This window comes from Manacus candei, unplaced genomic scaffold (assembly GCF_025592945.1).
Source record: "Manacus candei isolate 608988 ecotype Guabito, Panama unplaced genomic scaffold, ASM2559294v1 h1tg000007l, whole genome shotgun sequence".
Lineage (NCBI taxonomy): Eukaryota > Metazoa > Chordata > Aves > Passeriformes > Pipridae > Manacus > Manacus candei.
The window spans coordinates 2,015,875-2,087,963 of NW_026138055.1; the positions used below are offsets into that span (position 1 = coordinate 2,015,875).

The 72,089-nt window shown below is 36.7% G+C and overlaps 1 long non-coding RNA gene across 1 annotated transcript; it reads right to left on the reverse strand.

Moving 5' to 3' along the window:
- Positions 1–44,572: 44,572 nt before the first annotated feature.
- On the reverse strand, positions 44,573–57,800 carry LOC127481538 (uncharacterized). The gene is made up of 4 exons (XR_007908244.1): positions 57,706–57,800; positions 49,064–49,167; positions 46,507–46,679; positions 44,573–45,598 (listed from the first exon to the last, which is right to left on the reverse strand). It is a non-coding gene; the product is annotated as an uncharacterized LOC127481538 (long non-coding RNA).
- Between the last annotated feature and the right edge of the window lie 14,289 nt (positions 57,801–72,089).

Sequence of the window (72,089 nt, forward strand, 5' to 3'; positions counted from 1 at the left end):
TATATAACTATATATAGACATGAAATATTCTATTGTCTTGCAAATATTTGTAGGTATTTTGCCTTGTGGCGCTTTTTACATTGTGGATCTAGCTGAGATATATTTCAAGCAACTACAAGTTGACTAGAAATTAAATTAAAGATTGAAATTATTCTTAGGTAACTAAAACAATTTTTGTTTTGAATTACCAGTAGGATTATTTCCTTTAGAAGGTTGTCCTCTTTCAGAGGTGCTTGTTTTGATCTGTTTCTTACATGTATTCTATCCTTTCAAAAATAGCTCCTATATAACTAGGTTAAAGAGTTAGGTTTTTCCTTTTTTTCTTCTTGTTTTTTGTCTGTTGTTGTTCTTGTTGTTAATCTTTCGTAATTGCAGTAATTTTTAGTTGTTTTTTTTTTTATTTTGTCCATAAGATGTAATTTTACTGTAGTATTTTGTAATGTGGGTGATATTTGTGTTTGTATCTATTATACCAGATTCCTGAAAGGTTTTTGTTGCTATCATGGTCAGAAAAGGACCAAAGAACAGAATCCTCATATTTTCCAGCAGTCTAAAATTATAATCTTAGGAAATAATGTTTTCTTCCAATTTTTTAATTTTGGGAAAGTTCAAGGGTGAGTGCATGTGATAAAATTGATTTGCATCAAGCTTGATACAGATTTGATGCTTTTGCAAATTTTGTGCTTAGGAAAATGATAAATACGACCTACAAGTATTTGCATGGATTGAGAACCTAGTAAGTCTTTTACCAGAAAGAGACATTCCTTTTTTATCCCTAGAGGCCTTAAAAATACCCTTAAATAATGGGAGTGCTTGTGTGATTGAAGCTAAACAATGCTTCTGCTGTGTAGGAGGGGGGCTGAAATAAATCTGGGGAGAACCCAATGGGACTGATCTGCTTCCAGTCCTGTAAACCAAATCAGTGTAGCATGTGTACAGACCTTTTCATTCTGTGGGTTCAGCTTAATTCAATAAACATAGTCAAGTGGAAAGACAAGCCCCAGCATCCCTAGGTAGATATAATCTTGCTTGTGGTTAGGCCAGAAGAGGCATAATTTTGTATGTTCACCTGTATTTTTTGCTCAATAACAGCAGAGTTTTTACAGAAACCAGTGCTTGGTCCATAAAGCTTGTATTGCAGAAGGTGCCCGTAGGAAACTTTGATTCATTAAGATTGTATATTTAAGAATGTTGTAATTCTTATTAATGATCCTGAAAAGTTCAGCTAGAGAGCTGACATGCAGTCTTTCTATGCTGGAAGTTAACTTTATTGTTGTTCATTTCAAATCCCATCTGTTTCCATAATAGTGCCTAATTTTGAAGTTATAACATTTATCTTCAGTAGAACATAAATCAAAAAATTTCACCACTAAGTCAAGTGTTTGCATATATCTCTAATACAAAACAACAAAACAATAATGATTAGTTATTTTCTCCCATCAGACACTTCATCTGGAAATACAAAAATTAATTAACTGCCAGTTCTGTGCTTGTTTTTTCCCTAGTTTGCTGTTATTACTGTGTTTGTCTACACAAGGTCCTGATTCTATTTCCTTATTCATGGGAAAAGGGGTGAGTAGAATCATTGTTCCCATTCTCTCACCATAGTTTGTTGGAAAACCTTTTTCTCTGTATGAACAGAAAAACAGGGATTTTATGTCTTCTGTTCACTTGAGAAATAGGGGTAATAAAAAAAGAAGTATCCACAGTAGTGTTCTCCTAGCAAGTTCCAGTTATGTGCCACTTTGAAAGTCCAAAGGTAGGAAGGCTTATGTAGCAGTTTAGGCACTGGTCAAAGCCTGGGATTAAATTATATTTTGTTCCCTTTCTTGAATAATTCTAGCAATGTATTCTTTAGAGATTGCCAAGGAAACTGAAGGATGCACTTCAGGTTCCGTTAACACAAGCCCCCTTGCAATGGAGAGCAGCTCCAGGCAGCAGTCAGGACCACCACCTGAAAGTGCAGTTACTCTCCTCTCACCAGATGTACAAAGGCTGTCACCAGACAACAATACCATGGGGGAAAGAAAATATTTCAAAATCATACACCACCCACTAACTAATATTCAGAAATTCTCTACTGTAAATTGGAGCTGAGACAATATAATTGGTGCTCTCCCATTATGTGGGCAAGAGTGTTTTCAAGTAGCACCAGGTCATTTAATTTTCCATGAATTAGGGTCCTGGGACTACCTGGCTATTGGGTTGCTGCCAGACAGCTTTCTGTGAAAGGGGGCTTAAAGCTTCTGATGCCTTTTCCATGGCTCTGAGACAATTATACCCCTCCTTCCACAACGTGTCTCTAGACTAAGAACATCACGTCAGAGCTATATCTTGTGATACTGGGGGTTTACTCTGTCAGCAAGTTGACATTGCTCTGAAGAACTGGCAGGAAGTCCATGACCTTAAATCATGCCACTTTTTGGTATCTGCAAGATTTAATGTAAGTTTTTAAGAATGTTAATGTTCTTGCTGTCAGTTTTCTAATGAAAAACCTATGCATCATTATTTACATTCTGTGTTTTACCTGCACTAACATCTAAAGAATAATTATTAATTTTTAACCCTCTTATTAGGAGGCACTTTATTATTTTGATACTGTTCTCCACAGGCTCACTAAATCACAATAGAGATGGTTGTCTTGTCACTCCATGGACCACTGTCAGATTTTATTTTTGTTAACCCACTGTAGATGTGACATGGTGATCTCTACCTTGGAATTAATCATCTTCTGCTTAGATTTTATCAAGAGAGTGAGAATAAAGATCAAGGAGAAGCACAAAAAAAAAAAAAAAGTCCAAACAGAAAAAATTCCAATATCTCTTCCTGGACCAGTTTTTTTGAGTCTTAAAATTTTTTCAGCTATCTGATGAGCCTAAACAGAGTTAAGAGCATTGTGAACAATGTTCACAGTGCTAAAAATATTGTATTACTGTAAATGAAAAACAGTTTTTTAAGGTTTTTTCAGTTTATAACAATCTTGGTATATCCTTCAAATGTCTTTTCATTGTAACACCTTAGAAAGGCCATGTGAATGCTACTAAACAATATCTTATTCTTCTTCTTAATAGTCAGTGGAGTGTATGCTGCTTGTAACCACTCCAGTCAATTGTGGCAGTGAGTCTGTGTCAGTAACCACCATGTTTCAGTGAGGTCTGAATTCAGTTTGTAACTTCAGAATTCAAAGGGAAAAAGATGTATGTGTGGTGGGGAGTGTGTTTAGGAGGTCATGGTACATGACCTAGAGGGTGAGGAAGCTGGATCTCTTCAGTCTGAAGGAGAGAAATCTAATGGGTAATTTAATCACTTCTGCTACCTATTTATGGATTGTAGAGAAAACGGCACCAAGCTCCTCTCAGAGGTACACAGTAGATGAAAAAGAGGTGATGAGAACAAGATGTAACAAGGAAAATTTAAATAAGCCACAAGGGAAACAAAAATTCACGATGAGAGCTGTTAACCATTGTCACAATCAATAGTCCATTTTAAACTGACAGAGGACAGGTTTAGATTAGATATTAGGAAGAAATTCTATGCCATGAGGGTGGTGATGCACTGGAACAGGTTTCCCTGAGAGTTTGCAGAATACCTCCTTGGAAATGGTCAAGAAAGGGTGTATGGGGCTTTGAGCACCCTGGTCTGGTGGAAGGTGTCCCTGGACAGGGCAGGGGGTTGGAACCAGGTGATTTCTAAGATCCCTTCCAATCCCAAACTATTCTGTGCTTTTGTATATTTATACAACACACAACATATTTACATACCATATGATATACAACATGGATCAACTTAATATAGTCACATTAACTTAATATAGTCATAAACATAGGCTATTTTTTCAATCCTTTTTACCAAATCATTAGTATTTTATGGTCAGCTCCATCTGACTCTGTCTTGTGAATAAATTTTTCTCCATATACTAAAGTTAAACAATTTTGCACTTCTCAAGAATTGTGTCACTTCTTTCCAGTTTTGGCTGTATTGATGTGAAAAGGTAATGTCAGTTTTCTTCTCAGTGGAGTCTCTGAGCAACACAGACTTCATGGTTTTTCACTACTGTGGATTTATTAATCAACTCATTTGGCTTCTCTTCATTTAGAACTAAATCCTGTCTCCCCTGGACATTTTTGTAGTGTCCTGCTATAGAGCAAGTATTTTGTTTTGCTTGTACTTTCTGGGAGTCTTTGTATCCTTCCATTGCCTACTGAGGCAAGATTAATGATTGTCTGAACTTTACCTGTGATCTCTGTGTGCACCTCGCAGTGTCAACATTTCTTCAAGGTGTATTTCACATGTTATATTTTTCACTGCTTCATGGTAGTCCAGTAAGTCTGACCCTGTCAGAGCTGACAGGAACCTCCATTTATGTTCCTCCACTGCTTTTCACTCTCTACCCTGCAAAAAATCATCTGTCTTAATCTTATGATATGCATCAAAAAAAGTACTGCATTTGTGTACAACATATTGTCTGCAGAAAAAAATCTGTGTGACCTTCTGAAAAACTGTCTGACCAGAAGGGTATCAAATATGGTCAAACTCAGGAAGAGAAAAATATTTGAGATCATCCGCCTTTGCTTTCTGCATCAGAGTTTATTCTGTTTTAAATTTTACAGCTGAATAAAGAACAGCTAGATTTTCTCTTTTTTTTTCCTCTTTCAGAAACTGTCATAGATCTAGTTGTCTCTTGTTTAAGTCTCTCTATTCTAACAAACACAGCTTTCTCTGAAGGCAGTCTTGTCTTTTTTTCCAGCTCCAAGGCTATGGTTTAGAAACTGAGCTCTTAAGAGTTAAGTCTTGCTAAGGGTTGCTGTTGAGTGAATGGGGTCATAAGTGTGGTGATCTCACAGATAACACAGATAATAACTCCATTTCAAGTAGCAACTGTGACTGATTCTTAGCATGTTGTATGTGAAATTTGAGGTAGTTGGGCCAGATTTCTCTTCCAATTTGTATCCAAAAGCTGATACTTATCTATCATCTACTCAGTTCCAGGTTCTGTGAGTGCATCTTGATTCCATATATTGGCCAATAGCATTGGACTAGATGGTAAACACTTCTTCCTCACAAAGTAGACCAATCTGTTTCTGACATAGAAATAAATTTTCGAAGTAAATATAAATGGTCCAAAAATATAGGTTTCTGAATATATGCTCCAGAAAGTTTCTTTGTATTACAAAGTTTTATCACATTCTTCCTCTACTGTTTTAATTTTTTATACCTCCAACAAGTCTACTTTTTGAGTACAAAATAGGAATCGAATAATTTCTCCTTGTATACTGGACGTTTTTGTTCTCGGGGCAATCCTGAATTGGGCTGCATTTTTCTCAAGTTTATTATTTACACAAACCTATTGTTTGCCTTCTTGGTGAGATGCTCGTCACCTTAAATCCTATGTTTTATATGTTGACCTCTTATTATTGACATTTGCTGTGTGGGGTTTTTTTATTATTTCTTTTGTTTATTTATTCCTGGGCTGCTATTACAATTTCAGTGACATATTGGCTTATGAACCTCTGTACCTTAAAGTTAATAAATTCTCTGTTTGTTCTGTGACTACTAGTCCATCCATCTTAAGGTATACTTCATTCTTGTAATAAGAATTTCTCAGAGCTAAAGGTAGTAGTGTCATCCTTTGTCCACACTGTGTGTATTCTGCCTTTCCTTGCATATCCTTGTAATTGATAACAATCAATGCGCTGTATTGTATTGCTTTATTTTCCAAGGTATAGCATATGCTGCTCCATCTGTAGTTTTCAGTGGACTCCACCTTGGACCTCTTTGTATCTTCCTTCATAACATCTAAGCTTTAATTTGATCCATGTGATTTACTTGACTCATCAAATTCTAATTGCATTTTTCAAGGTTTAGTTTCAAGTGTATCATTGAACATTTTTCATTCTGGATACCAATCGCAGCTTGATATTTTATCAGAATTTTTCTTAGTTCTCCACAAATTCCAAAATTAGCTCTCAAACCACAAATTCTTCTGTGTTTTAGTAACTAAATAAAAGCTCCAACAAAGCAAAACAACACAACCAACAACAAAAAACAAATGAACAAACAAAACCCCCACAAACAAAACAAACAAATGAAAAACCAAAACAAAAATGAACAAACAAACACTAACCCAAAAAAGCACCAAAATAGAAGGGCATATGTTTAGGGACATGTTTTGAAATAGAAATATTCCTCCAATTTCTATAATATTTTCATTCCATTTTTCTTTGTAATAGAATTGTCCTGAAAATTACAAACACAGAGTAAGCTGTTATCATAAATCCTCAACACCTTCCTCTTTGTTGTCTAAATATTTTACAATTATCACACACACATATACACACATATATATATATATATTTCCAAGTTTTTTTGTCTTCATGATGTGTCGAAAGCTGGCTTTGCTCAGTCAGACTTCCAACTCATAATTGCAAGGAAATGTGAGCTTCTCCACAGCATACTGTCCTCTTCCAACTAGCTTTGGTGTGCAGTGCTCTTTCCCACAGGCAAATCACTTTGGCACAAAGCTCGGGGTACTTGAGGATCGGTCTGGTCAGTGTTAAATCTCAGCAATTGTAATTGCCCCGTGTATTTTCCATCCCCAAGAAAGGAGGTCAGGACTAGGGTAATCAAAGTACCTGCAGAAGGGATCTGGAGAACTCAGACAGCTACATCTCCATCATAAGCTAGTCAAGAGTGAAATGACATACAAGAGATGTAGATCCCCATGTCTATGAGATTTACTTGTAAAATTCTCCCTGGGATTAGAAGAACCGTAGCCACAATGACACTTAGATGGCTAAAACTGATCCTTTTATCTCTCAGACTGGGAACTTGAGCTTTCTACATGAGCAATTCTAACTTCAGGGTTAAAAATCAATCTGTTTCTCTTACAAGAGCTCTATGCAATTATATAGGTAAGTTTTGGCCATATTCCCTGAGAGAAAAACATTACACTTTTAGATCTTGTACAGAATATGGGATGTCATACACAATGTCCTCAGTCCAGAGCCTAGTACTGGTGTAGGTTTCCTGTATTAGGACAGTCAGGCTTTGGTATAGGATGCACAGAGGTGCTCTGTGGTATCCATCATCGAAGATTTTCAAGATCCAGCTGTGTAAATCCCTGGGAAACCTAGTGTGAACTCAAAGATGCCCTCATTTTGAGCTGGACATTGGATTTCTTGAGACTTCTTCCAACCTGCTTTGTTCTGTCATTGTATGATTCAATGATTTACTAAAGACACAGTGACCTAGGACATGGGATGGTTTAATCTTTCTCCTTCATTTACAATTCCCCACACTTTTTGGGATATGCTCCAATGCAAAATGAAGTAGGGATTAGAAATCTAGCTTGCAGCAGTGTTGGGAGGATAAATACATTAAAGATTTGTAGGTGCTCAGACGCTGTGTTAATGGGGGCCCTGTAAGTACCTTAGAGAGATCCAGAGCCCTGAATCACTATTAATGAACTGTATTGATTTCCCTTTAATTTGTGAAATGAAGCTATTATAATAAAGCTTGGCTTTTATCTGACCTTTATCCAATGTGATAATTATAAACACTATTTTACAATCACTTTATTCTTACTCCCAAAGGAAAACAGTACATGCTAATCTAGTCTGGGCTAAATGTTCCCTCTTCTTTTACTTCTTTTTTCTGGGGTTTTATTTTTAGGCAAATCATATCAAATTGTTTTACAAAAAATAAATCAATTAATAAAATGATTAACAGAGTAATACTTAAGTTTGGGACTAGAGTTTTAGCATATTGAAAGGAGAGGAGAGAGGAGAGGGGAGAGGAGAAGGAATACTAATACCTTAATATCTTATCTGTGCACTTGGGGACTAAAGCAGTCACCAAAGATTTGGGCTTCTTGTCTGAAGAATTCAAAATTTTCTAATTCTCAGAGTGCTCCAAAAATTGAAATACATGTTAAAGCCAGGAAGATACATGAATTTAGTCTTTCAGTCTCTCTTGGAAGACACTGAAAAATTAGTCATGCAAAGGGCCAAGAAGAGCAAGAAAAATTCCCTGTCATGGCAAGCTCTATGTCATTATATATTTTGCATGGTATAGTTTTGAGCATGAAGGCCTGGGTAGTAATCCATTTTCTGAAAAGGTAGTTAACTAATTTATCTATTTACTGGTTTATGTAAAATACACAAGCAACAGCCCTGGAAAATTGCTCTCCTTCTCCCCTTATTAATGAAAGAAACTTTTACTCCCCTTTGGAAAGAGTTCACTTTCACTTTTCTGAGATAAGTGCAGAGTTCAGAGATAAAAGGGAACGGCTTCTCAAGGAGGAACAGTTTTGCTATTTCTTCTGCTTCTTTCTAATTAAGTTATGACTTATTGTTTGGAACTTTCATTCAAATGGATCTTGTAGCCTATCAGAGAAAGGTAATTATTGAATGTAGGCCTTCCACATCTTCAGTGCTTCATTAACCTGAAACATTGGATGAAAGCAGAGGGGCAGTATCTCCACAAGGTTGTTGATTGAAGAAATGATTGCCTCTAGCTTTTGAAAGAAAAAGAATAAGAAAGCTCAGGAAACCCTTGAGGGCTGCGAATCCTCCTTTCAAAATAAACAACTCTGCTGCCTGAGAAGATGATTAAATCTCCAAGTCCCCCAAAAGATTAGCAAGAGTATTCATCTATTTTTTAGGTAAAGGTGTAGCTAAAAGTTAGGAGTGTAGAAGAACAAATGAGGATTCTCTGGAGATCCAACACCATCTCAGAAGAGTCCTGGCTTGCCCAGACATCTGTCACAGTTCCGTGGAAGGGAGTGGATGCTCTCCCTGGAGGTCATGTGTCCCCCTGTTTGGGGATGTCCTTTCTGCCATCCCAGCACCATCTACCACACAGGGCCATACAGGGCTCCTGCCAGCAGCAACACAGACCATCGATCAGGGCTCATCTGCTCAGCTTCACATCCCACAGAGTCTCTGTTAACCAGGTTTGTGTCAGATTATGAGGAGCACAACCCATTCAGGTGTACTCACACAAGTCCCCATTCTTCAGCACATTAGCTTAGCAATACACTGCCAAAAGCTGAGGAGGAGCCCCAACCAATGGTAGACATAAACTGTTAAATGTCCCTTTTCACTGTGTTAGATACTGCAAATGAAATGTGAAAGACTCAGACTGGTCATGGCATGTCAGTACTAAGGCTGGGAGGCAGAACCTATAGTTCTACCGAGGACCTTTAACCCAAATTCTACAGCTCCTTGCTGTAGTGCTTTTCCGTCTGTAGGATAACTGGGATTTACTCATCCACTGTGGTTATCCTGGCACTCAACGATTCCATACGTCTAACACTGAATTAGTGACTCTTTTGCTGAAAAAGTGTGAGATAATGCTTAAAAAATAGCCTAGGTTTTGCTATTCCTTATTGCATATCTGTACCATTGTCCTTTTTTAATATCTTAAACTATTCCTTGCTTCAAAGGTTTAATTTTGTGGCTCTCCCCTTTCTCACATGACCAGAAGAAATCCAGCATTGCTAATGTTATCCTCATACCAAAGTATCTAGGTCATTAAAATTAAACACTTTTTCTAGGTCTCAATTCCACATCTCTAAAAAAGCAGTAAATCAAACTTTCATTAGTTTGCCCCACTGCTGTGGTTTAATCCCAGTAGGCAGCTCAGCTCCACAAAGGTGCTCTCTCAGTGAGATGGGGAGAGAATAGGAAGGCAAAAAATCAGAAGACTCATGGGTTGAGATAAAGACAGTTTAATAGATAAGGGAAAACTTACACACACAGGTAAAGTAAAACAAGGAATTCATTCACAACTTCCCATCAGCAGGCAGATGTCCAACCATCCCCAGGAAAGCAGGGTTCCATAATGCACTAATTGGGAAGATAAATGCCAATAACTCTGAACATCCTCCCTTCCTCCTTTCCTTGAGCTTTTACTGTTGAGCACAATGACATATGGTATTGGATATCCCTTTGGTCAGCTGGGATCTGGATGTATCCCTTCCCAACTTCTTGTGCAGCCCCAGTGAGAGCAGTAGGAGATGCCTTGATGCCCTGTGAGTATCATTTGCTGAATGATCCCTGCATTATCAACACTACTTTCAACACAAATCCAAAACACAGCCCCATACAAGCTGCTGTGAAGAAAATTAACTCTAACCCAACCAAAATCAGTACATTTATTTAATTTAAAATGTAAAATGTTTATACTTGAGACTAATTTTTATCACACATTTGTGCAGGTATTTTTATAGGCATACCCTCACTTATGCCTCTAAGAATTACATTAATTTGTTTGAACTTTCTTTTTCAATATTTTCTGTGTTAATGCAAGTAAGTACTAATATTATAGTGATGACATGCCTCTACAAATAAGCTTGTGTTGGGGATTTTCACCAGAATATTCCTTTACCACCAACCTTAAAAATCCAAGCTCTTAATTTGTCTCATAGAGTGCTATATAGCATAATATTATGTGTGGCAGGATTTTTCTCCATGAGTTTGATCCTGAATTTGTGAAACACTGAGCTTAACTGACCTCTTGACTCTAACAGCAAAAGTGGGGATTGAAATCATTGAGCAATTTATTGGTTTAGACCGCTTCACTTCTCTAATCTCTGAAGATTACTTCCAGTCACACATGGTCAGCAGGGTACTAGCCTTTCTAACACAGGCTTTTAGAGCAGTTTCAAACATCTACCTACTTCCAACCCTTGGTAGACACCAGTTACTCAATAGCTCTTAAAATAACTTTCTTGCTTTTACACAGTATTGTGTTTGTTTTTCACTGAGAGTAAATTCTAGTATTATCATTCATCAGGTGATCCTGCATGTTTCTTGTTAATTATACAGTGAGATGATCACAACCTAAGAGTTGTAAAACAGATGAAGTGAAGCAATGCCTTAAGCCAAGGCTACATTCCCTGGGTTGCTCTTCATATGGATAACAACATTACCAAAATATAAAAAACCCAGCAGGTATCTTTTTGATGCCTGGTAGACAAAAGTCTAAGCCAATCATCTGCTGGGGATGAGAATGCTGACATGAAGTAGATTTGAAAGATTAAAAAAATAGCAATGGTATGTCCAGCAAGTAGCCAGTAAAGTTGTCTGACCTCTAAGGGAAAATGAATGAAAAGAGATGAGCAGAGCAAAAGTACAAACCTGACTATTCACAGGCAGCACAGCTGCAGAAATTATATTTGCTGAAACCGGAAAACCTAGAAAACAAAAAATGTAGAAATAATATCACAAAAGCAGGTGTGCTACTGTGTGGTAAGAAGGCTCTAGTGAAGGTGGAAGTGCTTTTAATTACTTCTTTCCACATTTAAAAAAATCTTCCTTTCCTTAATGATTATCTACATATGTTTTCGCCAGAAAAAAAAAACAAAAACAAAACCAAAAAAAAACACCAACCAACCAAAAACAAAACAAAACAAAACAAAACAAAAACAAAAACCAAACAGAAAACCCATGAAAAACCCAGAAAATGTTCCAGTTTTCTGGAAATCCTCCACAATCAAAATAAGAAGAAATTAAAAGGAGGAAAAATCTTTAGATTTGCAATAAGACAATCTGATGCAAAAGTATGAGTCAGCATGGCATTTTTGTGTGATGTAGTACAACTGGGAAGAGTTAAAAGGAATTAGAAGAGTTATGTAAAACAGCTTCTTTCAGTGACAAGAAAAGATCCCAAAACATTTCCAGCACTTCTAGAAGGAAAACACTGTCCTTCTCCCACTTCTTTAAAAAAAAAAAAAGAAAAGAAAGCATCCCACCAAAAGCATGCATATGAAAACCACAAAGAAGCTCCTTTCCAATGCATCCCAAAAAGAAATCTAAAAGGGGCAGCCTGGTGTACTACAGAACATCAATGACTAGAAAAAATACAGTCAGTGAGTAATCTGTTCAGATGCAAAAAGGAGAGATGATCACAGTACAGAAGTGTGACCACTTGAGAAAATTAGCGAAACCAAAATCTGGTGTCATTGCAGCCCTTCCCAGCGCAAACACAGGCACTTTGAGCACAGGTGCTGAAGTTCTTCCAGCACCAGCAGCACCCCAACCAACCACTACAGGAATGTCCCGAAAATCCTCCTTGGCAAAATGACCAGGATGCTGGCAGGCAGGGACCACGTAGTGCTGGAGCATCTTTGTCTCCCATGGAAGTGGGGCACACGTAGGGACTACACACCATAGAGGGAGGGATGTTGGATACCCACACAGCCTGTGAGGAGTGTCTTAGGGAGATGAACGTAGCCATGTGAATGTGTATGTGTTTGTGTGCATGGAGGTGTGATTAGAACTTCTTGGGATATGTTTTATTAGGTTGCTTAGAAATTTGTAGGTGTCCATTAACATTCTGTATCTGGTATTGTGGTTTGTCGATTGTCTTGCTGATACGGATCCTGAATACATAGTTCACTGATTGCAAGTTAATTACATGCTGTTAATAAATCAATAAACTGCTTCAGTCCTGTTCTTGCTTTAACTACATGAACTGAGGAGTTTTTCCTTGTGACAGGCATCACAGCGTTGTTTTTTTGCTTGTGGGGATTTTTGTTGGCTTTTTTTCTGTCAGAGGCAAAGCTGAATTGGTTTTCACACTGAACCAATTAAAAACTGTGAAAAGAGCTAGAGGGGTGCCCATTCCAGGCTGATACTTTGGACATGGTTTATCAGTTTGGCCTCAAAACTCTGCAAAAACATCTTCACGGGTCTGGCATGATCTCAGAGCTCAGCCAGAACAAACCTAAACCTGTTCAAAATGCCAGCAAAGCAAAACCACATTTGCTTTATGTTTCTCAGATTAAAAAAAATAAAAAAAGGGAGGAAGTTTTCTATTATGTGGATACCAATGCAAAGTAAAATCAAAGAGAATGTCTGATCTGTCTCACAGTCAAAAGGAAACCTAGAATATTTTTTCCCATTTAACACTGCTGTCTGGTGTTCAGCTTGCATACTAAGTGGCCCAGATCCTTTAATACCGAGTGGGTCCTGGCTCAGTAACTTTTTTCTCTGTTTTACATACTGGAGAGCCAGAACAGAATTTTCTTGAGAAGTTGGAGGAATGGTCTAAAAAATAAGTTGAAAAAATGATGCACAACTTACTAAGGTGTGTAAAGAGCAATATAATTTGTACAATATGAAATAGTTCTTTCATTTTCTTCGGTGCTGCATACTGTGCTCAGTCTCAGCAAGCACACTGTGCTTCATTTTCTGAACTGCATTTCAGAAAAAGCGTGAAGAAGTTTCAAAAGAAGCTAAAGGAGACCAACCGGGAATTATCAGTGATCTAGAAAGCAAAACTGATGAGTAGAGTTTGAAACAATTGGAGTAGTTTAGTTTATAGAAGACTGAGAGCACACATAATAACATAAAAAGTATCTGTAGAGAGTAAAGGACTAGACTGTTCGGGTCCCCTGTGGTTACAGCAAGGGTAATGGGTTTAAGTTGGTTCAATAGACATTCAGCTTCAACTGTAAGGAAAGAAAATCTATGAGTCTTGTCACTAAGTTTAGGAAGGCTGTGTTTTAAAGACTACAGCTGTGAGGGATAGTTGAGGACAGCTAATCTTGTATTGGGGCTGCAGAATAGATGAGATGAGTTCTTTATCCCTTTTCAGTCCCAGGGTTTTTTTGATCACATAGTTCTTCTGGATCACATGTAATTCAGCAGTCATCAAAACCTTCCTGTCGCTTTCAGTGTTTCCCTTACCAGGACTGCATCTTCTGTCCCATCTGCAACAATGTTCTACAGTACTCTGATGATAGTGCCTGAAAAAATCAGTCACAGACATCTTCTTTCACATTTCTACCAAGAAATCCATGCTCAAATGGCCACAGGGGGCTGTGGACACACGTTTTGCCATAAAGGCAACCGGTGGGAATTGCCAAGGCAACTGTCCAGACCTAAACTCTGTCTGATGAAAGAACTGTGAAACAGAAGGAATAGATGGAAGGGAAACTTGTTTCCTTAAGAGGTGGTGGACCCCCTTCGGTGATCCACAAGGAACTCAAGGAAATCATGTTTAAAAAGAGAGAAATAAAAAATGTAATGGCACTATCCAAAATAGCAGAAATATTGTGAAAGAATTTGCATTCATATGTGAATTACAGCACTTCCATTACAGAGTTAGTGTTGTAACCTACAAGATCGGAGGTTATGGAAGCTCACCATCTTATTATATGAAAGATAACTGTATTTTATAATAGATAAAGAGCAAGCTGATAAAAACGGGGGGGAGTGTGTGGTTAATAATAAGAAATTATGTTTAACATCAAGGAAAAATGTAGAAGCATAAAATACTGGTCCTTTAAAAAACTTGGAAAACTAGGATTTTAGGAAAGGTGAATGGAAAAGCCTTGATATTTAATCAGCTGAGACGCACAGAATGGTATCATGAAGCTGGTTTCTTGTCTTGAATCCACATAGAAATTACCTTTTATATTTAATATCATTCCATTGTTTTGTAGCATGCCATGTCTGGGTAAATTAGTTTTTCAAAAACATTGTAGTACTGCTATTCAGTGCACAGTCACAAAGTGATGTACTGCACTTCCACTGTGCTATCTACTGATTTACGTCAGCGAATTATAAAGTGTTTAATACCTTCAATTGAGTGGCAACGTTTTGTTGTTTGCAAGAGTTGTGCATGTGCTGTACAGTCATAGTAGTATATTATATTGAAGTAGAGCATATGAAGTTCTGAGGAAATGAACTGTACAAACAAATGTTCACTCATGGGCAGCCCTAGATTTTCCTTCTAGCCTCACAGAAAGCATCCATAAGATTGTTTAAAAGAAATGTTATAGAAAGAATCAGGTTCCATTCATACCAAAGATAAACATGGCCCATGCCATCTGAAAGCATATTTGGCTTTCTCCTAGTTTGCTGAATGTCTGGTAACTCTCCTAAGGACCAATTTGAAATATCTTCACAATATTCTTCTTTCCTGGGTTAACAAATCTCTAAATTCTGAAATATGTAGGATGAAGTGTCTATATTTTTCACAGTTTAGCTACAGAAGTGAAACAGAATCTCTAATTCCCTTATAGAAGACTTGATCCAACAGCAACATATAGGACTGAATTAGCAGCATCCCCTTACACAGGTATATTGGGGGTAAACACCTCTTACATAACTGGCATTACTGAACACATCTACACCTTCTTTCCATTAGCATAAAAATTTCTTGACAGAATAAGAGAGTCTTGTGGTATGTCTTCTGGCTCAGTAAATCATGGCATTCGAATGTCTACATCAGAGGAAGAAAGATGGAAGGTGAGGTGCACTGCCTTTATCAATAACAAAGAGACATGTCTTAATAAAGAATGGAAATAATGCCGTAAAACTAAAGAAATTTACATCGACCTATCTTACAGCGATTATTTTGCCCAGAGCCTTAATAGTGTTAAGGCATCTAATTAACAGTAGTCTCAATCAGAGAAGTTGAAAGTCCATGGAGATATGGTTTCAGATATCTTAAATAACCCCGGGAATATGGCATTGTTCATATTTTGCTACATTTCTCCTCTCTGTTTTTCTTCTTTCCTATTTTCATAGACGTGGCTCATGTCTTCTAATTTATTTTGAGATGCTTAATACAGAATCACTTGAGGCTGACAGTGGCCTCTGGAGGTCACGTAGTCAAACGCCTTTGGTCAGAGCAGGGTCCTCTAGAGCAGGTTGCCAAGGACTTTGTCCAGTCGGATATTAAATATCTCCAAGGATGGAAGCTCCACATTATCTCTGGGCAACCTGTTCCACTGTCTGATCACCTGGCACCCTGCCTGCAAACACCCTGCCCCCTGACCAACACTGTCAGACTGAACACACTGCTGACATCATGGCTCTTGACACCCTGACCATTGCCCAGTGCTGTCAGAGTAGACAGGGTGACATCTACGTTTAATGTAAGGTGTGATGTCTCAAATCACAGTAGCAGTGATGGAGCCAAGGGGTGGTATGATTCTTACTTGGACTTAAAATGCATTTGAATGATTGACTGTTGCTGAGAGATGAGCAGGACACCAAGTGTCTGCAGCAGCATCCCAGAGCCATGGCATTGATTTTGATCCTGTGTTTGATATCAGTGATTGGATGAGTTGCTGTATGGGCACATTGTTGCTGATCTTTCTTAATGCCTTAATAAAGTTTGTCTTGTAATTTGTTGTCAGACACATCTCTGTTTGGACCTTACCGTGCTCATAGTGATCTAAAGTCCCTGGGCTGAGATGGCAACGAGGATGTGGGTGTGGGCTTCAGGTGGGGCTTGTCAAGGACATCAGGGCCTGTAAAGTGCCAACAGGGTGTGTCAACAGCCTTGTTTAGTTCACAGTAAACAACCTTGACTACTCTTCCCTCATCCACCAAACCAGTTATCTCATCCTAGAAGGTTATCAAGAGTTCCCACCATAATTTCCCTGTCACAAATTCATCCTGACTGCTACGACTGACCTTGTCAACTTCCATGTGTTTGGAAATGGCATCCAGGATGATTTACTCCATCACCATCCCAGGAATTGAGGTTGAATATGACCAGCCTGTAGTTCCCTGGGTTTTTCTTGCCCTCCTGGAAGATCAGAAAGACATTTGTTTACTTCTAGTTCCTAGGAATTCTCAGCACTTCCTTTTGTATGTACATATGTTTAGGGCGGGGTACTTCTCTCCTGTGGTGTAGTTTCCAAGCTCTCTTGTTCATATCTGGTTGTTATTGTTAGAAAAGAATAATATATTATTCTTATATACTACAGTACATACTGTTCTGCATGTAACATGACAGAAATTTTCAGCACAGTGTCATAGTCCTGACGATTAACAGCTAGCTGTGATTCACTCTTTCAAATAGAAGAGTGTTTGTGTTCCAGAAGGAAGATCCCTAATGACACCCTAAAATCCTTATCAGTCAAGATATACAACAGAATGACAAAAATAAAGCTTTTGCTGACAACAGATGTATTGTCATGCTAGAAACAGAAGGACAAGGAAAAGGCAAGGATGCTGCCTTCATCAAGGTTAACCATGAAATAAAACCATTTGTTAATATTTTATTTTCTAATTCATTTCTTGTTACATAAGATGATAAAAATGTTCATGTGAAAACCTTCTTAGTACCACAACAATTAATTAGACCTATGTAGCAGCAAAAAAAATAATCATTCACACATAACGAATAAACTCAGTGAGCCAATAAATCAAAATAATATGCCTCTACTAATCTCAACTTTTCTCTTATACTCTGCCTAGAAGTGAGTGGAAAATTAGCATTTAGCAACAAAACCACTAAATATTGTGAAGTCTGCATTGTTGTAAAGTCTGCATATCTGGATGGACTTTGACCCCTACTCCTGGTAAAAACAAAATGAGTAAGGTGCCAGAGGTTCATGGTCATTGTCTTTAGAATTAGGAATAAATAAAATTATTCTTTTAAATGAGATCGAATTATTTATCTATTTATAGTAATAAACTCCTGCCATAAGAATGGTTTTGTAGCTAATATTCTGTTTCTCCAGTCCTATTAAAGCCTTTGGCTAGTAGACTATTATAAAGATAAAATGCAGGTCCTCAAAGAGTATCAGAATTCAGCAGAAATATTTCTATAGCCTTTCACAAGATTTCAAAAGAATGCATCAATATTTGAGTATCTCACCATTGCTCCAATTACATTCTGGCATTTTTCTGGATTAGTTCACTGTTAAAGTAGCAAAATCCAGTTCTAACTATGTATAGAATTTCTACAACTTTCTAGAACATATTGATCCAAAAATTTTCTTTAGTGTGCACAGTAGGGAGAGATATTCTGTGGATTGGAATTTTTCTTTTTTTGTTCCTTTTTAATAACTGTTGAGCATTCTTTTCCCACTAACAATAAGTTCCATTTACAGTTTCCTGTATTTTCATGAAAACCTAACCAGATGTTCCTCATGAAAACTCAACCAGATATTATTCATGAAAGCAGACTTTTTTTCAGGAACACTTTGGTTTGACTGAAACCTATTTCATATTATTAAATGTGGAAAACTTTTCAGCTAGTGCTAGTTTTCAGAGATTTCTAAAATATTGAAGGATACTTTGCAGAACGCTTCCTGAGAACCAAAGTGGGAATAACAGAGTTATCTTTTATCTTCTTGGCATTCTGTTGTAGGTATCATTAAGCATGACAGTTTTTTAAAAGTCTTCTGTTTCAAAATGCCCATTTACAGAACTCAGTATAAAACCCTGTCTCTCCTATGAGAGCACAAAGCAGTTTAAAATGCAACCTGATTTAATATAATTGCCATGTTCCGGTCCCTTACCTCTTCACTTAAGAAAACAACAATTTTAATGAGTTTGTTGGTTTTGCTTTTTAAATACACTTTTCAGATAAAGTGTAGCAGCCAGCAATTTCTTCCTCCCTTGATAAAAATGCAGTGAAGAAAAGCTCATTCTCACGCTCATACTTATTAAAAAAGACACAGAAGAGACACCTGTCCTCTCAGGTGAGTCACATAAAGCTCTGTCATGGGTAACAGAAAGAAAAATTTGGGTTTCATGACAACAAACAAGTCATTATCTTAATTCCATTGCTTATTCAACACACTTCACAAAGAGGACTTGGTTCAAATAATTATTCATTCAAATATGCCACCCTCAAGTCCTCTTCCTCAAAGAACACGCTACAACATGTGTCCCTAAAGCTCCATGTGGAGAGTCAAGGGGAAGGCATTGAATCTTCTATCTCTGGATATTTGATCTAGATGCACCAGCTCTCTTGTTTAGCTGCATGGTCCCTATTCAAAAAGATAAAAAGTGTTTTCCTCCTTCACAAAGTATCAGTGGTGTTAGTGGTAATAATACCACTAGCCACAAGAAGAGGATTCAGAACAGTAGGAGCGCTCCTAGTGTTAGTTCCCCACATTCTGTTAGACACCCAACAGAATATATCAAAGCCAATACCAAGCCTAATTCTCTTTGCCAAATCTAAGTATTTAAAATTAGTAAACTGGGCCTACTTCCTGCAGCCCTTTCTGGTTTCACACAATGAAATTATGAAAGTACCATAAATATTTGAGGTTTTAAGACATTTGTAAGGTGTGTATGGAGTCCTATTCATCTTGTGTATATGAAGTCTTGATAATTTACTTAAGCTCTGTTTTCAAGCTCTGCTTTGTCAAGATGCATATTTTAAAAGCTGAGATTCTCACATAAACACAGCTCTCAAAGCTGAAATTCTAAGAAAAACGTCACAAAAGGCGTGACCATTGACAATATTATAAGAATCAATATTGTCCTGTTGAAGTCAATGGAGTTATAATGATTTTGTACGAGCGAGAATCTTGTCTATTGTTTCTACTCCAAATAATTTATAGTCTGATTAAGAACTTATTTCCCTGTCTGCACTAAATAACACAGTAGGTAAGGAATGAGAGTTTTAAAAAGGATATTTCTCTTGAGTTTATGTAGTGACTAGTATTACAGGCTAGACTGTTGTAGTAAGAACAAGGACAACAGCTTTTGCAGCTTCAAATGTCACATAAATTAACTAACTTTTTTAATTCTTTCAGGCTCTCTCTCTCTGCGATTAAAGTAGAATTCAGCAGTTTAGGAACCTAGCACCAAACTATGATGTACTTGTGTATAACATTATTAGTAATATAGTTAGTAGTTAGAAATAACAGAGTTGTCTTAAACAGCCAAGAGCAGGTCAAAAGACTATAGATAAGAATCAGAGTGATGAAAACATTCAACAAAAAAATCTTCCCCATTTAGCTAAAACTATAACAGAGGTATAACTATTAAGGACATGAAAAGTCTGCAAAATCTATATTGAAATGCAAGGGGAGATCTGAAAATCATAAGAGAGTATAAAAAAAATAATAAAAAAAAAGTCATTCCTAGGCACCCAAGATCAGTCAGCAGATCCACTGGTTAAGACAGTTGGAAGGTAAGTCAATAACTGAGTTGACTGAAACTGAAAAAATGGGTCCAGACAATGGAGTTTTTTGGAAGAGTATGAATGTTATACTTTGATTTTGTGAGGGCCAAGGAGGAATCAAAACAGAAAATGTAGAAATGTTGTGTAATACTATTAATACAATTGCAGATTAAAACAATAACATCAGCATTAAATGGCTTTAAAATTAGAAAATACATCATAGATTTAAAGTAGAAAGATGAAAAATATATCATGATAATCTGTATTTGAACAGGAATGACAGGGAAGAAAGTGGAATCCACACTTAGGTACAGAGTTTGACAAACTTGGATCCTTGGCTTCACTACAAGAAACAGAAGTAGAACTATTTTTGCATGGCAAATTTACGTGGAAGTTACACTACCTGAAATTGTTGACTAGGAAAACTCTAGAAACATTACAAGGTAATACTATAACTATTTAAGAATACTTAAATTCTGATGAAGTAATAAGGTTATATCAAGGCTATTCTGGTTTAGATAAACAGCAAGTTCTTGAAGAATGGGAAATTAATGGTAAAAATATGGTCAAGACAGTAAAAAAGTATTCCATCACAAATATATAAAATTTTGTGGCAGTATTGCATGGAACAAAGATTGATATAAGACAGTTGAGCAGAGGAGCTAGGCTAAATTTATCATTTTTTGCAAGGCACAGAACATGAGTTTAAGTTGAACAGGCTTAATGATCATAGAATACAGCAGAACAGGCTGAAAGTGAACTAGAACATCCGGGAACAGATTTTTCTTGTAACTGACTACTCTTGAAGTGACAGAAAATGGACGGAATGTATCCTGCCTAAAGTTCTAACACTTAAAGAAGAATGAAATGCCACTGAGAGGGGGTTACTGTAAAGACACCAGCATGAGATTTCTAGTTAGAAATAAATGGAGGATTAACAAGGTTAGAAGAGATACGTATAGATTTATAAAAAGAGGTGACAAGTTTTAAATGGAAGGCAAACCCGATAAAAGAAATTAAGAACAGATTTAGGTGTGAACCAGTGCATTATATGTCTAAGACCCCTTTATACTCAATGGAAAGTATAGAATTCACACAGCAGACAAAACCTGGATGTCTACCTCAAGATTCACTGTGTGCAGTGAGTAGGGTTTACCCCCATGTACATGTCTCCTGCCATTTAAAGTGCTCTGTGAGAGATTTTAATGGCACCTGGGCACCATTGCCTGAATATGGGCATCCAGCATCAATTATGGTGCTCTAAGGAATTCTATCTGGCCTTCAGGTGCTACCCCAGAAAGGTCAGGAGGATTGCATAGTTCTGCAGCATAGCAAACTGCCTTGTATAGTCCACTTGTACAACCTAAGGCACATATAAAGAATATAGATGTTTGCTTGTATGCACTTAAATTAAACTCCAAAGCCTATAAATATATACACGGAAATGCATAAACATATGCCTTTCAAGTAGGAACTAGTTTTTACCCAGAAAGTTTAATTATGAATATATAGAAGATAACTCACAAAAGATTAAGGAAAGAGACATCGTAGCAAAAATATAAATCTATAATGTATTACACGTGGCCAGAACCTAGAAACTATTAATCATATGTAAGAGGATGAACGAGATTCACTAGAGATGAATATAAAATATAGAACTGACAGTCTTAAGTGCTAGGAGATTTGTAGGAATTATGGATTCAAAATAGAAGAGACACCATGCTGTCAGAAATGCAAGAAAATGGTAGATAAGAAAGATACAATAATGTTACTAGACTACTGGAAATTGTTAATGTTCATGAAATGCATTGAAGAACAACCAATATGGGGCTTCTATGAAGGAGGGGAAAAGATTTTGCTGTTTTATAATTTGTTTAATTAAAAATTAAATTTTAAAAATGGCAAGCAGGAACTAAGAAACTGTGGGGCATGAAAAATATAAGCATAAAACCAATTATTTGCTGTGCACTAGAATCTCATGATACATTATCACAGCAGTACTGTGCACACAACATAGTCACACTGAATGTAGACATGACAGAAAGCAAGCTTGATGGGAACACTTGCAGTACTGAAGAAGGTGATTACAACTCTCTAAGTTAGAGATCCATTACTAGTTATGTTCCCATTGAGATCTCAGGTAATGGGAAGAAATAGCAATAATATATAGTTTTTATGTGGGATGATCCAAATGTCTTTGACTTCACTAGAGCTAAGCAGTGAACATGTTTTTAACTTTGAAGTCAATGACTTCACAGATATCTCAGTAGAGATGAATCTTACCTTCTAGATAAAATAAGCTGTGGATTTCACAAATAACCCATGTATATGTCTTATGACTTTTCACTGAACTAGATTGTATTCTTTAGAATATCACCGAACACAGTTTATTAGTTTTAAGTAATTTTTGCATTTATATGTCCTCCATGAATTTCATCTAGTCAGGAACAAAGATTGATAAATTTAGATTTGAACTGTTGATTTAAAAAAAAAAGTAAGAAGAAAAAGGATTGGTCAGCAATCTAGAAATGCACAGTACCTGCAATTAGACCAATAGATTAAAGTCTCCACTGACATTCAGATAGATTAAGATGAAGACTGCAGCTAGAACAGTATTTTTTCAGACCAACACATATCAAAAATAGATTTAGATCTTAAATTATCTGCTCCTTTTTTTCTTTTTTTTTTTTTTTAATTGACCCTGTATAGAGGTCATATGTATTCTTAAATTCAAAAACTCTGAGGAACCTGAGCTTCTGATGTAAATTGGACCTACAGATACTGAGCATTTTTCTATTGTTAAGGAGTCTAAATAAACATTCAGAATCCTATCAGTACTTATCTTTGCTTGAAATATCTTTTTTGTGTCTATAATAAAGATTGAAAACTCTACAACTATTGTTGTCTTATAGATGAAGAACAAAATAGGAAACATATTTAGCCATTGTGAAAATGCATCTAAGGGAAAGTACTGATTAGAACAGCTAACATAAGGCTGAACCAGCTAACAAGTTAACCAGGTGAAAAATGGAGTACACAAGTCAAACAACAAGTAGTTTTAGAGAGGACTGTCTGAAATTTTGGATCATTACTATTTTTTTTTAATTTGAAGTACTAGAAAACAAAATTCTGATACTCCTCAAAAATGATACCTGGCAGTGCTAGCCTTCATCCTGGTTTGCAAGCCTCTGCAGAAACATTATGAATAACATAACCCAAAGATTGCTCCAGAGCATACCATGAGCTAAAAAAGAACATAGAACTAGCTTTAATTCGGGATTTTATTGAAGGTAGTGGCAGTTGTGTTTAATTTTCAATTATAGAATCTGTCTTTAAACAAACTAATCTACTTTACCCAGAGAGATAAAGCCAACATAAATTTATGAGTTAAATTCAGATGTATATTTATGTGAGATGAGAATTTATCTATATGTTGTGTGTTCACCAGTTCAAAAACTTAGTTTAATATTTGAGCCGAAAAGTAGGTTGGTTTTTTTTGTTTACCAATAACATAAAATAACCTCCTGAGATTATTTCAGTTGATTCTGTTTGCAACAGAACCAGTTTGTTCTAGATTAGCAAGTAATTTAATCAGTGTCTCCAAGCTCTTAGTGACTTAAAGATTTTAAAATCAATATTTAATAAAGATAATGTTTAGTATGCCCCACAGAGAGTGGGTCCTGTCTGCCTTTTGTAATAACAACATGCTGCTCTCCTCCATCTCCAGTAGCTGCATTCAGAAACGAACTGAAGCATTATAAGCTACTCTCAACTGGTTTTGCAAAACTAATTCAACTGCGAGAAGAGATTTTCTTCCCTGAAGTGTAACCTTCCCTCTGCCCCACCTTTTCTTCTTACGGAGAAGAAAATAGTTGTTTTCTCTGTGAAGAAGAAATGTGCTCTTTGAGGAGCTGAAGAGCCACACACACAGACACAGAGGGGGAGAGTGCACCTATTGTGCTGTTCAAACAATTCGACAAGTAACATTCTTCTTCCCCTATTTCAGCTAACCTGGATTTCTTTTTCTTAACCTGAATCAACCACTAGTGCAACTTCTGCTTTGTGTATACACCCAGCAGAATAAAGTGGAAATAGAGGAAAGACGTTTTCAAAGTGTGGACTACAGCAGTATTCAAACCATGCACTAAAATTAGGTATTTTCTTTTCTTGTAAGAAAATACAAGGGAAAACATACAAAAAGGCCATTTCCTCTGAAATTAAGTATGAAAAGCTCTACTTTTGAAGTGTAGTGGGCAAGGGGAGAAAAGAGACTGTTTGGGTATGGTTTTGTCAAAAAACCAAAGTACTTTGGTTTTCTATAAAATTGTTTTTAATTTTGTCTGAAATGGTACAGGTTTAAAGCAGAAATTTTCTGAATATAAAATTAATATAATTCTTTGCAGGAGTCACAGATTATCAGTATAGATGTTATCTTCAAAAATTATCTGCTATGTAGTCATTGACCTTGTTCATATCATATATAATTGAATTTTCTGAATTCACTACTCTTTGAACTGAATGCAATTCAAACTTTGTAATATTTTGTTTCTTCAGAAGCATAGTTTTCCATCAAAAATAATTTCATAGGAAAATTTCTTCACAAACATGTTTAGGAATTCCATATACTGATAAATTTTAAATTGGAGCAAAAGAACATGTCTTTAGACAGGATCTTGAACTTAATATATACCCATCAACGCTTTCCAAAAGGACTAATAGATCTCCACTAATGCCCTCATGTACATGCAGTACTGAACCAGGCCTGGCACTTTACTACTTTTTAGGAGTTATAATCATAACTTCTACTTTTTTCCTCTAAATAGGCTCTTTAAATATTGGTTTCTGCTATGTGATGAATAAAAGTATATTGGCTTTATCATCTATAAAATTCTTAATATTGCTCTGAGTAATTGTAATCTAGTTTATCACCATAGTTTGATAAGGGAAAGCAAACACTTCTGTGAAACCTGCAAGACCAAGTATCTGTTGTGTCAAGGGGTGTTTTAATTTAACTGGTTTTCTGGATTCTAGTCTCTTCCATAATTTGGAGACTAAAAGTCTGGTGATCCCATCACTATATTCACAGAGTTGTCGATGGATGGATGTAAACTACTTATTTATTTCATCAACAGGCAGTCTTCTGAGTGCCTCTGCAAATTAGCAAAACCTCACGCTAGTTTATTGTGAATTCAAAGTTGTTTTCCTTCATTTTATCCCTCTTTTTCCCCCTCTTTTATTTTCTCTCTCCCTCCCCTATCCCAAGGCAACCTTACATACTGCATCATGCTGGTATATTTGTACATATTCAATATACCATATTGAAATAATTTTTTGGTCACCTTTTTCTCCCACTTTTTAATAATTTTCTCCTCTCTCCTTCATGCCATGTTTCATATAAATTTCTTTAGGAGAGAAATGGAAGGAGAATGGCTTTTTTTCTAAGGTTTGGGAAAGAGCTATAAGCTTCCTCCTACCCCCAGACAGAGGTGATGAACATATGTCACTCTGTCAGGAATTTCACAGGTGAGTGAAGGACAGATGGATCATGGAAGGGACATGAGTATCTTCTCTGCTGTTTAGTACAGAAGAAGCAGCAGATGAACTGTCCCATTTATGCTTATTTTAACCTCTACTCTCATGTATCACTGCTATAATTGACAAAAGCTTCTTTTCTACTTTTCCAGTTAATGGAAACATCTGTCTTCAAAGATTCAGAGTATAAAACCAGAAGGGATTGAATAGTCTATGTTTTTACATGATGCAAGCCATTAAAAAGACTGTGGATTAGTGTTGTTTTGAAGTAGAGGATATGTCTGAGGAACACAGTCACTATTGATTTTAAAATTTCTAGTGATGGAAAATCTACAGTAGTCCTTGATAAGTTCTTCCCATGTTCAAATGTTCTGTTCGTTAAATACATAGACTTTATTTCTGAAATTTGTGTTTGGTCTTCTAGGCACTGTAACTTAGTATATCTGTTCATTGTGTACTGGAGCCAGGGCACCTTATCTCAGAGGTACAGTCTGGGAAGCACGGTGTTTCCACTCTCTCCACAGCAAATAGAAGGAATTCTGTGTTTTTGAAGGGAGAAACCAACGTCCTAAGCAAGTGACTTGCCAGGACTGACTGGAGTGAATCAAACATGAGGAGCTTCAAACTCTCTCTTGGCAAAATGCTTTCAGATTTACAACGGTCATTCAGAATATGCTAAGTGCAGTCTTTAAGTCCTTTTTTTCATAAAGGTGTTTGAGTATTCTAATTTTACATCTTTTCCAGCTGGACAGACTGCACAGCAATGAGAATGCACATATGTAGATGGTACACTTCTTTTCTCATGTGGAAATTGCTCCACTTTCTAGGGATAAATGCAAGAGTTGAAGGAGAGGCGTTTTATGTGTCATTACTTATTGCATAGTGAGACCAGAGAGCATATCTGTCCCGTCTTAGCTGAACTGCTATGTACTCTAAGGTACATAGAGTAACATATTTGTTTTGCTGAATCTAATAATAAATCATGCTTTTATTTTCTATATTAAGAATTAAATGAGAAGGGCAGAAAGTGTCAAATTCCAAAACTGATCCATGACTTGGAAACTTGGCTGCTCCGAAGTCTACCTTTAAATCTAAGTAATTATTCTATGTGTAGTGCATGTTCTTTCCAAAGTGTCATTGAAGAATCCAGCTTCACTCCTTCGCACGCTACTTTATCTAGCCACTAACCTTCAAAATAGAGAAAGGTTAGCAAGAAAAGGTTAGTTCTTCCTTACAGCAGGAAGAACATTGATTTTTTTTTCTTTTTTTTTTTTTTTTAATTCATGCCATTCTCTGTAGCCACATGTAGGCCTTTAACAAGCACTCTGACAGGAAAAACTTTTGCAAGCCCTCCTTAAAGCTCCCCCCCCAAAATAAAACCACCTTACTTGCAGTGCTGCTCTATCAATCTAGCAAAAAATGTACATTTATTCCCAGGGAAGACTGTACATTTATAGATACCTTTAACAAATGAAGGACTTGATAATATTAGTTATGGATGATGTAAGTGTTGGGATTCAGAGATGTTAGGCTGATAAGAATTAAGGTCAGAGATGAGACTACTTCATAGTCTAGATTATTGTTATTTTGTCAACCTCAGAAAGGTCTTCAGAAAATTATAGGTCTTGGATATTTTGTCTGAAGTTGAACTAAGTTTATTATTTTTAAATATTGTTTGCTGTAACAATTCTGACAACCTTGATTAACTGTTCTTTTTCTACCTGGGAAAACTGGTAACAATTAGCCAGCAATATTTCATGTATGCTCAAGAGGTGAAGATACCTGGAAAAGAAAAGATATGAAAAACTCATGTGGACAAAGCAAAAGAGAATGAATGAGTTACCATAAGATCAGATTTGGTATTCCGTCCCCAGTAAATAAACTGAATTCATAGTTAAAGCAGTTTAATTCTGAGTTAGTCTGTAACATGCAAGTAAGAAAAACTAAAAGAAAATAAACTTTTTCCTCTCTGATCATTGTGTCATGCATCTGCAGAAAACTACTTTGTTCCCCAAAGGGAAATGTATGAAGTTATCACCTTCATCTTTCCATGAATCTACTTTCCTCATTAGTAGAAATTTTTTGCTTGCACCATTTCAGTCTTTCTAATCTTTTTAGTCCATCCACCTTGTCCTCCTTTAATCTTTCATCCTCAGTAGATTTCTAAATAGCTTTTAAAATTTTAGAGTTGCAACCTTTATAATACAAAGGGATCACGAAAGAAGTGAGAGAACAGACCTTAAACTCTTACAACCTTTAGCTAGAGAATAGACTCCCCTTCTGTTCCCATATTCTATCTCTATTTTTTGAGACAAAGACTTAAAAGCATTGTATAATCTTGTCATTAATAATGATTTCTGTAACCCTGACTACCCAGTGTTGAAGCTCCATGACAGAGCTGTCCCAAAGCCAGGGAATCTGGAAGCTTACTCCCAAGCCAACCAAGCTATTTGCTTGATCATATGTAATGATGAACCATTGACAATTAGTTTGCACCATAAAGGTGATGGCAACAAAATGGGTTCAAATTGAAAGAGGGTGGGTTTAGATTAAACACTAGGAAAAAATTCTTTACTGTGAGCACTGGAACAGGGTGCCCAGGAAAGTTGTGGATGCCCCATCCTTGGAGGTGTTCAAGGCCAGGCTGGATGGGGCAACCCAGTCTAGTTGAAGGTGCTCCTGCCCATGGCAGAGGGATCAGAACTAGATGAGCTTCAAGGTCCCCTTCCAGCTTAAACCATTCTATGATTCTACGATTTCATAATTTGAAAGAAAATAACATATTACTTTTTACATTTCTTAATTCCTTCTAACACTAAATAACGTAAATATGGAATTGGAATTATCCACTGTTCTTGTTGTTTTGTGTTAAATTTTCCATTGTAATGCCCAAATCAAATCTGGAACAGAACAGGACTTGCTTTTTGACTATTAACCTTTAACTGTTTACCTGTTAACTTTCTTTTTTTCTCCCCACTTATCTAATCACAAACGGGAACAACAGAGACAAGCTGCAGGGAAGAGTTAGGAGCAAGTTGAGCAGAATGGAAATTGTTAAAAAAACAAACTCATCTGAGAATATCAACAAGGATGAGAATTTTGGCTGAATAACTTGTGCATAACATCACCCAAATTTTTGTCTTAAAAAGCTTTACCTAAACTGTGTTATGTGGGCATATTTCCTTAGGTCAGCATTAACTCAGGTATCTTTAAATCAAAATATGTAATATATCAATGCAGTAGACTCAACTGGTATGAAGTGAATACAGATTTTTATTATAATAGAGTTACCATTATATTACTCAAAGGCTGAGACACTTTATCCCAAGTTCATTCCACATCAAACTCTTCTGGATGAAGTATAATCCCCAGAAAGTACTGGTTTGTAATAGAAATGCTGACAGGACCTTAGCTATAGAAGCTCTACCAGCTTTGCTATTCTACAAGGTCCCTAACTGAATTTTTATTCTCTAATTCAATGAGAGGATTTTGCTTCCAAATCACTTTTAAAATCCTCCAGCTGTGCTATTTCTTAGTTTATGATAGCTACATTACTTTTCAATTAAATTATTCCAATGTTCATGTATTTTCTATATTAAATTGTAGTTATATCTACACCTTTCAAATATACTGGGATCTGCCCACATTTCTCGTTTTGCCTTATAAGTACCCAAGTGTAGGAGTTTTATAGCATATTTAAGGCTAATCGTGACATAAGCTTTAAAGTTTCTGTTTTATTTTATCACTCTCTCCCCAAAAAACTTAGTTGCTTTTTTCTCTCAGGGGTGATGGCAGCAAATAAATTAAGATCCCCCTTTTTAAGTATGAGGCAAGAGAGACAGAGAATTTGTGCCACAGGATGTTGGTGACATCTCGCCATAACGACTACAAATAAACATGTTAATTTGATACACACCGCCTCTTCTAAGAACTGTGGTCACTTGAGATATAGTTGCCTGAACAGAGGTATCTAATGTTCTTACTCAAGTGTGATGAAGTTTTCCAGTTGTTCTCCAGATGTTGGTCGAGAACTATACAATCTTGTACTATCAGATGTTCCAGACTTGTGTAGATGCCTGGGATCTTTAGGGCATCCTAAATGACAGTAGACAGTCAATTTGTCTGTGCTGCTACTTGTCAATATCCTGGGGGCTACCTTTCATGAGTGGATTCATGTCTCCATGGAGCAAGCCTGCAGCAAACCTGAAGAAAGCCTCAGGGTGTTTCCAGAGCACCAGGGCACACATCCAGCAGAGCCTCATTGCTGCACTAACAAACATGCCAGCAGAACTGCTTAGAAAAGTTCTCTACAGTCAATCTTCAGCCTATCCACAGGACAGACATATGGGCAGAAGGTAAGCAATATGTAGATCATGGAGTGCCTGCAGCCAATCTAAAGCAGAGTAAGAAAAACCCATTGACAAATTCTAAAAACACTTTTAGGCAGATGGATTTCCAGCTTGTTCATTGTCCTTCTGGCAATGTTTTCTTAAGAGAGTGTTCTGACTACAATGTGCTTTGTAGAGGTAGGTTGCCACACTGAAGATTGGGAGCACACCACTGCCATTTTAATTTTGAATGAACCTTGTTCTGCTCCTTGGTCTTGTGATATCAGGACAGTTCTGTCTCAGAACATAATGGTCATTAGCAGTATATTTTGAGAGTGAATGTGGGCTTAGATTTCAGGAGTCTAAGGAGTTTAAGAAGTTTTTTGAGATCATCCGTTTATATTTAGCTATCTGATTTACATATAATTTAATTTGAAGTATATAGGTGTTATTTTGGTTTTCAATTTATACCCTAAGCTAAAGTTATAAGGAATATGCTGCTATGTAAGCAAAATATATGCCAGAGCTTAAAATCAAGGTTGTGTTCTTGAAGTTAATTTTGGTGGTTTAATGCAAGATTTATCTCCTTAATTTAAGGCAGGGAGGATTTACTCAGATATTATAATGCTTATTTTAAAATGTCTGTATATAGATTTCTAGGGGAAAATTAGGAGCAGGATTCAGCTTCCTGAACATGTGTCCATTTTTTTGCACCGCCATGGGACTTATTACATGGCCTCAAACCAGAATGTTGGGGGAGTTCTATAAATCGGGTGTCAAAGCTGCCAGGCCCACTTGGTGCTCAGTCACCTCAGGGCATCTCAACAAATAAATAACCTCCTACTTATCTCCTTGATCTAAGACAAATCACTCTCCAGTGATTTTACTGATTTCATGGCATGAAGTCACACATGAACATATGGTGAGATTCTTGAAGTTCACTTGTGCAGGGTCAGGAGCTGTACTCGATGGTCCTCATAGGTCCCTTCCAAACTCAAGATACTCTATAATTCTATGATTTACCAGAGTTCAAACTTGTAGTGCTAGTTGATGCTTGATTGTGGTGGACACTCTCAAACGAAACCCCACTCTAAGGATTCAATGTTGTTTTAACATAACATCCTTGTATTGGGACCAAATATATAGAACCACTTTTAAAGCAGAGGGGAATCATCATTTCTATAGGGTAATTCATTGACTTAGTGTGGAGGGTTGGCCTCGGCTGGATGCCAGGTGCCCACCAAGCTGTTCTATCACTCCTCAGCAGGATAAGCGTGGGGGAGAAAATAAGATGGAAAAAAAACCAAACTTGTGGGTCAAGATAAAGTCATCTTATTAAAGCATAAACAAAGGAAGCAAAAGAAAACAAAAGATTTGTTCTCTATTTCCCATGAACAGGTGATATCCAACCACTTCCTGGGAAATTGGACTTCAGTACATGTAACCATTTCTCCAAAAGACAAATGTTGTCATAGCTTAATGTCCTTCCTCCTCTTTCCATTGCTGAGCAGACATCACACAGTATGGAACATTACTCTGTTCGATTTGGGTCAGCTGTCCTGGCTGTGTCTCCTTCCAAGACCTTGCCCACTCCCGGGCTACCAGTGAGGAGGAACAGCCTTGATGGTGTGCCTTGATGCTGTACCAGCACTGCTCCTCGGTAGCCGAAACACTAGTGTGTTGTCAATACCTTTCTAGCTACCACTGCAAAGCACAGCACTAAGAGGGCTGCTGTGGGGAAAATTAAGTCCATTGTAGCAAGACATCATACATATAACAGCCTATTTTTAGAGTGGAATATCCTCACTGAGTATTTACTGACCAGCTTAGGAACAAGTCTTCAAAGGAGCTAAGATTAAGGTGAGCTGTTTCCTTCCCTGCCTTACTTGTAAATCACCCCTTTTAAATTACAAGAAAAAAAAGAGAAGTCTGCAATGAATATTGTTCCAAATTTCATTTTTTTAATTTGTAAGGAGTCACAATTGTTACAATTGACACCTCATTTCAGACATGTGGTGTTACAAACATTCAAACTTTGGGAGCTTTGAAAGAGCTCCTAATCAAAGGAAATGACATATGATGTGATGTAAACATCATAGTGCTCACACTGACTTCATAGTTTTTGAAGCTGAAATCCAGACAGCAAGACGATTACACTAGTGGAATGCAGTATGCACTGTATGTTGAGTATACCTGTCCAAAAAAATCTTAAGCGTTAGACAGTCCACAGAAGAGGGTTTTAGATAAAAATGCAGGATACAAGGCAAAGAAGAAAAGAGATATGTCCTTCACCTGGCTTCCTGCTTTTGCTCTGCAAGTCTTAGTACCCTGATCTGCTTCCTGCCTTTCTCTTTGCAAAGGCACACGCAGGTGGCCTCCACCATCTCCCACACGCATTTATAGCGCTTCCATAGGTGGATCAACAGATCGTGTATGCGCTGCATTTTCTTGAACTCCCTGAATTATTCCAGACATGAGGGATTTAACTAATCTACATCCTGGGGAGACTTTATGGACTGTGTGGAAAGGGAGAAAATATACCTGTAATTTCACAGTGTTCTTTATCTGATAGAGGCATTAGTCCATAATAACAGTGAACTTTCTGATAGCTTCGGTGATCTTTTCCCTGAAGGTCTTACACAGCTGAGTATATTAAACACACTCTCATACACACAGTAACTTGCTTTCTTCATCCATCTTGTCTTCTCTAGAGGGAATTTTTTTCACTTTGATATGTTGCTTACCTTGTTACCACTCATCTTGTCTGCTATTTCCTCTGTGGTTTCAGACATTTTATGCATGGCTGCTTATGTCCTGTTTTCAAATTCTTTCTGCCTAGGCCTGGAATAATTTTCGTCTATTCAGTAATACACTCCATTTCCCATATCTAAAAGTTTAAATTCATTTTTACAGTATCTTCCCACCCACTTTACAACACTGCCTAGGCTTAAACATTGGGACAACAGTACTAGGAGTGGAGGTGGAGATGAAGAATTTAGTGAAGGTAAGTGACACAATCATGTTAAACATACACAGTGTGTGGCAGGTTCATTTCTCCAGTATAGTTAGTGATGTCTGGAGCAGCCCAGTGCAAAGCCCACTGAAATAATCTACAAAATGCAGTTACTTTTTAAAATGTTGGACCTTTTGAGATCAGATTTCCAGAACTAAGAATAATTAAGTGTCATGCAGATAATATTGAGATGGGGATTTAGTGCAGGTGGCCTCACAATGAGAATGTAGGAGACTTTCCCTAACAATTAACAGCAGTCTCTCACTCTCAGGCCTCCTATTACAAGAGAATCTGTGAGGAGACAACACAGAGCTGGTTAGATGGTTCAGGAGGCTCTTAGATCACACTAGTGATAGTTTCCTTGTGTGAATGCTTGAAGGGCCAACCAGGCATAATTCTGAACTTGACCCGCTGCTCACAAATGGGTACAACTGAGGTGACAGTGGTCACAGACAGCTTCAAACTGAGTTGAAACCAAGACAAAGGTGTGAGGCTGGAAAGCGGCACTAGGACTTTGGACATTAGAAGAAGAAACTCCCATTTGTGTAGGGAATTGCTATGCAGAATGCCCTGGAAAAGCACCATGAGTAAGGAAAATACCAAACAGAGCTGGGGTGGTTATTTAGGAATAAGTTGTTCTGTTATGCAGAAGGACTGAGAAATTTAACAGAAGACTGAAATAATTTTTTTGTGTGAACTGATACACAAAAAAGGATCATAAAAAGTATGAAAAAAAAAAGAGAATAGGCAGCAGAAAAGGGACATAAAGGCCCAGTCCCATAGAGGAGTTAGATTAGTTCCCTCTCTCTTAGCCTTTTCGTCCACTACAACTGTATTAGAGAGCATTGTAAGTGGGATCAGGCAGAGTAATGTGGAAAGGGTGCCTCTGAGCAGAAGACTGAAAATCAAATCTAGGAAAGGGGGGAAACAGGGAGCTTTTATCATGCCAGACAAGGGCATACTTTTAAACTCGTAAAATCACTTAGGTTAGAAAAGACCTCTAAGATCATTGAGTCCAACTACTAACCCAGCATTGCCAAGTCCACCACTCCTCTTAAACTTTGTGCTATAAATTCTAGTCTATTACATATTTGCATTAACAAGAGTCTGTCCATTGGCTTCACTGACTGTGGTTTCAGATTCCTGTATGGGTAAGGGTTATACATGATAAAGCAGGAAATGAGCAATCAGGCAATGCAGTTTTTTGAAACCTCATTATCTCAGCAAGATGTGTCTGCCCAGATAGGTTTTGGTCTCTGTTTCCAGATGTCACACCTACACCTTTACAATTCTTTTTCTCTTTCACATTTTGCACAGTCCTGTTATAAAGCTCTTAGGAAACCCAGAATTACGGAGTAACAGCAAGAGTATCCATTATTCTATTAGAAAGTAATTCTAACATCCAATATTCCATTAGGAAAAAGCTTTTTGATTCCTGCAAATTTCAAGGATTAATCAAGTTTTAGCTCATCACCTGCACCATTAGCCTTAAGCACTATGAAAATCTTCTGTGTAATCTACTGAACATAGACCCCAGTTAGTTAAAAGAAATTTTAATTTCTGATATCACATAATCATATTTAGGAAATCTGAATCTGCAGTTCTAAGATTTTCCACTACTGTGATTCACAAACAGATTGACCAGGATGTACCTCTCTTCTATAATAATTACTGTCCTACCATAAAGACTATTCTGCATCAAAGGTTATTACTTAAAAATATTTCTAACAGGCTCAGGAGAAAGCTGGAAATGCACAATCCCTCGTTTTCATGAAGACAAATTGCGTTTTAAAATTCTCCTAATGAAGCAGCATTCATCAGTCCTCTTTCATCTATCTTTTCAGAGTGAGTTTCAGTGCACAGATAAGAAAATTAATGTCTCTGAACTTTCCACCACTTTCTGTGCTGTTATAGTAGTACCTCAGTGAGATGAATTAAATCAATGGGATTACTACTGAATCCAGAAACATTTTTACATGTTATGATATTTGTCCCTTCTGCCTTTCAATTGTAGGTCAGTAAAGATAAAATAAAACTATTGTGAATCTGATTTGAACTCTAAATCTCATTTCAATACCTAAAGACTCTTAATAAGCAGAGCGAGTAGGACAAAAATTCATTAGTACAACAATTCTTCCAAGTTCACATATGGATGTGATAATGCAAGTGTATATGAAACTATGCATCCACCAGACAAGTATTTTTTAAATGCTTAGGGAGTTTGCACCTTTCTTATTTTGAAACAGCAGATTTTTCATGGGTTGTGTCTTCAGCATCCTACCACAGAATCCGCAATCAGCATCAGCATCACTTGAATACTGACCACGTCATCACACAAATCCCCTCTTTCCAGCTCTCTTATTGTATGACCTCAGAGCTCTGAGCTCCCAGAGTTTCTATTCAGACCAGAAAATGCCATGATTACAGGTTTCAGTTGTTAAGAGCTGGAATGCACTCACATGTTCTGACTAACTTCTCATTCCATGTGCCTTCTCACAGAGGCAAGTAAGGCTGGCATGGCATAAAGGGCTATTCAAAGTTGATAAAGATAGAAGAATCTAGTAAATGTGCTACCAGAAATCATGCTGATGGAGAGATAGCAAAGAAGAATATTAAGTTAAACTTATTTTCTGGCATATGAGGGTTTCTAATCAGAAACCACATTATGTGTCATACAGTAAGACATCAGAAAATAAAATAAAAATCACACGATTTGTCAAAAAAATCAAAACCAATGTAATTACAACCATACCTCATAGACAGGGTGTTTCTGTAGCAATTTTTTTAGATAAATATGTTTTGCAGAAGTATTTGTCAAATAGTTTTAAGTATTAGAATAGTTGAGAAAATCACAATCTGTATAGACTCCCTGGTAGTGCCAAAATGTGGGGAACAAAACTTAATAATTTGTGTAGACCAAAGATGTGGCAAAATCTTCACATCACGTGATTCATACATGAAACTACTCCAAACATTGTTAGCAATACCATGAAGGCCAATCAGTTCTCCTTTAAGGCAGTGAAAATTCAAGGTAATATCATAAAAGATGGATAATTACAGCCGGAATCAAGCCCTCGATTTTTAACATACACGTATATACATATACATATACATATACTTATACATATACATATACATATACATGTACATATACATATACCTAAATGAATCAGGATTCCAGCACAATCTGCCATGACTATTAGTGACACATTACAGGATGGCTTTTTATCTATAACTTGTCTTACTGGAAACAGCAGTTTGACATATCTATTATTTCAAGGAAGCATTCACATTTCACAAAATGCTGACACCTCCCTCTCACATTTATTTTTTTAGAAACAGCTTAATTCAATTAGTTTTGCATGACAAACTAGTAGTCAGGAATATTTTCCTACTTGTAGAACTAAATGAGTCAGGATATATTTTAAATAGCTTTTAGATGACAGGTATAATCCTCATTATATCTTTAAGAATATCAACCCCCCTCTTTTTTAATATATATATCGATACTTAAAACAAAAGTCCAAATTCATAGCAACCTATTTTTTCTTATTTTTATTGCTGTGCAACAGTTCAAGACAGATAGCAAAATGTAATGGATTATCATTATAATTTATTTATACTAGCAGAGCTGCTAATGGACCAAAACTTAGCCATAACACACACTGAACAAATTTAGACTCCTGTTCAAAAATATGTAGACTTTATACATATAATATATGTATGTATGTATTTATATGCATATGTGTATATATATACATATATATATATATATATATGTGCACATTTATAAATCTATCAGTGAATTCGCTGTGTGGTATTAATGCCATTTCACCAGGAATATCTTAATAGCTTCTTCAAACTTCCTCATAGATATAGATATTACTAATAATATTTTGGATTATTTGTTCATATGGAAACACCAGTCATAAGGAAGAACAATGTATAAAAATTATAAGAATTGCACTATGATCCTGTTTCAGGTCTACAGTCAGAAAAAAGTACCTCCTTTATAAAGCTTGGGAAACCCAAACAGAAAAGATGGTTCTTTGCACAGAGAAGTCATGATCTGCATGTAAAACAAGGACAGTTAAACATATTTGTAGATAGGTGAGTTGAAAGAAAGGTTGTTTACTGTGATGTACAGCAGCTGAAAGGATCGTTAACAGCAAGATGTATTTTCTTAACTTTGTTAAAAGGTCTTAATGAAACAAGTTGTGGAGTTCTTCCAACTTTAAGAGGCAATAAGAAGGAAATCATTTAAATGTTCAAAGTAAATCTGGAGTTTGATCTACAATACATGGCTCAGATATTGTCTCTAAAGAAGGGTTATTACTGCGTACCCTGTATGCATACTGCATACCCTGTATGCAGTAATAGTCCACAAATATCCAGAGATCTAGAGCAATCTTTCCTTCCCACCCCATAACCATGGCAGAAAAGATGAACATATGACTTAAAATAAAGCAAATAAATATCAGTTTCCTGATATGAAGATATTAAAGGATGAAGACAATTTTCTGGGCAGGTTCTAGTGCTTGCACTCTGGAGGTCTTTTAAGCAGGCTAGACCCAATCTAAGGACTTGAGGTCTGGGGATTGTTTGACAGAAATTATAGATGGACTGAAAATACAAGACTCTTGGAAGCAAACACCACTGGCTTGTTTCTAATGTATCTGAGAATGGGCAATTAGTGACGATTTAGGGGGAAAGCTGCAGCATGAGCTCACCCATATGATAGGAAAATGCTTTTGTAGCAGAGCAATCTGTAAGTAGCATGAGATTTTACTCCCTAGGGTGAGGGAAAGGCTGTTCAAGGAGGTTACATGAAAAAATTATGCGACTGTATGTGGTTGTTATGTTTTGTTTTGGGATATCTGCATTAGCATAAAGATCTACAAAATGATGTATCTACTAGTCAGCTCCTCGTCGAATTTATTTCTGGGTATCCTCATTTGTATTGTTTATTTCAGAAAATATTGAAACTCAGCAAAATTCTCTGCATGAATGAGGTAGTAGGTCAGACTAAATGATCAGAATTATCCCTCCTGGTATTAAAATTATTAAATCCTGAAGCATATGAGTATATATTCTATTTACAAAATGAGCCCCATACTCTAGTTTACAACAGGCAAATGCGAATATGTGATGCATAGGGCTTAATTCTCACATTTTGAGATATAAATGTATATCATATACACCGGTACAATACACATAAAGAAGAATGTTAATGTACCTACATATGTTCTCTAAGTTTCAAGGTTTTATTTGTATATATCTCTGATTATTAGTGAGACCAAATAACAAAGCCTCCCCAGACATTACTTACTGCTAGTACGAGCTAAAACAATTATGCAGTTTTGAGAGTTCTCCCATGGCTCAGAAGATACAAGAGTATAAATTACATTTTTAAGCACTGACCACAGCAAAGAGTGATGAACAAAATGCAGTGTCCTAGGAACATCCCTTTAAAGACACCACCCTGTGTATGAAAATCTCCTTCCTGCTTCACCTTTGCTTATGAGAAGGGGAGTAGCATTTTGTAGATAGCTCATATTATTGCTAGATGATACCATCCCAGAGTCATCTTGAATTCATATAACAAGGAAACATCCAAGAGTCCATTCTCTTCTAGAGTACTACACTTTACCTGTAAAACTTGTGAGATAATAGCATGCACATGTCTAACTAGAACAAAAACTCAGGAAGTTTACAAGAAGCAGAAGAAACACTCCTTTATTCTTGAAAAATATATTTTGTCAAAGTATGAAGTTCTGCATATCCAAGACATTTTTCTCAAATGTCTTGCATATGCATATGTTTCTGTGTTGGGTTTTTGCCCTTTACTACTGGAAGTGGGATTCACCTTACCTAATGTTAGTTGTCTAGTGCAGACCTCTGTACACTCAATTGGTTTTCAGAGCATACCTGTACTCTGGGGAGAGAAATGGGCACTGCTAGATTGTAATTTGCATCCTCTTCCTTCATACACCTAAGCTAGGTCAAGACAAATTAATACCTTGAAATATCTGTTTCCCTCTGTTTATTTTAAAATTAGTCTGACCTGTTTGGTTCAAACATAGATGTCTGCACTGCAGTCATCAATGTCCTCTTCAAAGACTGAAGGGAGTTTTCTTCGATGACTTGTTAAGGGAAGAAGAAAGTGAAAAGATTTGCCAGATCTGACAAAGCTTTACTACAGTTTTCTGAATATTAGCAATCTGTGAAGATAACGAGCTTTTATTTTTCTTGCCACATTTGCTATTGTTATCTTTATAGACCTATTGGAATTATGAGCAGTGAAGTGAACAGAAAGTATATTGCAAGTGGTATCAGAATCTGCAAATAATATGCAAACTACCAAAATCTTGCTAACGGACATAAAAGAGTAAGGTTCAAACTATGTGGGAAAGCTATAAAGTATGTTAATGAGTATTTTTGGTCTGTGTGGATTGACCTATGAAAAGCAAAATAAAACAGGAAGATGAGTTAGAACAGAAGATTAAAAGACAAAAGAGTATCATGAAAACTCTAAAAGGAAATTTGAATTCACTAAGGTGCTAGTTCTAACAACGTTTAAACATACACAAATCTAATAATTACAATATTATATTGTCTTGGGATATTTGATATATGGTCATAATATAAAGAGTCTTTTACTTTAAAAATTCATCTTTAATAATGCCAAAAAATCAGACTGTAATAATATTTGAAGACCATACAGAGAAGTTACACAGAAAGGCAAAATATGTGCAAAAAGGGAACAAATAGAAGGACAAAGATAAAGTGTAAGTACCATAACATTATCATAATAATCCCATCATAATATATAACCTAGAATCACCAAGAGAACATAGCAGGCTTGAAAAAGCAGAGTAATAAACCACAGTTCATTCGCAATTGGTATAAGGTAGAAGAAACATAAAAGCAAAAATAGGGGAAAAAAATAAAGAGACAAGCAACAAAAAGGAAACAGGTTTGAATGTTTAACATAATCTAGAAAATAATTTACTACACTGCACAGTACAAATATTAGTTACTTATTTGAAATATATAATATTATAATCATTTAAGTTAGAAAAGATTATTAAGACCATTGAGTCCAACCTAACACTACCAAATCCACGCTGTCGTAGGTTTACTTGTTCTAAAAAACCCAAGGGGGAATACTTCTTTTTTTCTTTTCTCTACATCCTTGTAAAAGAAAGATGTTGAGTGGGGGAGTGTGGTTTGCCTTGCGTTATTGACCCACACAAAAGAACTAACCAACAGATCTACATTCCAAGCTTATGATCCTACGAAGACTGTTGAGAGGGGTGATGAGGTTTTTTTTTCTCTCCTCGGAAACGGGAGGCACTTCACTTTTGCCCTGAGTGTAAGGACAGTGTATGTTGGAGTGATCTGAGGTTCTCTTTCTTTTCGGCCTGGTCATCTGGCTGTGTTCTGGCCCCAGTTTGCCTCTGTTTCTCCTGTGCCCTGTTCTGCCCCCAGTCCAGATCTGCTCGGATTTCATTGGAGAGGGTTGACCCATCTGCAGAGGAACCTTTAGGGGAGGAGGTCTCCCTTTTCCCTCCCCCACTCCCATGTTGGCAGCGGCTTGTGCCCATTGACTGGGGGGGGAAATCCCGGTCACAGCCAGCCACAGACAGCGTGAGTGTCGTGGGAAGAACACCCTTTTTCCCCTTTTCTCCTTATCGGTGGGGTAGAGAATATCTCCATTTTCAGCTCCTCCTGTGAACCAGGGTCCCACGCAGCAACTGCCAGAGCACAGCAGAGCCCTGCTGACCACTGCAGACCAACTGCAGGCTCTGCTTCTCCAGAGATCCAACAGCGTCCTCTCCTGATCGTGGTTAAAATTGCACATAAAGGCAGAAAGTAATGAACTGTTTCCTTTTTGAAGGGGACTTTTGGGTACAGGATTATTGTTTAGTTGGTTTTGTGTTCTTTTGTTGTTCTGCCAATACACATATATTCTTTAATAAAGGGCTGTTATTTTTTCTTTCTCCATACTTCCTCAATTAGAGCCTCTTGATTTTGGATTTATAATTGCTTGGAGGGAGGAGTTTGGTCTTCCTCATAACTCATCCTCCTTAGCAAAACACTTCAGTCTCATTAAACTGAGACACATACTTAAACCACATCCTTAAGTGCTGCATCTACACATCTGTTAAATACCTCACAGGATTATTACACAACTTCCCTGGTCAGCCCATTCAAATGCTTGATAACCCTTTTGGTGAAGAAATTTTTCATAATACCTAGTCTAAACCTCCGCTGTTCCAATTTGAGACCATTCTTCTCGTCGTATCACTGGCTACCTGGGAGAAGAGACAAACACCCATCTTGCTACAACCTTCTTTCAGATAGCTGTAGAGTGATAAGATCTCCCCTGACTCTCCTTTCCTCCAGACTGAATGCCTCCAGCCCAGATGTTGTCAAGGCCAAGGCCTAGAGAGCATTTCTCAGATCACAGTGTAGCCTGTGGTGGGATGAGTGGGAGGTGATGGGGGGAATGGTGGTGGGGGGTGGGGATGCATCACCACAGCATATTTTAATCAATCTATATTACTAGAAAAATAATAAAGGATGTATAAAAAATTCAAAATAATAATAGTTAATATCAAATTCTCAAAGTAACCTACATTCTAGATCAAGTCCAATATATTTAAATTATTAGGTCGTTCAAGTGCTACACTCTCATTGAGCAGACAGCAACCATATTTCACTATCAGCTATAAAAGTGATTGAATGTTGTCAGTCTCAATTCTCAACAATATATATTTATAGCATTTCCAGCAAAATGTCTGATTGCATGAGGGTCATAACACTGCCAAGTTTAAACCAATGCCAGATTAGACATCCTGCCCAGATTATAGCTCCTCATGCTATGCAGGTCCTGTGTTATACACAGGAAGATACACTATCTGATTGTAGAATTCTGCCTGACTTCAAAATCTATGAGTCTAAGATAATACTTCATCTCTTCCCTGTCAGAGTAGAGTTTCAATAAAACATCCCAATACAAACATCCCAAGGTGACACAGATTGCTACTTTTCAAATTCATATGACAAATTTAGGTGAAAACTACATGAGCTCTCAAGATTAAGCGTACAACTTCTAACTCATGAAATATATGCATGTGTGATCTTTTAGACAGCAAAGTTGTTTACCCAGGGGCTGTTTTAAGTATATGAGGAACTATCCTGTCAGTACTGTTTTCAGACAAATTCTGTAAGAAATAAACATTCCCATGCATACACCTACCACCAGTCACTTGTGTATACTTGTGAATTAAGGCAAGAATGCTGCTTGAGTTCTTACCCTGATAAGTTAAGAGGGGAAACAAGCCAGAAACAGTATTTGCCAGTATGGTTGTTATGACAAGGAGCTATTAATAAGATTACACTCTGGTTTCACTGACTTTTATGTACAAGGGATGGATTCCCTGGGACAGGGAGATTTAGTTCTGTACATCTGTCAAATATTAGATGTTTAATGCTCATGGAGTATTTGCTGATGTCAGCATTGTTGTACCCTCCTCACGACTGACCAGAACACTGGAGAATGCCCTTTCTCAGGTGCAGTGTCATAGGCTGAGGCCAACAACGGGTTTATTGTCTCTCTCATAGATATTGTATTCAGAGAGTTTCAGTTTCTCCTGTTCTTTGCATTTTTTAGGATAGAGGTTTAAAAAGAAACTCTTCTCATGGAGAAGAATTAGCATAAGACACAGTCATGAGAAAACAGAGTTCGGTTGTGTTGTCTTTGTGCAAAAAATTCCCCATTCCAATAGCTAGGGGCAATTCCACAAATCCAGAAAAAAACACAGCAACTTACTTAAAAATAGCAAGTACCTGGCCACAACATGATCTTTAAATAATAGCTACAGAAAAATAGAAATAAAATTATCCAGAATACATTAATCAAATTTTTCAGTCATTGTCTGAGAGGGATAGTTCCTGCTTTGTGCTCATCTTTAGATTCACTTTTTTACTTGAGTTTTTGGTATCTCAACTTTGTGTTTCAAAAGGTAAAGCTAAAATAAATCAGAAAGTTGGATTTTAATTTAAAGAAAATAAAAAGTTTTTTCATCCACTCTGTGGATGATTAATTTTCAGTGGTTATCTGGTCTGAAGTTGTGAATTGTTTAATATGAAGTTGCCATGTGGATCACCACTCTTAATTGGTGGTAGAGGCAGTTGAATCAATTAACAATATGTCTCTAAAGGAAAGAAAAAATGATGACACTTTAATGAAGGATAGAATTATTTTTTTTTACAGTAAAGGCTGCAGGTCTTATTCAAACAAATGAACAACAAACATGTAAATCATAACAACAAGCCCCCCCCACAAGTGGTCATCATGTATTAAAAAAGGTAGGGAGACCTTACCCTCTTTTCTTGTAAACATCACATTTTATGCTATTTGGTGGGTTATTTTTGAGTAAAAAATCAATCTCTATCTTCAGGGAAACATTTTTCTACAAAATACCTTATTCTGTTGACTTGCTAATGACTTCCCTTGAAAGACATGAGAATCACCTTCAGTATTTGAGGTAGTTTACTTTCATTACCAACTCTAAAAGAAATCCTTCTTGAAATGATGCCATTAGCTGCACAGCAATAAGAACTGTATATTTGCCCTTTCATCTATCAACCTGAAGCAAATGGTGTTCCATGAACAGTCTTTTAATATACATATACATGACCATGTCACTCAAAAATGTACTTTCCGAGATTATTTTTGTTTGGGTGAATGTAAGGAACTGGAACTGTGGTAAAAAAATTAAGTTAAACCTGCTTTCTTACTAATATTTCCTCAGAGCCCTTGACCTGACAAAATTAAACTAGAACTTTGTCTTTATCAGTCACTCAAAATAAGACATATCACCTTACCTCTTGAAACTGTAAGAACATTTTGATTATTCTAATGGTTTGGGGGCTATTTTCCTGTGCTTTTGTTGTTGTTGTTGTTGTTTTTGTTTTGCTTTCTTTTCCACAAAATAATAAGTTTAAAAGCTTAATAAAGATCACAATTTAATAAATGTCCAAACTGGTGTAACAGGACAGTGTCATTCTTCATTCCTTTTCTAGCAAAAGATCATATTCATATAAAAGGAAAAAAGCCCCACATACTTTTAGAGGGGTTGAACACTGCTACTAGCAAGTATCACTATTCCAAAATTGCATAGTTTGGGATATAAAACTCAATATTGTCATAGAAGACAACATTATGAAGATTTCTTCCTCAATGCAGGGAGATTAGAACTAGATGATCTTTGAGATCCCTTCCAACCCAAATTATTTTGTGATTGTATGATTCTATGATCACAGTCCATCTGCAGTGACCAAACCTAGTGCCTCTGGCTTTGAAATAGGGTGTTAAGAAGTTGGGTACATGAAGTAGCAGTATACTTGATACAGTCAGTGGAACGAGACAAAGATCCACTGTACCACTAATAGTAACAGAGGGGAAAATTAATTCAACAATAGGCTTCCAAAGGAGTTGCTGGTCTTGGTATAGTGGATAAGTTTTATAATACTGTCTTGTCTCAGTCCTTGAAATTCTTCTTAAGCTGTGAGTTTTAGCTTATTCTCCTCACTTTTCCTTTTTACGATTAAAAAGAGTAAAAGCAGGTATCTTCCACTAAAATACCCAAAAAGGACGTATCACCTTACATTTACTCTGCACTTTTCCTCAGTTTCCTGGCTAAAAAATGTTGACTCCAAGGAAATATATATAATGGTGCTCAAAGTGCTTAGAACCTGCCAAATTGTCATGCCTGTCTTCAAGATGCTGAAGTCTTGCAAAACCCTCAAAAAGCATTTTTCAAGTTTCTGAAAAGAACGTATTGTTCACTAGTGACTTCTTGAACATTCAGAGCACAGCATGATATTGAAGCTTATCTCCTCAGCTACTGGAGACTTACATAATTAATGAAAACAGTCTTATGTCATAACCAAATAAAACACATCAAAACTAAAATTTATGACCACTTTTGGCCAGACATAACTTCCGCTATCTTTGCCAAAGAAAAAATATCTTTAAAATAGCTACCACCTCCTTGAATGTAGAGGGAAAAAAAAAAAATCAGTCCAAAGAACATCTTCATCTCCTGAAAATAAACATTTACACCAGAATTAAATCTAGCATCCTTTTTTTTTTCCTGTCACCTTATATGTACATTTTACAATGATGAAGGTAATAACTAATTTCCTTTAACCAAACCATGATGGAAATGGTGACTAGAGGTATAAGACAGTGCTCAGGGGTAAAGACTAGGGAGACATTAATTTTTTTTTTAAAAAAGCTCTGCTGTTGAGGGGATTAATTTGAAAGACAAATGTGTCCTCTGTTTAAACAAATTATGTGCAGTTACTGAAAAAATACCAAAACGGTTTACTTTCTTCAGAAAAAAAACCAAAAAACCAACAGTCCAAAGGAAGCATCTGGGTTCTCCACAGACCATCCAGCTCCTTGGTGGAAAAATCATCCATGTGAAAAAAAGTGATGATAATCTATCCATTTTTTTAAAAAGATACATGTACTCCATGTTCATTACCCCCGGGGAATGCGGATTTGATTAAATAGGAGAGGTCTGTGACAGAATGGAGAACTTTGATCAACAAATGAAAGCAGCTGGTGAGTGCATCCATCCACATCACCGTGCTGTGAAGGAAATTTGTAAAGTCAGCTCCAGCAGGAGCACAGTCCTGAGCAAGCAGGCCAGATTCCAGGGTCTTGCTCTCTCTCAGAGACCATCGAGGACAAATGAGAACACTCCAGTCTGAACACTAGCTGGTTATCAGCATTGCACTTCAACAAGTTGACCTAATTGAAGGGAAAAGCAAAAGAAAGGTCTAGAAAATACATGACAACAAAACAGATAAAACCCCCTATTTTTGTTGAATCTACAAAAAATTCAGCTGTGATATATTGATAGCAAGATGTTGAAATAAAGGAAGAAATAACCTATACTTAAAATCTTTGGAGGTTAAGACAAGGAGTGTTGAGAAAAATTTATACTGGACATCAATAAAAACCATTTTAATTCTAATATTGATTGTCTTGGGAATCTATGCTGCTTCCATCATTAGGTGTCTTTTATAGGAAGCTTAAAAGCACTTATCAAAAAGAAACAGCAATAATTTTTCTTGCCTTGGATCTCTCTTCCCTGGATGAGCCTTGAATTCCTTTTCAGTCCTATTTTTTAGTGATTCTATGACTTTAGAAAGTTTTCACAAAGATAATGGCATTTTTTTGCTACCTGGCTTTTCAGCAGCTAAGTCTCATTAAATTTAATTCTCTTTTTGAATTCATAAAGCAAATTTTGAAGTTCCCATGGGAATTTTACTGTCTCCTAATCTTTTTTTCTGCAAATACCCTTTTATCAAAGGATTCCTACCAATACATCCAATTTTCTCATGAGACATCTGTAACTGGTAATGTTGTAGAAACAAAACATTCTGAGGCAAATGAGAATTAGGAAAGGTCGTTCTGGAAGTCAGAATTCAGGTGCTGATACTGTACTGATTTCATTATCTGTAGTAATTGTAAAAAGTGCACCTGACTGCAGGTGGTGTAAATGATAATGTGTTTCTAAGTAGGCTCTTATTTAATTTTTTTGTGTCTGTGTGGTTTTTTATTGACTGCATGTTTCATTGTGTATCTCAGCATGGGAGAATACTATTGTAATCTTGTAAAAAGTGCACTTTTGAGCTCATATATGAACTGAATACCTTCTCACTTCTTGAAACTGAAGTCGATGGAAATTATTATGAAACTGTGATGATACAATCTGATAATTCATGAAGCTCTTTGCTTCTTAGCTAATTCATCCAAAGAGGTAATTCTTTTTTTTGTCCCTCTCCTCCTCAGCTTTTTGCTTCAACTCTGGTTTAGAATGCTAGCTCTAGAGGAAAACAGATACAGTTTTGAAATTCATTGTCATAAAGCAGGACTGAAGGGTATTTATGCTGAAAACCTTTAAGTGTGCATGTGTATGTATCAACATTATGACTGAAAGGCATCAATTTTTACTGTTGCTCCAGGCAAGTACTCACTGGTGCAACTCTTTCATCTCTCAGTTTAATACACTTAGTCTCTAACCATCGGTCATATTATGTAGCAGTGTTATAAAGATATAGGTGTTGCTGACAGTATAAGGGAGGAAACCAAGGCACGCAAGATAAAGCTCTTACAAGAACTTCTCTCACGTTAATAAAGGATACAGCAATGAGAAGGGATCTGTAAACTGTCAAAAGTTTGTTAAGATGGGAGAACTACAGTTCAACAAAAGTTGTCAGTGCTGGACCTTTACCTTTACCCAGCTGATGGTAAATGCAAAGTCAAAGATTAATCAAAATGTAATATGAAGATTCATCATGTTGTCACAACATAATGACCTATAACTGTTATTAAAAGCTAGAACATATTTGAACACCTGAGGATTGCTCCAATTTCTTTAAGGCCTCAGATATTTAGACAGCATCCTGTTGTAAAGTGATAAGTTCTCCAGTCTTGCTTAGTTGAACTGTGCTTCTACCAACTATTACACTCTTAAGTTCAAGTGACTTGATGAGGACTGTGATTTTATCTTAGTAGAAAGATTTAGAGTTAGCAGATCATGTAACATCTACCAAAATTTTCTATGTTAGACACAGATAGGTAATTGGGTAGTGGTAAAAATCCAGGAGATCATGGAGACTGTTTAAAAAACATGATGATCTAGTGCCTGAATCAGTAAAGGATTCGGTTTTAGGGTTGGTCTTGTGTAGGGCCAGAAGTTGGACTCAATGATCCTGAGGGTTCCTTGCAACTCCGGATGCTCTGTGATTCTATGATTCTGGGCATGTATGTGTGTGTGTGTGTGTGTTATATTCCAGGTTGTAAAGAAATCTTAAATGTCCATCATGTCTATAAAGCTATCATGTTCAGAACATTTCCAGATTTGTTTTATATACTCAATAGACTGTAAAATTTTGTTTCAAGTTTGCTGTCTATTGTGCAGATGAAGACTCTAGTATTTAATGATAAATTGATAATTGACCTAACAGAACATTTCAATAGTTCAGTCTGCTTCAGTACATTATTCTAGGAGTACCTAAGGTCTCGGAAAATGACTGATTCATTGACTGCTGTGTATTCTCAGTTGATTAAGTATGCCTGGTAAATATTCATAGGATATTTTTGTTAATATACTGTATACTATATCATCTTTTCAGTTAATCACATTCAAACAAAAATAAGGCAATTGCTTTTAATTTCCTTTTTTTCCCCCATGGTTAATTGCCTAAAAAATTCAGTGTGTGACTAACACACATTCATTAATAAATCTCTCTCTCCACAATGAGATTATGAGGTATCAGATCACATAGTGATTCCCCAATCATACAGTGCTCTTTAGTTTTTTCTACAGGTTTGATTAGGGTGCCCCAGGGGATGCTGTGCCTCTGGGAGAGAACTCTGGGAGACTGAATTGCCCTTTGTCACTTCATGGCTTTTCTACAGAATAAATTTGTTGCTTGGTGCCTACCTCAGCATCTAATTACAGAAAGGCTGTGATTCTCCTGTGGAAGGGAAGAAAAGTTTACTCTTGGTTAATTTCTCGTCAAGGTACTCCAAGTATATTTAGTCAATACAGAGCACAGGAGGAAGTATATTCTCACTTCATGCCTAATATGTTCAAATTTTCTAAATAACGTAACTGTAAATGTTCAGGAAATGAGATTGTAAAGTCAGTAGTCTAGAGGATGGAGTGAGAAGTCTCCACAGATCACATGGAGCAGAGGAGATTAGTTGATGTGGTCCCATAGAGGTATGAGGCTCAGAATGTTGGATTGAAGGCAGAGAATTGAACTGATTTCAGAAAACATTAGTATCTCCCAGATACAGAAAAGGGCTAAAAATTAGAAGACAAAATAAGTGCCTGCTTCTGCGGAGTGCACACATTGTTCTCAAGTAGAGAGAGATTTCAGACAAACAATAAAAGTAAACATTGCTTCTTACTCGGGGATGTGTCACAAGACAGAAGACAAAAAATATGAGACTGGGATTGTTAGCAGTAGAAATCAGACACTTAGATGAAGAAGTCATAGGAAATATGTAGAACTATAGGGAAAAAAAATTTGTAAGTGACCTCTGGAGGTTATTTAGTCCAACTTCCACTGAAACGTGAATGAATCTCCTAGTTGTCTTAAATTTCTCAGCACTTTGCTCACTCAAATTTTGAAAATCTCCTAGAGTGGAGCTTCAACAGCCTGTCCAGACAAACTGTTTCAATTCTTAAGCCCTCACATTTTGAAGACATGTTTCCCTTCTTGCAACTTGTGCCCAACATGTCTTGTCCATTCACTACACAGCCTTAAGGAAAGTCTGCCTCTCTCTTCTTTGAAACCTCTCTTTTAGGAAGACTGCAGTTAGGTTTCATCTGCCACACCCTTTCCCACAGCCTTCTTTTCTCCAAACTAGGGCACATCATGCCATCATCAGTAAAGACAAACAGTATTGAACCCAGTATTGCTCATATTGCTCCATGAGGAACTGTTAGCTCTGTATCAGTTGGACTTTTTACTGCTGAGTTCAAAGGTTTGTTGCTGGTTGCCTCTCACCACAAAACTTTGAACCAAATGGTCCTGTCAGTTTTCAATCCAAGTTATTGTCTTCTTATCTAAACCATACATAACTCATCACACAATTATTATGGCATATTGTGTCAAGATCCGTGCTGTGTTCCCAGACACTTTCATACCTTTCATATGCCTGGAAACTGCTTCCATGAGCCCCACACAAAGTCAAACACTGTAGAGAAACCATCTGAAGTGTTTGTCTTCTCACAAAATAGGCAACAGATTTAAATATGCCATATTTTCCATGTGTACTCTATTTAGGTTGAGTAAAACATTGCCCCTGAATGCCAAACCCTGTGTTTGTACTGGTAGGGAGGGTAAATGCTTTGTACCTTGTGCACAAGGATGCAGAGCTTGGCCTTGTGCAAATACTCTATCAGAACAAGAAGTGTGTTCACTGTTGCACCTCATGTCCTGCTTTCTTTAGGATGGAAATCAACAAATGAGGGGCTAAAGTTTATTCCAGTGGAAGCTCTCAGGTACACTGCTCTGCCTGAAAAAAGTTTTCCATGATACATATTCAGGTTCAGTCTACCATTACACTTCTGCACCTCCATGTCAATTCAGTATTTGAACCCAGTAGTAGATAAGCAATGTGAACCAGCAGGAAAGCACTTTCATCCAAGTATTTCCTTACTTGGTTAAAGAAGTTCAAATGGGATTTATTTTTCTTAGGATACAGGCTTTTTTCTCTCCTTAGAACCTTGATTTAAGATGGTCACAGTTGTCTCTGAAAACAGTTTTAAGTGTAAACTTGGGCTTAGAAAAAGAATTGCTTGCTTTTATTGATAAGAAGAGGAGCTGGAACTATTATATTTAATGCTAAAAAAATGCTTTGAGTGTAGTTATAATCCTCAGTCTTGAGAGATCAATGAAATCTTAATGGAATGAAATCTTCCTGTGGACAGACTCCAACGCATTTTCTTGTTTCTCAACTGGCCATTGCTAGGGACAGAATATTGGATTAGGCAAGGTATTCTTATGTTCTTGTGCTTCACTAACTGGTAGGATGAGTTATCAGCAAGGGGGCTACAGTTCTTGAAAGAAGGGAATTACTGTCTTTCTTGTGGGTTGATGTTACAGACATGCTGATATATTTTCCTCCCTTGTAAATCTTGAACTCATCCTTATGCTGTGAAGGACACGCCACTTATCCCACTTGTTTGAGGAAGAGTTTTTTGTGAAAAAAAAATTAGTTAAATTTTTGCATCCTTCAAAATTTCTGTACATAAAGCCTATGAATACTGAAAGAGAAAATATAAGTAGCTCATAATATATGTGCCAAAGATTTTAAATCCAATATATTGAGGTCTTCCACACCTGCACATAAATTTTCTGCTTCTCAAAGGGAGATCTGCATATTCTCTTTCTCCAACAACATAAACCTGAAGACTGGAAATTCTAAAATAATTTGACCAATATCAAAATTACTGAATATGTTTCAGGGTCATGTGATAAATTGTAAGAAAGTTCCTATAAGTCTTGAAATCAAAGCACAGTGAGGAAATCCTTTCCAAATGTTTGAACAAAGAAGTGTTGCCCATGAAATATCAAGTCATCATTCTGAATCTGCCACTAATTTTCAGTGTTGCCTTGAGCAACTCACCTAAATCTCTCAGTTCAATTTTGTCTTTTTAAAACTGAGATACTCAAATTTTATTTTCTATTCTATGTAGAGACATCTTTGATTAATTAGTTACTATCTGTGAAATCTTCTGAAATGTAAAGTGCTCTATAAGTATGATACATTGTTTAAGAACATATTTTCATGCATAAATGACAAAGTTCTCAAGTCTGTAAATTTCCTAGAGGAGTAGATTAAATGCACAAATTATCATATCAGAGGGTAAAAAAGAGCAAGGTTAGATATAACTTCAAGAAGAAAACTGGAGTATAGATGAGACGGATAGTAGAGCAACACAGCTCCAAATCTCAGGCATATTTATGTCCATCATATATCATGAGTGCTGTAGATCTATTGAGGTGCCTTAGGAGAACGATGTGGTAGTAAAACAATAAAATATGATTGGACTAAATTAAGAGTGGTGTCACTATACAAAAAAGGACAGTTGCATTGTGGAAGCATATTTTGAATCTATTAGAAAATCAGAAATGTAAAGTATTGGAATACAGTAGTTTGCTATAATATAAACATAATTAATGAAGGGCCAACGAGCAAATTAAGAAAACATCACCTCATGCCAAGCCACTCACTGTTAGTTGAAAGTTATGGAAGTTTAGTAGGGCCTGCAGCACTAAGACATGGGTAATATTTTTGAACTAAAAGAGGGTAAAATTAGACTAGAAATAAAGAAGAAATTTTTTACAATGAGGAGGGTGAAACACTGGAACATGTCCAGTGTAGTGACAAAACCCCATCCCTGGAAATGTTCATGGTCAGGTTGGATAGGGCTCTGAGCAATCTGATCTAGTTGCAGGTGTCCTTGTCCATACAGGGGGGTTGGACTAGATGGCCTTTAAAGGTCCTATCATATCCAAACTATTTTATGATCATATGCTACAAACTGCTGAAAAATAAAGAGTCATTGAAAGCTGCAAAATAAACCATTAAAATCTAATAATTGGATAAATATATAAACACAAATCAAACAACAAAAAAGAGAAATCTTGGGACTGAAAAAATCAAAATAATGAGCATTTCACCAAAGGAAACTCATGTGTATTTAGAGCACATAGAAGATTTCATGTGGTAGAAAAACAAATTCAGAGGATTGATGGATTATTGCAAAAGAAGAGGCTCCCTCATGCAGTAGATTATTTTCTTTTTGCATTCAATTGACTAAATATTTTTTTCTAGATATCCTTTCACTATACCATGGACAAAAAATAATTTTAGAGTATTTGAAAAAAAAATTGTTTGTAATTGTAATAGTTTGGGTGGAAAGAATGATTGTAAAAAAATTCTTTTATTTTTCTATAAATGAATAATTTACTTTCAATAATTTAGAAATCTAAATGGATAAACATCCATTATGATTTGAAATGTTACATGATTTATGCCAATAAATAGTTTAAAATTGGAAGCTAAAACTCAAAACCTTTATGTTGGATTATTTCCTGCTTTTCCCAAAAGTACCCGAGATACACGTGTTTTAATGCCAATTTAGCAAAGAAACAATAAGCACTTTGTTTTTGTGAGCTTCAAGCAGATGAGAATGATAATACTGTTTAGGAGGTAACAGAGATGCTGAGTATCTGATTAGATGATGAATTTATACATGTTGAGTCTCTTTTTAATCATACAATTTACTTAATATAATAATGAATACCACTAAATGACTCTTAGGAACAATGAGATCTATGAAGACTCTGAAAGTGGGAACAAACTGTCATTTCCTTCTGTTCCTTCTGGTACATCCTTCACCCCGCACAACTTTGATTTCTAATTATCATTAACCATTGAAGCAATGTTTGCACCGGCAACCTGAGCACACTGAGCTAGACCGGAATAATTATCTCGTTGGTCTCAGTACCCATCAAAGTGCAATGTTTCTTAAGTGTCTTGTCCCTTGAGAATGGATTTAGGTTCTCCAGAGAGCTCCCCAGCTGATGGCATGGTCACTTCCAAGGACCAAATCCCACACAGATTGATGAGAGCTAGATCTTGTGTTGATCCCAAATTCACTTGGTAAATCTCCCTAAAGTCTGGTAAGTCTTCCAGGTGTGAAGGAGTTCCCTTCCATCAGAACCAGCATCTACAACAACTTGCAAAACTGCCTTGTGAAATCAAACACCATCTTAAATCCCTTGCATAACCCATTTGCTGTAGAGAATATTTTGTTTTGTTTGGCAGTTTTCAGATTGTGTGTATGCATACCACCTTCCAAGATTGGAAACTATCAAGCAATACTCACTTGAGGACCTCTTTGAATGCTTGTAAAGTCACCAACATGGAGAGGTGAGTACTGCATTTGGAGATACTACAGTTGTCAGATATCTGACTGAGCTGTGCGTGTAGCTTTAATTTGTTTATCAGATTTTTGATGTTAGGTGATCTTTCAGGTGATCTTTCCTCTGCCAAAAGGCAGAGGACATGACATGAAATCATTTTCATATGACCATAATACCTGTGCATACTTATGTCTGGTATGTACACTCACTATAAGTAGAGAAATAACACCATTTGTTTATGGGAGTCTAAAAAAAACCAGACACCAAGTATGTAAAATAAAGAAAGAAGCAAACATAAGCTACTGATATTCTATCTCTCCCCATGTCAACAGTTGAGTATATATCTAGAATAAAGTATGCAGGACCTCACAGTATTAGAAAAAAATCTTGACACTTTGGAGGAAATTCAAGGAAAAGCAACATAAATTATTAAGGAGCTGAAAGGATTGACTTACGGTGAAAGATTAAAAGAAATAAATATGTATAACTTGCTAAGCAATGACTGGAGGGGGAGAGGGGGAAGGGATATGTTAACTGTTTATGTACATTTGAAGGCTATAAACACCAAGGATAGAGGGAAATTATTTAAGGTGGTCCTAGTGCATGACTGAGTTTAAATAAGATGCACCAGGAATTAATGTTGGTAAAATTAAACCAGAAGTGAAAAAAAAATATCTTAGACCATACATTCTTTTATAATGCAGAAGAGAGTCATGGTTCTTCAGCATTGTCAGTAGTCTATTTATTTGGCCAGAGTGTGAGAAAGGTACATTCAAATCCCTCTGTTGTCAGAAATAAGAATTCAAATTTTCCAAATTCCGAGTCAGTTTTCACACTGGTAGAACTTGCTTTGTATTGGTCTCTCTCTATCTTTTTAGTTCTCTTATGAATTTTGAATGGTCTTTTGATTCAGAATGAAAATAAATGTTGAAACCTCTGTAGGGAGGGAGTGGTGGTGTTTTGTTTTGTTTTGCTTTGCTTTTCTTACAAAATTGAGTTATTTTCTGTCTAGGCCTGCACTAGATAATTTACCATAGGAAATGTTTTTACACTGACAAGGAAAGGGATGAAATGATCTAATAGGCTTATTTCATCTGTAATACCTATATTTATGTGACAATTTTTTCAGGAAAACAAAGGCTTCACACTCAGACAGTGATCAAAAAGCTCACAAAATAAAGCACAGAGATAGAATGCCAAAATAGCCTTACACCACCAGACTTTGAAGCACTTTTTTTTCTATTTCCTCTACTCTTCCCTTGAAAAGCCTCTTAAATCCTTTAAACTACTAGTCTCTTTGTAAATCACAAAAGCTTGTCATATAATCATAGATTTGGTTAGATTGTAAAAGACGTGTAAGATAATTGAGTCCAACAGTAACCCAGCAGTGCCAAGTCTACCACTAAACCACGTCCCCAAGCACTACATCTACACATCTTTTACATCCCTCCAGGGATGGTGACTCAACCACTTCTCTGGGCAGCCTGTTCCAAGATTTGAAAACCTTCTCAGTAAAGAAATGGTTTCTAATAACAACAGAGAACAACTGGTCTTGCTATTAAAGACTGAGACAAAGAAGGAAGTACCTCAGTCTTTTTCTCAGCCTTTGTCACTGTTTCCTCCCACAACCAATATAGGATGGGAATTCTCCTTGGACGTCTTTTTGTTAAAAATGTATTTATAGAAATATTTTTTATTTTCTTTTTGGGCAGCACCAACTTTAAAGTCCACTTGGGTTTTGGTCCTTCTGATTTTCTCCTCGCATAACCTCATGACATCCTTGTAGTGCTCCTGAAGTTTCCTGTCCCTTCTTCCAAAGGTCATAAACTCTCCTTTTTTCTCTGAGTACCAACCAAGTCCAAAGTTCCACCAGTCTGTCTTCTTCCCTGCCAGCTCATCTCTTGGCACATGGGGTGTCCTAGTTAGAACAGCTGGGACCAATTCATCACTGGATGGGTGTAACCCAAAACTGTGTATTCTATAGCCTTCCATGTAATTTCCCAGAAACTGGTATCAATAGACTATTTACACCATCTGCCCAGAGCAACCTGACTCCTCAGGCTATAAACTAGGTGTTAAGAGGCCTGCCAGATAGGAGGGTACCTCCCTGTCCTCACACTCTTTTGTGGAACTCCCCGCCCTGAGGGAGGTGCTGAACATTCCTGCCTGAACTGGAGAATATATAATCTTGGAACCTTGGGACCTTTGTAACCACTCGTGGGATCCAGAGGAAGACTGTAGATCACCGCTCTCAACCAGACTGCAACCACCACTCTCGACTGGACTGCAATCACCACTCTTGACCAGACTCCACCAGCACTCTCACCAACAGGTTTTCCCCTCTCCTTTTCCTTTGGACTCAGGGGGCCCAAAGAACACCACTCTGTTCATGCCCCAGGGTGTTGGGTTATATATTTGGGTTTTGTGGGTTAAAACCAATTGTTTGTCTGTATAATCATTGTATTATTTTATTAAATTGTTATTCTGACTTATAGTCTCTCTTTTGAATTGAGTTCATTTCCCCTGCTGGTTTACCTTTGAACCAGCACATGGGGACAGCCTGCTTTCCTGTCACCAACAATCCTCAAACCTTAACCTGTCAGAATTTTCCATTAATAAAGAGTTTCTTCTATAAACTGTTATTGTGAGTCCTTCATGGGCACTGGAGGTCACCAGCTGCAGGGAACACACTCAAATAAACTGGAAGACCCACTGAGGGGTCTCCCCTATGCTGTTGGTGTATGTCCCTGAACAAGTCAGTGGAAATACCCTCCAGATCAGGAGGACTGTTCAGTGAAGGGTCCCCATAAGAAGATGTTGACAGACTGTCAGGCACAAGGGTCTTGACTTTCCTGGGGACCTGACAAATAAAACATTAAGGCTGGAGGAAAATTCCCCCCACTAAGGATCGAGGAAATCTTCGCCTTTCATGGGGGAGTTTTAGAATTTTAGAATTCCATTTGTCAGTAATGAGGAATAGACAGAGTAACATATATATTATAGGATCAACACTTTAGGTCACTAAAAAAAAGCTCTGGGAAAAGTAATTTGGAAATTAACGTTCTTTTTTAATATTGGTAGTTTGTGTGCTCTCTTGGAAAGCTGAAATAACAATTTCTAGTAATAGTGCATCATTCATCTTATAAATATAATTTCTTTAGACCAGGGACTTCAGGAATTGCTGATGGAGAGTTTACTTTCAAGCAGTATTAATGGCCTCGATTATTTTTGCTTACTAAAGTGAATAACTGCAAAATAATAGGTATAACATGTCCAGGACTCTAACTGACAGGATTTAAAGGAGTTCTTTGCTGTGTTCTTTTTCCTTCAGTCAATAAATACAAGTTTATGATCCTCCTATTCTTTGTACCTCAAACCTCAAAGGCAAATGGAAGAAGTCACAATTTTAACTTGTAATCATATGCCACAGTTTTACCAGCAAAAATTTGTGTTAAACCTGCCAATCTCATGGATGTCTGTGTATGCTGTAAAGTAGGAGTGAAGCTGCTGTTTTGCTGGTATTCCATCTATGTTGAAGAGTTCTGAATGTCCAGTACAATCCTGAATTGTTGGTTGTTGTGGCTTAATCCAGTAAACCCCAAACCATATATTTAGCTCCACCGGTGTAACAGATGTAGCATTTACTACCAAGTTATCCTTAGCATACCCAAGTGGTAGGCAGACAATGTGTCTGAGTGATCAGCTGTTGGAAAGTACTTCAAGCTATTCTAACATCGGAAAAAAACTTGAAAAGGCATCTTCTGTGAAGAACATTCAGTTTTGTATGGGAAAATGTTGTGGCTTAACCCTGCCTGGCAATTTGCTTACCTAGGTGGAATGGGTGATAGAATCAGAAGAAAAAAAGTGGGAAAACTCATGGGTTGAGGTAAGGAAAATTTAACAGCTAAAGCAGAAGTAGAATGCACAAGCACGGCAAAATAAGGAATCCATTCACTGCTTCCCACTGGCAGGCAGGTGTTTAGGCAGTTTTCCTATCTCTAGGAAAGCAGGGTTTCATCATGCCTAACATTTACTTGGGAAGACAGACAACATATGGCAAATGCCCCTCTACTCCCTTCCTCCTTCTTTCCCTGAGCTTTTATTGCTGAGAATGATGTCATGTGGTGTGGGATATCTCTTTGGTCAGTTGGGGTCAGCTTTGCCAGCTGTGTCCCCTCCCAGATTCTTGTGCATTCCCAGCCTACTGACTGGCCAGGCAGTGTGAGAAGTCTTAATCCTGTGTAAGAACTGCTCAGCAATAGCTAAAACAACCCTGTATTATCAACACTGTGTCCAGCACAAAGCCAAAACACAACCCCACACCAGCTACTGTGAAGAACATGAACTCTATCTTAGCCAAAGCCAGTACAGAGAGAAAGGAAGAAACACAGCTCTGACCTGTTGTAGTTAAAAACTTTTTCACCACAAGCTTAGTGTAGTTTTGGAACAAGTTGTCCAGAGGCATTTTGAAGTTCTCAGAGTAGAAAACCCTGAGCAACCTGGTCTGATGTCATAGCTGACCTTACTTTGAGCAGGAGGTGGGGTTGGGAAACAGCTGCAGTCTTTTCCATACTGAATTATCTTGTGGTTTTGTAGGGGTGGCTGAATCTTGCCACACAACAGAGGTGAGTCCAGCAGTCCAAGAGCTCCATCTCCCCACATTCAATCTGTCAAGGCTCAATAGGTACTCCCAATAGACACACAGACAGAAGTAAACAACACACGTACAAATATACACATAGCCAGCCACATAGATAAACACAGACAGAAACACAAACAATATTCAATATCCGTGCAAACATAAAAAGTACCAGTAGCCTCATGCTGTTCTCTTCTCTTCCTGATTGGGATAAAAGTCCATTAGTGGAAAATTTATTGGCATGTATGGACACATATACAATGTGGATCCTTCCAGGAGCTGGCTTTGGTCACTGTTTGTTTTGTGAGTCAGTAGCCTGAAAGCTTTAACATTTCCCTAGTGATATTTTGCATCTAAACTGCAACACGATCAAAACACAACAGAAAACTATACTTGAGTTTTGGATCCAAAGATCTGCATTAGTGAGCTGGGATTTGAACACATAAAGAGGCAGAATTTTAGTATTAAGCCTTCTAGGAGAAAAAAAAACCAAACCAAACAACAACCTCTCCCACTCCTCCAAAAAAAAACAAAACCAAAAAACCAAACAAAGAAACCAAACCAAACCAAACCAAACCAAAAAGAAAAAAAAAGAAAAAAAAACACCAAACAAAAAGAAAAGAAACCACAAAAACCAAACCCACCTTCTTATCCTGCATATTACCTCAAAAGAAGTGATAGCATGGTTTCAAAACCTTATATTCTTTGTATTTTGCCTCATTTTTAACACTTTTAACTCTCTGTCTTCCCCAAAAGTGTCTCCAGCAGACATTCAAATTACTTTGCAGTCACTGCTTCAAAATTACTTCTGATGTATTTATTTAGCTTTCAAAGCAAATTTGGATCTATTAAAGATAGTTATTGACCAGAGATATTCAATTCATGAAGGTATTTTCCTTTAAAGTATATCAAGATGCATCTTTACATGGTTGCTCTATAGGCAAAAGACTCTGGTGAGTAGATTCCATATCCATGAATCAATGCTGCTAATAATGGCAGTTTTCTCACAAGTCTTAGAGTAGTTGCTAATGACTTTAAAGATACTATTCTGGAGGTAAACTCTATGATACAAACTTCTATATTTTTCATGACTGAATTTTGAAGCCACAAAATTCATCATGGTTTATCTTGAAACCTTAGTAGGTGACAGACATACAAAAAGTTTGGAAAGAATATATTTGTGTGAAACTGTATCTATATATATATGTGTGTATTTACATATTAAAATGAATGTTATATCTATAGAGGTTATAACATGCATATTTATACATAATATGTAGATATATATTTAACATGTTCTAACATTATTTGAAAAAAAAAACCAAAACAGCAAAAAGGACACTTTTTGTTAGTGTTTGTGTGGGAGACAGCCTCTTCTCCTGGGCAACTAGTGACAGGACAAGAGGAAATGGCCTCGAGTTGCACCAGTGGAGGTTCAGGTTGGACATCAGGAGGAATTTCTTCACAGAAAGGGTGATTAGACATTAGAATGGTCTACCCTGGGAGGTTGTAGAGTCACCATCCCTAGAGGTGTTCAAGAAATGACTGGACATGGCACTCAGTGCCCTGGTCTAGTTGACAAGGTTTTGATCAGTCAAAAGTTCAACTCGATGCTCCCAAGTGTCTTTTCAACCTAAATGATCCTGTGGTTCTGTGATTATATATCTCTGCATAAAATTGTTAAAATTCACTCACGAGTTTTGAACCTTTTGATTTGCCATGCTGTGACCCCAGTATATGCTTTCTTAAAATAATGCATTATCTTACAATTATGAAGTATTCTTTACCCCTAGAAATCAACAGAGACCTATTTCTAAGTTTCACAGCAGCTGTTTTACATTTCATGGCAATATAATAAACCATTTGGTGGACACAACTTCACTTTATTCTCATTTTCAGACCCCTTTAAATTGCCACAGATGTATAATCTAGCCTTTGTGTGACCAGAAATCACAGCCAGAACTGTCATTACAAGTCATTACAATCACTCTGCTGATCACTGTCTGGGACTCAGCAATGTTGCATGACTCTTAGGACAGCAAAGAAGGGGATATTAGATATCAAAGGTTTAGAGAAATCTTTACAAAATGTAATTTCCATTATTAGGATTGACTGGCTTTTTTTTTTTTTTTGAGTTGTATTCAGTTTTATTAGTTATTACTAAATCACTGAGCAACAATATTGGATGGCTTAAAGGAAGGAAAATATACGTGTACTCACTGAGGAACACCTCATGACTCTGAAAATTTTTGGTCTAAAATGACACATAAAGTAGAGCAGAAGGAACTATATGTACTTCCCAAATGGCTGCTGAGAGGGACAACAAAATAGGATCCTTAATGGTTTACTGACTGCTATAGTCACTAAGGCAATAGGGAAAAAATGTAAATTCACATGGATTTTGAAGGCAGCTGAGAACCTGCTAAAGTGCCGCCCATTCCATACATTGTTGATCAGGCTGAACTGAAAGCAACAAAAGTTCTAAGGCATTGACTAAAGCAGCAGAGGTCAAAAGAGAGATTTCCTTTCAGAGAGAGATTGTTCAGGGCTAAAGTTGGTTCTCCACTTTCTTTACATAGCCACATTCACAAAAAAGAACTTTCTCCCATCACAGCTTCCCTGGCATTCCCTGATGCAAGGTCAGTGGAAGTCCATGCCTTCAGAAAGACAAAATCACCTCTTAGAGATAAAACATTGTGTCACTTTATCAAGGGCATGAACTACAGTGAAAGACACAGCCCTAGAAGGACAAGGCAGTTATCATAACTGCTTGACCCAAAAAACCTGCTTAAATAGGCCTACAGAATTTAGCACCTTCCAATAGCAGGGAATCCTACATTAACAGGGAACATTGCTTATCCTTGGTGATGATTTAAGTAAATTTATATGTGTGATAAATAAAGCTGTGACCTGACTTTTAATGCTTCATGAAGTTTCTCTATCATCCTCAGTCACACACCCAAGCCAAAAGGAATACAGTACCATCAAAATAATCAGCTCTAAAGTTTATGAGATATATGATTTCCCCCTCCTTCTAAGAATGTGACCTCCCTATCCTTAATCATCTTACTTATGAGTTCTCTTCCATAAATGATAGACTGTTGTTAACATTAAAAACCGCAGCTGATTAAATCTTAGCAGGAGCAATAACCAAGTTTTAAATCTCAGGGACTCTAAAATAAGCACCAAAGTCTAATAGCATTACTTTGGACTCCAACTGGTAAATGTGACATCATAACATGGAGCACCAAAACATTAAACACCTTAGTTTTATGTCTCAGCTCTTCATACTATACCTACTTAGTAGTAAAATTCCACCTTCTAAAGCAACAATACATCCTATAGACTTTCTTTAAAAGACTCCTGCCTTTGTACTAGTCCAGTCACACCCAGATTCATTTCAGCTACTTACACTGAGATGTATACACCCTCTTGTTTCTAATAAATATATATTTCCTTATTCCAAAATCTTAAATGCATAGTTACCATTCTACTATGCTAGGAAAAGTCTATAAGAAAAATTTGTCATCATAATGTCACATTTATGATTTAGTGTGGTATTGAAGAAAACTTTCTTGATTATAGTAAGATAAATTCTCCAGACAATTTATGTTAATTTTTTTAATGGAACGGAAGTTTGGAACACAGTGATTATTAAAACAGGGAAACTCATCCAGCCTCTTATTAGATTAGATAAGGAAGTCATTTTGCTTAGAGCAACAATTTTGAAATCTCTTAATTTTCTTTCCCATTCATGTGACTCTAGCAGTTTAGATAAAACAAGCAGTTAAAGCAGAGGATGAGTATCAGATCTCAAGCTAATACAAAGTAAATTGAATTCTGAAGTATCTCTTCTATTTGCAACTTTGCTGCAGATGCCAAGGTTCACTTTGCGAATAGCTTCAGTTATTTAGCAACATTGCAGAGGTCCAAAAGTCAGTTAGAAGGAAATAAACTTAAATAAAAGTCTTTCAGTTTGACAGATTTTCTGCCCCTAAAAATCCTGAAGTACACTTCCAATTCACACATAGTTTTTAATGAAAATTCACATTATAAATGACCATCAACATTTTCCCTTCCCAACAGCTATATCCTACTTTTTATGGTTGGCATACATACAACAGGAAGCCTCACAGTAGAGATGCCTTAATACAACCTTGCTGGGGGCAACCAAAATACTTCAATTGACATCTATAGGTTTTTGATCAGGCCCTCCTCAAACACTGCATGTCTCTGCTCACACAGCTAGATTTGGGACTGTGCATAGGAGTGTGTCTAAAGTCACTTGGTAGGGGATTATAAGGCTGGGTGATAGTTTCAAATTAGCACCTGAATATCTCTTTTCCAGGTTCACCAAAAACACTTTCAGAAAGAGATTAAAAAATGAAGGAAAGGCTCAAGGTACTATATTTATTGGCTAAAGGGTCTTTCATGAGTTAGACAAAGCTCTGAATTTGACTCAGTTTGGTGGAATATGAGGTTGATGCACACACATAGTGGAGATGATACGCTTCCTTTCATCTTTGTTATTCATAATTATATTCTTTTTATTCACATATTTGAAATAATCAGTGGGTTTGGACTGTTTGAATTTTATTGTATTCTGAAATTTGGCTATATGAATAATATACAAGCAATGAACAGACCAAAATTGGGATTACAGCAACCTGCAGAGAAAAAAAGAAAGAGGGATCTTCATCTGTATTTCTCTATATGCCTCATTCCCCTGCTGGAGATCTCCCTTCCATAATATTTTCTTCTCATCACAATCACCACGGCAATAGTCATATCATTGCAATTCCTTTAGTAACTGAATTACCAAGTCCTGTGACTGGGTTCTCCAAGTCATACAGCATTGTTTACGTCTTTCTCTGTTTTTGTAGAAATAAGAGGAAGACATGAGAGTTTTGCTGTCTTAAGGGAGAACGCATTTGAGGGAAAGGCATCAGGAAAGGAAAACAGGTCTATTCTTGAGAATATTAGTGTAGTGGGCTGACATTGGCCAGCAGCCAAACCTCCGCTCAGTCTACCACTTGCACAACATGAGGAAGAAAATGGGAAGAGCAAATGTGAGTAACCTGCTGGGTCAAGATAAAGACAGTTTAATAAGCAAAACCAAGCTGACCTTTCAAGCAAAACAAGATAAGTAGTTCCATCACTTCTTCCCATCAGCATCAGATGTCAGCCTCCCCCTGGAAAGCAGAGCCTCAGTTTAGGTAATGGTTTTTGGGGAAGGCAAGCACCATAAACCCACAAGTTCGCTCTTCTTCATCCTTTTCTCTCTGCTTTTATTGATGAATAAGACATGGAATATCCTATTGGTCATTTTGGGTCAGCTGTCCCATCATTGTACCCTCCCAGCTTGGTATACACCTACTCACTGGAGAAAAAAAACCATGACACTGTGCAAGCTCTGCTCCAGAATGGCCAAAACATGGTGTGCTATTGACACTGGTTTAGCCTTGAGCTCAAGACAGCACCATTCAGGATGCCATAAGCAAAGTTAACTCCTTCCTAGTCAGATCCAGCTCACAAGTTTACAAAAGAGTTAGTAAACTAAAAATGCTAGTTTTCAGCCTTGCATGCAGGAGGTTTGATTATGTGTGTTGATAAATTATTCAGGTAGTTGCAGGTTTTTTCAGCCAAAACTACTTCTCAAACAGTGCTTGGCTGTAGCTCAGAAATGAGCACAACCCAGAGACCAGTCTCAGTGGGCAGTTTGGATGTAGTCACTCTGTTTTGGAGAGAAAGAAATTGTAGGATTATGCATGTGACCTCATGGCCAGATAATAAGTCTAATTCTCAATAGTTTTGTAAAATAAAGAAAACTTTTTTTTAAGACCTGTCCTCTCTTTTATACATACATGAATATTTGGATTTCTTTTATTTTAAAAAAAGTAGAATCTTTTAATAATAGTAGAAATAGCTGAGGAGGAAGACATAAACCACTTAGACCAAAATTTACTGGCAGTGTACAGAAAGCTACTTTTAATTACCTTTTGTCACCGTTACACATGGTAATTGTATTTGCATTTACAATCCTGTTTGAAAAGGGCATTGTCACATATCTTTGCCCATCTTGTTTGATTAATTGCCTCACTGTCAAGACGTTAACCAAGGATTTTGGTACTTTGTTTTCCTGTCACTGATCTAATACTCCATGACTCTTTCTGTTAAGTTAGTATAATTCCTTACTAAAGATCTTACTAAAGTTCTTTAAAGTATCTTATTTAATGATGCAACTTAAAGTTACATCATTAGTAATATCCTTACCTCTTTAGATGTAAGGCATATGACATCTTTTCTTAGATCATCTGTGAAAAAACAGATTATTGTTTGGACACACAAAAGTCTATGAACTGTAATTCCATCTTTTAAGAATAACTTTATTCCTTAAATTCAGGTGATCTCTTTGTATTCTTATCTTCTCCTATTCTTTTCCAGATGAGAAACAAGAAAATTTTCCTAGATTTAAAAACCAAAGGAACAAACAAAACCAACAAAACCAACCAAAAAAAACCCAGCAAAACAAACAAACAAAAAAACCCCAACAGCCCCCCCCTCAAATATCCAAATCATATTTGATTTAAAGTAAAAGGGAATATCTTTATTAAAAAAAAAAAAAAGGCAACAAAGACTACATCACTGATAACCCATTGCCACTTTTTTATTTTTATTATTTATTATTCATGCAGTAGCGGTCCCATATTGTGTTAAGCATTGTGCAAGGAGAGTGAAACAAAAAATGTTCCTCATACCAAAATCATTAAAATCTAAATGTTCCCACCCAAGTATGGATACAAAGCTTTCTGAAAAGATTTACGTGCTGAAAACTTTGGTGTTAAGTCAGGAGTTTTCTTCCTCATTGTGTTCCCAAAAAGACAGAATCAATTCCAAATTCTTGGTTAATCCCTTAAGTTATATGTGAGGCATGCTAAAGATCTTTAAGATGAAACCTTGGGATCAGCAGTGATGAAAACATTACTGAACTAATAAGAGTAATGGAAAAAAATCCTCAGCATTGATGCTGAGGAGATAATCTTCTTTTTTTTTTTTTTTCCCCAGTTTTTAATCATTTAACACAGAAGGGAAAATGTTCTGCTCAGAATACAAATACTAAATGTTTAGCCTTCAATACAGAGTTTAATCTAAGTTCACTCCCATCTTCCATTTGCCTGTTGTAGAATTTGAGCTTCTATTCTGTCATGGAAGACACTAGAGATTAAAAAGGGCACATTTGTGCAACAACACTCATACAGTTACACATAGCATGTTGAAGGTAAATAGATCCACCACACAAGTACAGCAGAAAGTTGCCATGGACAATGCAAGTGGATCTGTGGAACTGGGCAGAGCAGTGGCACCTGACTTTTAGAGAACAGGAAAATTAACCTAATTTACTATAGATACCACACAAGTAACAAGAAATTTAAAAAACCACTATCTCAATAGTCTCTGGCTAATGCTGGACATGTTGGAAAGCTTGCATCTTTCTAGTAAAAGAAGGAGAACTAAGTCTGAGATTTGACTCCCCAGCTGACAGCCTTTATAAACTTTGAAGAGTGATGAATATGAGATGTGGGTGCCTATCATCCACAGCAAGATTGCTATTAATTTAACTATCTTGTAAATTTTTTTCCTTTAAAAAGAAGAACAAGGAATTTAATCATGGTCAAAATGTTGTTTCTGTTTTGATTTGTTTTATACTTCCTAGATAATTCTAAACACCACAAAATCTGTTGTTTGGATCTCTTCAGATCCTTAACTACAGCTGCAGTGAGAAACATTTCAATAATTCTCTTTAAAGAGGTGTATAGAACTCAAACAACGTTAATATGTAGGGATAGTTTGACTGAATCAACTTAGTCCTGCAAAGACATTTTTGAAATCAAAGTTCCCTAGGACTCCGTATTCTGTTTATATAGAAACTTCACTAAAAAGTATTAATGATTCACAAAATGTGAAAAAATTAGGAGAAAAAAGGAATTTCCATGTCAAATATCTGTATCTTTCTCCCACAGCTTCAGCTGTGCATTCAAGTTTATTACTTTTCACATTCCTGTGACTTTTCTGTTATTTTTAGAATTTCAAGAGATGCTTAGTGACTACTTAATTCTGCAGTAGAGACAACTGTACAAAATAGTATCAGTAAACAAGGTTAAATTTGGGAGTTAAAAGGAAAACAATGTAAATAAATAGAAAAGCAACAATATATTTGATAAAGTAAGTAAATTCTCATGCCGTCAAATAGCAATTTTCCTCAGTTGTATACATGATAAAAAACTAATGTATAATTATTCCCCAAAACACTATTCACTATAAAATAATCATCAGATTTAGATCAACAAAGACAATTTTTCATAAACATCTAAGACAATTAAAATCAAGATCTCAAAAATATAATCATCAGCTATTTAGAATTTCTGAATTTGAAATATCATTTGGAATATTTTTATTCTGTGGGAGCTTCCTGAGCCTTTGAGTAAGTATTTAATTGTTGTTCTATTTTGTTAATGAACCCAGAATCACTTCCGGTTGAATTGGAAAAAGCTGTACTGTATAGATGTATTATATCACAAAATCACAGAACAGCTGAGGTTGTAAAATCCCTTTGGAGATCAACTGGTCCAAAGCTCTTGGATTCATAGCAGGTTAAGTCAGGGCAGGTTACTCAGGAAATGTCCAGTCAGGTTTTGATTAACAGAGGTAATCAAATCTCTGTGAGTATCAATTTTCAGTGTTTGACTGACCTCCCAATAAAGAAAATGGTTTATTATATTAGATTTCTGTATTTAAATTTGTGCCCATTTTATTAGGCACAAATGAGACTGGCTGTCTTCTTTGCACTCCCAGGTCAGATTTATTCCTTGATGAGACATCTGAGCCACCTTTCATCCACACTGAACAGTGCCAGATCTCTCAGTCCCTCCTTGTAGGTCAGATGCTCCACTGCAAACTTGCTGAGAGTGCACTGTGTGCCACCATCCAGGGCATTAATGAAAAGGTTACACAGGACTGGCCACATTATCCATTCCTGAGTAGATCAATAGTGACCATCTTCCAGCTCACCCCGTGCTGCTGATCACAACCCTTCAGGCCTGGAAGTTCAGTCAGTTTTAAGTCCATCTCACTGTCCATTAACTAACCTCTAGTTCATGAGTTTACAGATGGGAATATTATGGGAGATGGTATTTAAAGCCCTACTAAGATTGAAATAAACAAAAACCACTGAATACCTCTCATACACTGAGCTAGCAATTTCATTTTAGAAAGCCATCAGGTGGATCAAACATCATTTCCCTTTCATAAATCCAACCTGATTGCTCCCAATCACCTTGCCTTTCATGAGTTTGAAAATCGTTTCTGGGATTAACTGCTCCATCAACTTCCCAGGGATTGAGGCTACAACGACCAGCCTGTAGTTTCCTGGGTCCACCTTCTTGACATTCATGAAGATAGGAGTGAAATTTGCCTTCTTCCAGTCCTCGGGAATCTCTCTTGATTGCATGATCTTTTGAAAATTAGCAAGATCAGCCTCACAATGACCTTGGCAAGCTTCCTCAGCATTCATGTGGCCATCCCACCAGGTCCCACACTATTATTTATGACCAGATAAAATGTTCTCTGTCCTGATCCTTCTTTACAGAGATATCACACTTTTTTAAAAATTCAGTTGTCCTTATCTTTATTGCGGAATAGCTAAATTTAGCAATCTACCGTCTGCAAGTTTTCTTATGCTGCCCCCTCCATCTCCTGCTAACTCTTGTGTTTGCTCCAAATACTGGCTAGATGTTACAGGTCAGGTTGTGGTCTTTTTAGGGTAAGGATTGACAGGGTACAATACATCCCTGCAAAAGCTTTCTGGTCTTGGTTGTGCTGTTTCTTGATCCAATTCATTGAAAATATGTAAAAACATAGTGACCATAATAGTCCAACAACATGAGACACACTGACTGGATGTACATCTGCCATTGGAAAGTCTATAAAACATAAATGATGTGCCAGCAAGTGGAATGAGAATAAACAATTTTTATTTTTTTGTGATGCAACTGCAGAAGTCTAAAGAGAGATGATAATTTGAAGATGCTTCAGTTCTTGAATGTATAATTCTCTAAACTGCTGTGTATCTAATTTTACTTTGTATACAGAAAAAGAAAGAACAAAACCCACAAATTCAGACCACGTTGTTAGCATTATTTTCTTAAGATTGTTCTAGATTTATTTCCTTTGGAGTTTTGCAATTCAAACATCCTCCAGAGTATATGTGAGAACTATTGAGTGAGACAAATAGCTACATGTGGAATGGAAACTCAAACGTGGGGGAAACTACAAGCTATCTAGATCTGGGACATTCCACTATTCCAGCCACTTCTGATTGTTCATCTGGTCTGACTTTTAATTTACTTTTCTGGCTTTATTTGTTTGTAAATATGAACCCTTTACAAAACAGACAGACAACATCTGTACTAAATTAACATCAATACTTTCAAAGTCTGTGCCAAAAGGCACACAGTTTGACCTGCAAATAAAAAAGTCAAGTATTCCCTTCCAGATGTCTAAATGTTGCTCTGTTAACCTCTTGTTTCTATGCTGCCCATGATATTTCTTCTAGGCACATTGAAAAAAACCAGGATTTTCTGTTCAGTGCTAGAATTGAATTCAAATGGAGGTTTGTTAGAGATGTCAAAATATCCCTGACACTTATTTTTTTCTTAAAAACATTTGTCTTTTTTATTATAGTCATGCCACCAATAATGGCAGAAATAGTCTTCCTTCCAACATTGGTAACAGCTCTGCTGGGAATCTCTTAACACCCCCAGGCAGTACAAGACTCCCAAAGCAATTTTAGTGCTGGTAAACTTCAGGTGAACATCCACACCATTAGGTATAAAGCTGACACATACGCAAACTGAAGAATGTTTGAGATTTATTTTTATTATACTGCTCCTGGAATAAGATAATTGAAGGTATCTCTGAAAGGCACTCTTCATGGCAGATACTGAATTGCAACAAATTCGGCAAACTTCAGCTGAAATCAATATGATAGTAGAATAGTCATCAATCTACTCCTTACTTGCTTAATCCAGGCCAAGATTTAGACAGATTACATATGGTGACACTGCATACTAACAGGTATTATTAGTGTTTGGAAGCCAGAATGCCTTAAAGAGCTTGTGTGTGAGCAGAGTGTCTCTAGTAAAGAAGAGTGACTTTCCTTTCCATGTGGATCTGAAGGGTAATTCGTGTAACTTGCAGTGGATAACCTGAGAAGAAAGGATCTTTAGGTATGAGAAATTCACTGTGTGCACCTAACAGGGTCTCACTGAAAGCACAGGTAAAGGAGAGGATACTCTGCAGTCTCCTTTGGGTATGACTTAATGGCATACAATGTATCTCATTTTATGAGAATCGGAAATTACAGAACTTCTTTTGGTGAAATTTTCTTTTTTTCTCTTTTACCTGAAAGTGTTTTGAGCATGTGAAATTGCTAAGGATCACACCCAAAGGGAACATGGGGAAGAAGAATGGAATTTTGAGTATAGGATGGAGAGTGATAAGAAAAGAAAAAAGAGAACGAGTCAATGCTCTGAATGTATTCATATGGGTTTCCCTTTACAAACTCAACTGTTGCTTTCCTTTGTTCACACATCTGCTGTGATGCCTGTGAAGTTTGATTTTTGTCTTAAGAAGCTAATATTTCATGACTGATGTTTTCAGCAGAATTCGTGGCAACTGATACACAAGGATGGCCTGAGGCCTGACATATCTTTATACTGACAATCAATGCCATGCATTGCATGGTGATTAAAAGGAATAAAACTGTTTATTCTAGACCTTAAATACATCATTAAGAAGTAGTCTTCTAAAGCTACTCATTAACATGAAGATTTGGCCATCTAAGTTATGGTTCATTCCTCAGTTTTACTGTTCATTATCATATGGCCAAAATAGCTGGCATCTCACAAGTTTTAAGAAGTATAGTCCTTATTTTTGGTTTTGATTCAGAAGAAACAGTTTGATTAGCCTGACCAAAACATCACACTATGATGGCTAGCATCAGGCTATCATCATCAGGCTGATGATTAGGGTCAAAATGTGCAAATCATTTTTAGGAGAATCTCTATTCCCAAGTTGCATGGTGTTTTCACACTTGTGTAGCGGTTTGCCTCCTTTTAAGTAGACTGTTTTTGTCTTGAAAATATATGGTGTTTCTCTCAAACCAGAATGATGAGGTAGAAAACAAATTCATCATGACCAGCAGACTCTAAAGGAAAATAAAACAAAGATGACAGCCTGTGTTATGTAGCTGTAAGGGTTTGGCTTGAAACAACTCATGAGGAAAATGAAAATTTATTCCCGTTTGAAAAAAAAAAAAACAACCAAAAACCAAAACTTGGTATGAATTACTATGATTCTAATCATAGTAATCATGGAAGTTGTAATTAAGGCCTGAGTGATCCGCTTTAAATTCCACCCTTGGATCATTGGTCTGAAGCTTGCAGTGAGTTTTTCTGACTTTCCCATTCTTCCCGTTTCTAGAAAAATAGTATCAACAGTCTCCCACTATAGAAACTGGAATTCCAAATTGGAAAGATGCAGCAGTCTCACAACCCATGTGTCTTTTCTCCAACACACCCCATTTTGAAACCTTTGGGGAAACCACATTGCCTTTTGCATCTCAATAGCCTCCATCCCTGGTACAGCATATCCAGATTTCAAACCATATATTCAGCAAGTGTAAACAACAAATTTGATTCTATTGCCTTCAAGGGTTTTATGTTAACCAGCTGAGGATGTACACCCACACACCTTCTGTTTCTTTTGTTCTTAATGTAAGAGTATTATTTTCTGTGGAAAATCCTGTCCTTCGTTTCTTTAATGATGCTGCCATTCAGTTCTACAGCACTGATGGTTAGTGTCAGAGGCATGAAGTACTTGACAATAATAAAAAGACCTAGATATTAAGGGGAAAAAGGTTCTAAAGTAACAACCTCTATATGCACAACACAAAAAACAGTGGAATAAGAATCCAAACAAATGAAAAAATGCAAGGCTTCTGAGCCCCGTGGTTTCAGTAAATACAGCAGCCATGATTAAGGAAATCAGAGACTTTTGGAGAGCTTCTTAAAAAAATAAATAAGAGGAAAACAGCTGAGAATGATACAGGAATATCAATGAAGGAAATGTGTGAAAAACAGATAACAGAAAGGCAACATCAACAGAAAATTATTGGCAATAAACTAAATCATTAACAAAGGTTATATTCAACACCCTTCTTTCTCCTCTCCACTCTCTCCTGAAAAGTGTAACCATTTGGCTGAGACACTGAAGGTAGAAGTCTTGCAACTCATACATAAATCATACATAAATCACTGAAATAAAATAGTTCAGATCATAAACAGAATTAATCTATCGTCTAATTTGAGATCAAATAAGGACTGACACTCCTCTTCTAGTCCTGTTTCACACATAAATTCAGAAAACTGCAGAAATTACTCCTAATATGTCAACATGAACTATTTTCCCTTTCTTTTTGCATCACATCCTGTCTCCTTTTTTCCAATAGACCTCAGATGAGCAACACTGATTCCATACATATACCTCTCTATTGATTACTGGAAATGATTAGTGTATTTAGACTTTGAAGTTAAGCATCTGAATAAAAGTCCTAGATTTTTATGAGTTGGCTTTTGGCATGCTGTCCGCAGAACACATTGATTTTACATTCACAAAATGAAGTACTGTGCCATTGGGGTTGAAAAAGAATAGGGTAATTCTTACAACAGTGAAGAAAATCAAGTGTCAAATTACACAGGTAATCCTTGCCCTTGCATTTTCAAAGCAGATGAACCCAGTTTACAGGTTTCATTCATTAACACATCAGTTTGTGTTTATGAATGAAAAATTATCATTCTATGAGAAAAACACTGGAACTCTTCTGGTCCCTTTGTAATGGCAGATAATAATATTTACCTTTTATACAAAGCAAAATATATTAAACATGCTGTGAAGTCTAGTAAGTATAGCATTCTGCTGCTAACACTAATACTGAAAATGTGGATTATGCTTAAAGCTATCATTGCTTACCAGAGTGACAGATGAGTTTGATGGTTTGAATACTTACCTAAAAGTTTGGACACGT